This window comes from Capricornis sumatraensis, chromosome 14 (genome assembly GCF_032405125.1).
Source record: "Capricornis sumatraensis isolate serow.1 chromosome 14, serow.2, whole genome shotgun sequence".
Lineage (NCBI taxonomy): Eukaryota > Metazoa > Chordata > Mammalia > Artiodactyla > Bovidae > Capricornis > Capricornis sumatraensis.
In genome coordinates, this window is record NC_091082.1 from 51799246 (window position 1) to 51871334 (window position 72089).

The 72089-nt window shown below is 45.4% G+C and overlaps 1 protein-coding gene across 2 annotated transcripts; it reads right to left on the reverse strand.

The window, feature by feature from the left end:
- Positions 1 to 12574: 12574 nt before the first annotated feature.
- Positions 12575 to 35181, reverse strand: CA6 (carbonic anhydrase 6). 2 transcript variants are annotated; one of them, XM_068986549.1, is made up of 9 exons: positions 35103 to 35181; positions 31266 to 31445; positions 25371 to 25519; positions 22516 to 22608; positions 19067 to 19136; positions 17209 to 17366; positions 15401 to 15524; positions 15271 to 15300; positions 12878 to 12948 (listed from the first exon to the last, which is right to left on the reverse strand). In XM_068986549.1, exons 1-9 carry the CDS (start codon positions 35179 to 35181, stop codon positions 12878 to 12880), a joined length of 954 nt encoding a protein of 317 aa, XP_068842650.1. The 2 variants fall into 2 exon arrangements, with proteins under 2 accessions (XP_068842649.1, XP_068842650.1); XM_068986548.1 differs by lacking the exons at positions 12878 to 12948; positions 15271 to 15300 and adding an exon at positions 12575 to 12696.
- Positions 35182 to 72089: the final 36908 nt, after the last annotated feature.

Here is a 72089-nt window from a genome sequence, read left to right on the forward strand (position 1 = left end):
CTGCTGGGTTAGTTGGGTTGCAGTCTATTCACCCTGAGTTAGTGCCATCTGTTGCCCTAGTAGTGGGGAGCTGGAAGAGATGGGGGTCTCTCTCCTGGTCCAACGGCTTCTAGAAGGATCCTGTCAGATAGGGCAGAGTCCCGGTCCCAGCTCCGTGCCTGCTGATCGTCTGACTTGAGCCATTGCTTGACCCCCTGAGGGACCCAGTGTCCTCTTGGTCTGTGTTCAGGCTCTCTGTGCTCTGATTTCACGACTGCAGGATTGAAACAATAATACCGTCACTCAAAGGGGGTGGAGAACACGTTGATGTCTGTGTGCTTAGTCGCTCAGTCACGTCTGACTCTTTGCGACCCTGTAAGGAGGTAGACCTGACTGTAGCCCTTCAGGTCTTCTGTCCATGGGATTCCCCAGGCAAGAATACTGGAGCAGGTGCTACTTCCTGCTCCAGGGCATCTTCCCCACCCAGGCATCGAACCCGCGTCTCTTGCATCTCCTTCATGTGCAGGCAGATTCTTTACTACAAGTGCCACCTAGGCAGCCCCGATGTTTGTGAAGGGCAGAGAATAAAATGGTCGGCATTCCTCCTGTTCTCTCAAACAGGTATGGCTCCTGGAGGTCCCTGTTGACTAGAATGCTAGGTATCAGTCACACTGTTGCTCTCAGAGCCCTGGAGGCCCACGCAGGTGCTCAGAAATCCACGCACGGCTCCTTCCTGGGGCAGGAAGGTAGGGCCCCCAAGTGCGCAAGTGTCTTCTGAACATGGGGCTCTTAGCCTCAAGCTCTCAGAGGTCCCAGGCCTGGGCCTCTCAGGCACAGACAGCCCTTCCTCTCCCCGCAAAGCTGTCTTATCTCGGTGTCATCTGCATCTTCACCTACATCTGGGCACTGCATCGGGGCATCAGGCCCAGTGAGGACCTGCTGCCCCACAGCCCTCCAAGGCCCCGCAGCCCTCCAGGGCCCAGCACAGAGGACGTGTCTGGTATTTGCTGAGTGAATGAATGCTCACGACTGGCAATACTATCATATCCTCTCCTTCTCCCCTGTTCCTATACGAGCCCCACCCTCACTGGAATTCTCAGTTCTGTTTACCTTTTTCTTGAAAGGACATTCCAGCTCACATTCACTCATTCAACAAACATTTCCTAAGTGTCAGCCAGTACCATGACCAGACTGGAGCCGCCCCATCTCTTGTGACTCCCACAGTGCCGAGCTTCAGGTCCAGTGCCCAACAAGGAGGTGAACCTCTGCAAAGAGGGAGCTCGTGCCAGCCAGATGCCACTGGGGGCCCTCGGTTCACATCCAAACGCTCTACACGTTCATATTCGCCTCTGCCCACACAAGGCTCAGGTGTCTTTGTGGCCTCCAGTTACAGTTCCTCGTTGATTCAGCCCTGGGTCCATAAGCTGGCAGCCTTGGGCCTTCACCTCCACCTACCTTGTGGGCAGACTCTAGAAACCCCCTCCTCTCTGTGTGTCCTCCTGAGAATCAGATACAGTTCTCGCTGCCTGGGGAAAGTCCCCTCTGATTCCTAAGACTAAAATATTCCCTGCAGAATCTTGGTTCCGAAAGAGCTGTCCATAAACCAAAATCAAGGTACTGATCCACAGAACGCTCAGATGGAATGCCTGCTTAGTCTGTGCTGCGCCAGGCAGCTGTGACCCAGACCGACAGGGTCGAGTTCAAGGATATCCAAGTGGGATTTTGAGTTTCCCTAAGTGGTTCAGAAGGTAAAGAATCTGCCTGCAATGCAGGAGATCTGGGTTCAATCTCTGGGTTGGGAAGATCCCCTGAAGAAGGGAATGGCAACCCACTACAGTGTTCTGGCCTGGAGAGTTTCATGGACTGTATAGTCCATGGGGTTGCAAAGAGTCGGACATGACTGTGCGACTTTGGCTTTCACATTCCCCCTCCTATGCTGGCGAATTTCAAAATGATTCCAACACGGGAGAGAATGGCATTGGTGTGACCTTGATGCCCTCAGAGGCTCAGTTTGGAGCTCAGTGGTGAGTGTACCCAGAAGCTGGGCGGGGCGGGGGTTGAGGGGGCGGTGGCAGGGAGTGGGGAGGGGAGGGCGGATAGAAGCAGGGGGCTGAGAGACGGGAGCTCCCTCCCTCGGCCATCCAGAACACTGTGCACCCCTCGAGGGCCCTCCGCACCCCTCTGCTCCACTGGTCCAGCTCCCTGAGGTGCCGCCCCCTCCGAGCTCTTCCTGTAGCCCTCGCCGGCCTCCTACCTTCGTAGTGGACGGGGGGCTGCAGGGGCTCACCACCTTCACTGTGGGCTTCGTGTTCCAATCCGTCCAGGTGAGTGGAAGCATCTTGCGGGGAGCACGGGGGTGTGGGGCACAGCCCCTTGCCCCGACTCCCTGCTCCACCTGGCCCCTGCCTCTAGGCAGATGGGACTCCAGGAAATAGGCAGGGGGTCCCTCTTCTACTAAGAACATCTGTTAATTTGACAAGAGAGGGGGCAGCTCTCCAAGGTCCATAAAACAAAGGTGGCGCCATCTCAGTCAAACCTACTCATTTCCCACCTACTGAAGGAAGCTTGGGCACTCAGACCATGAAGGGTTAAGGATGTAGGGGCTCTGGTCTGCCAAGTTCAAGCAAGCTAGAGCCAGGGGGCATCCCCCACCTCCCCACCCCCACCCCCGATTCTGAGTGTGCAGTCCGATCCAGAGGTCATACTGTTCAGACTGTCCCCGTTGTCACAAGGCTGAGTCCTTTCTGACATGAGGCAGGATCTAATTTTCTAGCTATTTCACTCCCGGGGAGTAAAGTAAAACGGGCCACCGAGAGACTCCTGTGTGACTCACATAAGCCTCACCTGGCGCTGGCCCTGGAATGTCTTTCTTCCTCCAGCCCCGCCTGTTTTCTTGTCTCTTGGCCCAGGAAGTCACTGGTGCCTACAGTCTCATTATCTCTGCCGAAATCTGCCTCCTCACCTCTGCTTACATCTACGTGGTCATTCCTGAGACCAAGGGCCGAATATTTGTGGAGATAAACAGAATTTTTGCCAAGAGAAACAGAGCGGAGGTTCCAGAGGAGGAAGAAGAAATCGCAGATGCTGAGCCTCATGTACCACCTCTGGCGGCCACGGAGACTTCCTTTTGTGGCTGTGCACATCCCCAGGTGCTAAATTCAAGACTTCCTTCTTTGAGGAAGGGACTCCATGCCCCAGGCCTCAAGAGAGGGGAACCACTGAGGAATTTCTGAGCCTCTAGTGGTGGCTAGAAGATTTTGGAAAGTTTGGTCCCTGATTTAGTTGAGAAGCACTTAGCTTCCAATGCTCACCTGGGGAGGAGTGACCTGGAAGAACAGGCAGGTATGTAAGTACTAATCAGCAAGAACAGACTCACTGATTCTACATCAGCATCAAATCTCAAATGATGGAGGCCCGGGTTCAAGCCCTGGACAGGGGACTGGACCCCACATACTGCAGCTAAGAGTTCGCATGCCTCACCTAAAGACCCCGAACGTTGAAACTAAGATCCAGTGCAGCCAAATAAATAAATATTAACAAATAAATTTTTTTTTCAAGTGATAGATGGATGATTTTTTTTTTTTCTTTTTGGCTGCGCTGGGTCTTCATCACTTTGTGTGGTTTTTTTGTTTTGGTGGTGGTGGTGGTGGTGAGTGGGGGCTGCCCTTTGTTACTGTGAGTGGTGGCCTCTCTTGTTTCAGAGCACAGGCTCTAGAGCTTGGGCTCCATAGTTGTTGCGCATGGTTTCAGTTGTTTCTGCAACATGTGGAATCCTGCTGGACCAGGGATTGAACTCATGTCCTCACTGGCAGGCAGATTCCCATCCACTGAGCCAACAAGGGAAGTCCTGGACGCACGTTTTTAACGTATAACTTTTCAACTTCAGTGTTTGATATGGATGTCTAAATCCTGATCAAAATTTTAAAAATTTAGAGAAGTCAGTCAGAATTTAGGGAATTCCTCCAAATTCAGTCAGTGGGAGAATCAAGGAACCAGGTGCAAGGCCCTGGATTCCATTGCCTTTCTTGGGTGGCTTCCTCTCTCTGGGTGGCTGTGGGTCATGCAGCTAACCCGGGTCAGCATTACATACTGCAGGATTCGTTCACTTGCATTTCTGGTGGTTGCTGGCTGAAACTGATGCATGATCTTGGCTTCCTCATATTTGGTAACTGGATTCCTGTGAGTGGGAGAAGGGGAGAAACAAAATTGCAGGCACACTCACACCCTTGGCTTCTGATGTAGATAGCATCAGTTCTGCCACATTCTGTTCTTTAGAAACTCATCACTAATTCCAGGCCACCCTGAGGGTGGGGTGGACTCAGACTGCAACTTCTGAAGAGAGGCATGCCAAAAAATGTGCTGAACTTATTTAAAACCACCTTAGGACCTTTGCTGGGGGCGGGGGGTGGGGGGTGGGCAACATTTTTACCAATTCTGGTCCTTAATCACGTTAGTTAATCTTGTTTGGCTACAGTCTGTGCATCATTGAGTTAAGGCTGATCATTCTTGCCTCATATAAACCAGGTGGAAATGCTAGGTAAGTTAAGAAGCATTTTACCAATGTCAGGGGCTTTTTTTTTTTTAAAGCATAAGTAATTTTTAAAACTTTTCTTTATTTATTTATTGGCTGTGCTGGGTCTTCGTGGCTCCTCAAGGGCTTTCTCTAGTTGCTAAGAGCGGGGGCTGCTCTCCAGTTGAGGTGTGCAGGCTTCTCATTATGGTGGCTTCTCTTGCTGCAGAGCTCTAGGTGAGCAAGCTCAGCAGCCATGGCACACGGGCCTAGCTGCTCTGAGGCATGTGGGATCTTCCTGGACCAGGGATCGAACCAGTGTGCCCTGAACTGGAAGGCAGGCTCTCAACCACTGGACCACCAGCGAAGCCCAGAGGCTATATTTATCATTACTATTATAGCCTATCTGCTAGCAGAGTCCCCCAGCATGCTCATCACAGAACCCCTCCCCCCTACCTCCCCAGGCCTCATTCTCTTTACAAGGATGTGTTCAGTGCCCTGTGGCAGTGATGGAATGTTCAGGAGGTTCAAGATGTGGCCCCAGCTGGTGCTATGGCTCATCCAGCCCAAGTACTCCATGCAGGAATCCATGAGCTCCCCAGGACTCCTCCGCGCCCCAAATGATGATCCCTCACTCCTAGATCACAAACCCACATCTAGAAGTCTTCTCCACCAGCCTTTCCCACGACCCACAGATAAGCCCGTCCTGAAAGGGAAGCCCAGGTCTTATGGTGTCGGGCCCAGTTAGTGGTGCAAGAACAAAACCATAAAAGAGACACCTATCACAATGTTGGCGAACGATCCCAGGGTCGTCCAACACGATAGCTGCCTCTGGAGTAAAACGGAAGACAGTCTGATGCAGTCGTCGTTGTTGGAGTGCGAATATAGTCTGAGCCTGAACAAATCTGACTCACTGCTAGCCAGTAGAATACAGCAAGGAGACAGGATAAGAAGGGAATATTGTAAACAGTTCTGTGGCAGTAATTTGGTAACCGAGAAGAACTGTGATGTTGGAGAAGACTCTTGAGAGTCCTTTGGACTGCAAGGAGATAAAACCAGTCAATCCTAAAGGAAATCAGTCCTGAATATTCATTGGAAGGACTAATGCTGAAGCTGAAACTCCAATACTTTGGCCACTTGATGCGAGGAACTGACTCATTGGAAAAGACCCTGATGCTGGGAAAGACTAAAGGCAGGAGAAGGGGACAACGGAGGATGAGATGGTTGGATGGCATCACTGACTCGATGGACAAGACTTTGAGTAAGCTCTGGGAGTTGGTGATGGAGAGGGAGGCCTGGTGTGTTGCAGTCTATGGGTTCGCAAAGAGTCGGACACAACTGAGTGACGGAATTGAACTGAACTAGATGAAAACAGGCTCCTTAAAAGATACTAAGTACTAAAGGTTTCTCAATCTGAAATAGATTATCTGTATCTCCATCAACTAAAGAAATTGAACGTGTAGTTAAAATCCTTCCCTCGGGACAATTCTGGTGGTGTAGTGGATAAGAACCCACTTGCCAACGCATGTGGATTCGATCCCTATTCCAGGGACGTGGGTTCGATCCTTGGTCCAGGAAGGTTCAGCATGCTATGGAGCAACTAAATCTGCACCACAACTGCTGAGCCCTCACTCTAGAGCCTGTGAGCCGCCAATACTGAGCCTGTGTGTTGCAACTACTGACGCCCAAGCATCCTAGAGCCTGTGCTCCACAACAAGAGAAGCCATCACAATGTGAAGCCCAAGCTTCACAATGGAGAGGAGCTCCCGCTTGCTGCAACTAGAAAATAGCCCGCACAAAGCAGTGAAGACTCAGCATAGCAAAAAAAAAAAAAAAAAAAAAACCCAACACTTTCTCACAGAGGAAACTCAAGGTCCAAATGGACTTACTGGTGAATTCTACCAAACATTTTAGGAAGAAATAATACCAATTTGACATGAACTTTTCCAAAAAATTAAGAGAAAGGAATACATTACTCATTTTAGAAACCATCATTTCTCTGATACCAAAACCAAACTAGAGACAGAAAACTACAGACTGATACCCTCATAAACATAAATACAAAAATTATGTTAAAATTTTCACAAATAGAATACAGTATTGTGTTATAAGGATAATAATATATCCAGATATATACAGCTCAGATGGTAAACAATCATTCTGCAGTGCAGGAGACCTGGGTTCAATCCCTGGGTTGGGAAGATCCCCTGGAGAAGGGAATGGCAATCCATTCCAGTATTCTTGCCTGGAGAATCCCATGGACAGAGGAGCCTGGCAGGCTACAATCCATGGGGTCACAAGGGGTTGGACATGACTGAGCGACTGACACTTTCAATTATTTTATAGGTGGTTTAATTCGAGGTAAGGTGACCCGGGCTCCAGGTTATACCAGCTGCAGCCTCCTCCTTTGCCGCCTCAATCATGTTGTTCTGAGGAGTAGGGCTCACACTGGGTAACTCTTCATGCCCTCGACTCATGTCTTATTTGAGAATTAAGCATAATACTTGTACTTTGCTTAGTTTACAGGGACTCACTGATCTTTACTCCTAAGCCCAGTTGCTGCAAAGACGTGACTCTACAGATAAGGAGGGATGCCCAGATCAAGGTTCCCAGGAAGGAAGAGAGTGAGCCAAGGTCTTGGTGAGACCCCGAGGAATTTCATTTGGCTGGGCCTGTCTTTGGAATTCATTTACACTTGGACTTGATGTGCCATGGTTGTCAGTTTTTAGGGAAGAATGGGAAGTCCTCTAAAGAAAACTAGCTCTTAAAGAACCATTGTTGTTTAGTTGTTGAAGCATCTCCAACTGTTTGTCACCCCATGGACTGAAGCATGCAAGGCTTCCCTGTCCTTCACCATCTCCTTGAGTTTGCTCAAACTCATGTCCATTGAGTTGGTGATGCCATCCAACCATCACATCCTCTGCCCCCTTCTCCTCCTGCCTTCAATCTTTTCCAGTATCAGGGTCTTTTCCGGTGAGTTGGCTCACTGAATATTCAGTACTGATTTCCTTTAGGACTGACTGGTTTGATTTCCTTGCTGTCCAAGGGACTCTCAAGAATCTGCCTTCTTTAGCACCACAGTTCGAAAGCATCAGTTATTCAGAGCTCAGCCTTCTTTATGGTCCAACTCTCACATCCGTGCATGACTACTGGGAAACCATAGATTTGACTATATGGATCTTTGTCAGCAAAGTGATGTCTCTGCTTTTTAGTACACTGTCAGTTTTGTCATAACTTTCCTTCCAGGGAGCAAGTGTCTTTTAATTTCGTGGCTGCAGTCACCATCCATAGTGATTCTGGAGCCCAAGAAAACACAATCTGCCACCGCTTCCACTTTAAAGAACCATTCTTGTTCAGTTTTCATGGATAAAAGAAAGCACACTGGTAACTGAAAACTCTTTATTAAAGCAGGACTCATAGGACTTTTTTTTTTTTTTTTTTTTTGTCACAGCGTGCAGCATGCAGGGTCTTAGTTCCCCAACCAAGGGTCTAACCTACACGCCCCGCACCCCCTCGGTGGAAGTCACTGGACCACTAGGGAATTCCCAGAACCTCTTCTTGTACGTGCTTGATTAACAATTAATTTGCCAATTGCCATATGCTTGAATGAAAGAAACATCCACTATATTGCAAGTATGCCATTGTTGTTCCGTCATCCAGTTGTTTCTGACCCTTCCTGAGCCACCAGGAAAGCCCTTAAATAAGAAATCAGTAGAAAGACAACTAACCTAAGAAACAGGAGACCTGGTTCTAGATCTTGCTCTCCCATTTGGTACCTGAAGCACCTGGACAAGTTGCTTACCCTCCTCATCTCTGGTCTTTCCTCTTAAACGTGTATCATTGTTGTGTTGTTTAGTCGCTCAGTCGTGTCCAGCTCTTTGCGACTCCATGGACTGCAGCACGCCAGGCTTCCCTGTCCTTCACTGTCTCCCTGAGTTTGCTCAGACTCATGTCCGTTGCGTCAGTGATGCCATCCACCCATCTCATCCTCTGTCAGCCCTTTCCCCTCTTGTCCTCAACCTCTCCCAGCATCAGGGTCCCAGCATCGTATCGGTGGGCAACCTTGTAGGCAAGAATGCACCGCGCCCTGAAGGATGACGTGAGCTCACCAGGCGGAGAGGGGGTGGCAGAGTGAGCAGTGCCTCCAACGCCCTCCTTGGATCCTTTCATTCTTGGCAAAGGCTAGTTGTTCCATGTGGCGGTATTTTGCCCCTGGGCCTAGTGATGGCTCTATTTGCCCACCATCTGCCTCTAAGCAAGATGTACATCAGCAGGCTTTCCTGTGACCCCCCACAGAGGGACCAGTGTTTGAGCACCTACCGTGGAGCCATCGGGGGCCTCTCTCTCTCAGCTTCCACCCCCCCAGCAGCCTGTTATGCTGTCATGGGTGGGGTGGGGAGCTCTGGAGCAGGGGCCAATGAGGTGTTTACCATGCATCTGGAAGATTCTGGGGCACTGACACCCTAAAACTCACCCCAGGAATCTTCCTTGGTGGAGCTGAGGCCACTAAATTGAAAGCCTGAAAATAACCCGCTGCCTCTTCCTGACTTGTTCCCTAGGCCAATTCCAGTCTTCCAAGGGGTCAACAAGAACGTGGTTATAGCACAGGACTGGGAGTTGTGTTCCTTGATGTTGATCAGTTGCTAAGTCCTGTCCAGCTCTCCCAGAGTTTGCTGAAATTCATGCCCATTGAGTCTGTGCTGTTTTCTACCATCCTCTTCATCCTCTGCCAACCCCTTCTCCTTTTGCCTTCGATTTTTCCCAGCATCAGGGTCTTTTCCAATGAGTTGGCTCTTTGCATCAGGTGGTCAAAGTATTGAGACTTCAGCATCAGTCCTTCCAATGAATATTCAGGGTTGATTTCCTTTAGGATTGACTGGTTTGATCTCCTTGTTGTCCAAGGGACTCTCAAGAGTCTTCTCCAGCACCACAATTTGAAAGCATCAATTCTTTGGCGCTCAGCCTTCTTTGTGATCCAGCTCTCACATCCATTGAGTTCCTGCTTCCCCACTAAGATGCTGTGTGTCAGAGCACACTATCTGGTCCCAGTTAATTGATTATCTTAACTGGAGATAATCAAACCAAGTCTTCCAGCTGTTTGCTTCTGAGGCTCCAACAAAATAAGAGATGTATTATGTCTTAGTTGGAGATTGTGTGTTTGTGGAGAGCAAAAATGCAATCATAACTTGCTCAGTCGAGGCCTGTGGCCAGGGGACTTCCAATGGCAGGAAGTACAGCCCAGTCCAGCATTCAACACCTGCCACTCTCAGCCACACTGGACCACCTCTCTGAGGCCAGAGGTCCTTCTGTGCTTCTCTCCAGCAGCTTCTCTCTGGACAGCAGCTGTCCCTGGAGGAGCATGGCATCTGCTCCCCGTGTGAGGGTCAAGGTTGCCAGGTGCTGTCCTGGGCCCCTCTGCACGGCCTCGGTTGGATGTCAGCCGGGCCTCATGTCAACTGGGTTCAAGTTGCCAGCTCAGGCCTGAGAGGGGACATCTGAGTTGCCAGCCTGTCCATTCAGCAGGGGTGGGGGAGGCGGCCCCCCAGGTGACAAGAGGGTAGTTGGGAAGGGTTGGGTATCTATCATCCAAGGGTGGTGATGCTTTGAAATTCTATAAGCGGGACATGGAAGTAAGAGGGACCACAGCCCAGTGAGGGCAACTCCACGTCTTTCATTGTGTGAAAAGGATGAGTCCAGGGACTTGCGCTGTAATGTTCGTCCCTGATACTCCTGTAACTGACAGAAGAATCCTGAGAGGTCTTTGGGCCCCAGGTTACCAACAGGAAAGATGGGAGGGGTGGAGGAGCTTGCCAAGGTCCCGTGGGCACAGGCCCCGCCAATCTCACAGTGGCCACTGGAGGGCAGCAACTTCCCTTCAAACACAGCCGGTCCACTCACCTCTCTCTAATCTGTCCTTCACAAAAACCTTTGCTTTAGTTAGTCCTTCACAAAATGGCACCAGCGCAGAAGGCCTTCGGGGAAATTTCTGGCACTCTTGAGGAAGAACGTCCACTGAGAGCACCACGGAACAACTAAAAGGCTGTTTCTAAGGGATATTTTGTTTCTCAAAACTTCTCTCGAGAACCATGAACTCACGGAAACGAGTTTTGGAATTCTGAAATCGCAGAGCGTGCAAAAGTGGTCCCCCCAGCCTCCGCTCCTGGGGGACCCAGGCTTGCCCCTGAAGGGGGTGGCTGGCCAGGTGGCTTTCTTCTCACTGACAGCAGGAGGCTGTTTTTGTCGCTTTTTAAAGAACCGAACTTTCTGCTGTCAGTTCATTTCAGTTCAGTTCAGTTGCTCAGTCATGTCCAACTCTTTGCGACCCCATGAATCGCAGCACACCAGGCCTCCCTGTCCATCACCATCTCCCGGAGTTCACTCAGACTCACATCCATCGAGTCCGTGATGCCATCCAGCCATCTCATCCTCGGTCGTCCCCTTCTCCTCCTGCCCCCAATCCCTCCCAGAATCAGAGTCTTTTCCAATGAGTCAACTCTTCGCATGAGGTGGCCAAAGTACTGGAGCTTCAGCTTTAGCATCATTCCTTCCAAAGAAATCCCAGGGCTGATCTCCTTCAGAATAGACTGGTTGGATCTCCTTGCAGTCCAAGGGACTCTCAAGAGTCTTCTCCAACACCACAGTTCAAAAGCATCAATTCTTCGGCACTCAGCCTTCTTCACAGTCCAACTCTCACATCCATACATGACCACAGGAAAAACCACAGCCTTGACTAGAGGGACCTTAGTCAGCAAAGTAATGTCTCTGCTTTTGAATATATTCTAGGTTGGCCCTAACTTTTCTTCCAAGGAGTAAGCGTCTTTTTTCTGCTGTCACTAGGATGCAATGTGCCCTCTGTCCTCCACAGCTCCCTCCCAGGACAAAACTATTGGATCACAAAGTTGACAGCAATTTAGTTTAAAAAGGCTTCCCAAGTGGTGTAGTGGTAAAGACTCCACCTGCCAATGCAGATAGTTTTTAAAATGTTCACAATGACAATCTAGAGAAATAACATTAGCCCAAATGAATATCACCTGAAACCATTTTACTCTTTTCTTTGGGTGTTTTTGGCTTTTGTTGTTGTGTTGGGTTTATTTTTTTGGTTTCAAGAACACTGGAGTAGGTTGCCATGCCCTTCTCCAAGGGATCTTCCCAACCCAGGGGTTGAACCCGGGTCTCCTGTGTAGCAGGTGAATTCTTCCCTGGTCTGAGACACCAGGGAAGTCAGGTTTTTAAAGCTAAACTCAGCCAAATTCCTGGAGAAGGAAATGGCAAACCACTCCAGTATTCTTGCCTGGAAAATCCCATGGACAGAGGAGCCTGGTAGGCTACAGTCCATGGGGTGGCAAAGAGTCAGACACGACTGAGCCACTTCACTTCACTCACTTCACACTTTATCACTGGAGAAGGAAATGGCAACCCACTCCAGTATTCTTGCCTGGAGAATCTCATGGACAGAGGAGCCTGGTGGGCCGTGGTCCATAGGGTCACAGGGAGTTGGACACGACTGAAATTCCTACTCTGCATTGTTGTAATAGTGGAAAGTTGGAAGCATAAATTAACAATAATACAAACAAACAATAGTACTTACAGTTTTCATAAAAGTTATAAAAATATCAGTTGTTGACTGGAAACTTTCATTTTTAACCTTTCAATAACGTCAGTGGGAACTTTTGAAAAAAGCTGGAAATCCCTCCCACCTTCATTTCTACCCCATCACCTGGGTCCCTCCGGATATAGCAAAGAAACAATATTTGAAATGGCACAAAGGAATAGAAGGGAGAAGTTCTTAAATAACAAATTTCAAAAGTTATTTTATTTCATCTAAATGCTATTAGGATTTCAGGCTGATTTCTAATTAAGACAAATCAATGTACGTGATTCGATAGGAGGGTAGTTAAATTTCTTTTCCAGTCAATTCCCATTGGTATCATCTCGCTCAAACCCTTCTCATGCATTTAAGCCATCTCATTTCCGTTCATGGATGACGGTTTCTCCTGTTTTAATGGTAAATTAAGTAGCTGCCTCGGTAGAAACGGTATGATCTGGTCACCCAGGGCTTCTTGGGCAGAAGGCAGGGCTCACTCTTCAAGGCCAATTCTCTTGTTTTTTTCTCTTTGTTATCTTCTGTTCAATAAATCTTCTCAGGTACTCAAGGGTTTGGTCAATATTGTTTAGATAAAAGTGGAGTTTGGAGGCTAAAGTGTATTCTATAAAAAGAAGAGTTAACAGGAAAAAGTCAGAACTTTGAAGAGATTCGTGAAAACAGGAGACACAGGACAGCCAGATACCATTCCCTACATGTATATTTAGGAGAAATATTTTTGATTCTTTCATACGCCTGCCATGTTCCCATCCTATTGGCTTCAGGCATCCTTGCTATGTCTGAACTTAGGCTTGTAAGCTGCCAGAATCCAAGGGGTGACATGTCAAAGATGGTTCAACCCTTGACCCTTGGTTTTCTCATGTGAAGCTCAGTAGCCTTTACCTTAGAATATATAGGTGTTTTCTAATAAATAAGTTGCAAGAGGGCCGATTTTGCTATTCTCCTGTGTTTATAACTGATCTTTGTTTCTCAGGTCATTCATCTTTGATGAGTTGATCATATTAACCGATCTGGCACAGATACTATAGAACTATGAAATATCATGTGTATTGTACAGTTGGGTTGCTACATAGAAGTCTGGGTCTGAGTAAAGTAGGAGTGAGATGATGGCCAGTACTCTGTTCTCTTCTCAGTAAAGGAAGGGCATTGTTCAGATCCCTTGGCTGGGGTTGGGAAGAAGCCCTGTTCCTATTTCCTGGGAGTTGGTATATTGTTGCTATTGTTATCGCTGTCGTTAGTTGCTAAGTCATGTCCGACTCTTTGTGACCCAATGGACTGTAACCTGCCAGGCTCCTCTGTCCTCGGGATTTTCCAGGCAAGAGTACTGAATCAGGGTGCCATTTCCTTCTCTAGGGATCTTCCCAAACCAGGGATGGAACCCAAGTCTCCTGCACTGGCGGAGGATTCTTTACTACTGAGCCACGAGGGAAGCCTGGGGGTTAGTGTACTTCTCCTAAATAGCAAGTCTCAGAAGTGAGGGCCAAAATGACATACTGCAAGATGGGACATTCTGGACTAAGAAGTGGTTATTAGAACCTCTGAGGTATCTCTCATGAGGGTACATTGGAATGACACTCCTGCCCTGCTGCAACAGAAAGAGCATTGGAGAAGTGGCCTAAGGAGAATGATACAAGCTGTGCTTGTTGCAAGAATAGCAGAAAATGTTAGCAAAATTAGAACAAGGAGACAGACCAATGGGGCTAAGCTCCCTTTGTTTAGTCTGCTAGTGATTGGACCTGTTAGGAGGGTGTCATCCTTTAGAAAAAGAAATTGTGACTGTTAATATCCAATACTTTGGCCACCTGATGAAAAGAGCCGACTCACTGGAAAAGACCCTGGTGCTGAGAAAGATTGAGGGCAGAAAGAGAAGGTGGAGACAGAGATGAGACGGTTGCACGGTATCACTAACTCAATGGACACAACTTTGAACAAACTGGGAGATGGTGAAGGACAGGGAAGGCTGGCATGCTGCAATCCATGGGGTCACAAAGAGTCGGGCATGACTTAGTGACTGAACAACAACAATATTGTATAAAGTATAATATGGGGAAATTAAAATTATAGTTGGTGTCATTGTTCCTGTTAGTTTTGTATGAAAGGGGCAAACTGATACAATGGAAAACAATAAATGAACCAGGAGAGATGGGGCGAAAACTATAAATGGAGCTTTATTGTGCTGGGGAGTATGTACGGAAATTTTTAACTTTTGCAAGGCACATGTAGAGGTAGGGTGATATTGACTGGAGACCAGATCTATTTATTAGAGAATATAAAGGCATCCATGGAATTTTCCAGGCAAGAATCCTGGAGTGGATTGCCATTTCCTACTCCAATAAAGTCCTCAGGAATGGTTAATAGGAATATACTGTAAAGACAATGAATTCAGGGAATGTGTGCAGTTCACCACCACTTTACAGAGAACTGGACAAAATAGGGACGGGAAATTGCAGAATATTTACATTCCTGTGACCACAGAAATGAGATAAGTCAAACCGACACAGTTGAAGCCCCACCTCCTGGACTGGAAGGTCCAGGGGAAACTGGACCACTTATGCCTGCTTCCAGCATCCTGGCATCTGCAGCTTCACCTGTGTGCATCCAGACGTGTCCAGCTCTTTGTGACCCCATGGACTGTAGCCCACCAGGCTCCTCTGTCTATGAGATTTCCCAGGCAAAGATACTGGAGTGGGTTGCTGTTTCCTCCTCCAGGAGATCTTCCTGACCCAGGGAGCTAACCTGCATCTTGTGCTTCTCCTAATATTGGCAGGCCGTTTCTTTACCACTGAGCCACCTGCGAGGTTCAAAGGCCATTTGGTGGCTAATCCACCCCCAGTCTGATCCCCAAGAAAAGGTAATAAGCATTATGTGGTCTAGTTAACTCCACCTTGAGGGAATTTATGGGAGGAGTTGAGGATGGGTTTGTACTGCAGACCAAGATAGAAGTGTGGGGGAAATATCTGAGTTGGATATGATGAGGTTAACTTGAGCCGACACTCTATGGGAGCATCTTATGTTACTGACATCTTGCTTCTCCCACTGTCTCTGGCCAATACTAGGTACTATTATGGAGCTGGTTCGTTCTCATCACCCTCTCTGTCCTACTCAGGAGTACCACTGCCTGGACTGGAAAAATGAGTCATGCTCTTCGCCCAAGCCCTGTTTTGATTGGTCCACCCACGGCCCCTGAGGTTTAGATGACTCCCCTTCCCTTACTGTGGCCAGAAGAGAGGGGCTCACCCAGAGAAGGAGGAAAACGGGAAATTATCATCACATACGGCAGAGGACAGACGAGAGCTGATCCCACTCACCCTGATGAGGGCGAGACATGAAGTTGGCCTCCACCACTCTGTGGTTCAGGGGCTGAGTCCTGCGGTAACCGTTCTGGATGGTCTTGTTCTGGTGATTCAATAAGGAATTCTCTAGCTTCTCAACCTGCCAGCAACATGAAAGGAATTCATGAGAGGAGAGGCACTGGGTAACTTTTTTAAAGTTAGTTAACAGTTGAACCAGCGCTTGGATTTATATAACTCTGATAAAGATCTCAAGTCCTGAAGTGGTTCTGGGCACTGTGTGCCTTGGCGTTCATCCACCCAGTCATTCTTCCGGCAATATCTTTCGATCTTTTTCTATGGGTATTTAGCCGTATTTCTTTCATGAAATACGTCTTTTCTCTTTGGCTGATATTTAGATCTTCTCTGCTTTGATAGCTTGTGGCTTCACTGTGACGTGTTTAGTGTAGGCTCCTTTTTGTTTTCATTGACTCATTGGGCTTCCTTATTATATAACATGGTGCCTTTCAACCCTCTGGAAAATTGTCAGTCAACATTTCTCAAATTATTCCTCTTCTCTATGCCACCTCTCTTCTCCCACTATAATTTCAACTTGACATTTTTCAGGTCTTTCTAGAATTTTCTCTATACCTCTCTACTTTTTCATATTTCTACCTCTTTTTCTCTTTATGATGCTGCGTTTTGCATAATTGTCTCAGCTCTGTCTTCCAGCTTACCAATTCTTTCTTGAACTTGTCCTACATGCTATTAAACTATTTGTTGAATTATTAATTTCAGTTACTATCTTTTTATTTCTAGAAATTAACAATTTACTTTTCAAGTTGACTTGGTCATTTTTATACTTTGTTCTTTCTTTGTATTTCAAACTCTTGTACATATTAAACATATCGAATATGTTTATTTATAGATATTATGCATTCTTTATAATATTAAACATCCTTTATATTAATTGGCTGATAATTACAATATCTGAAATCTTTGTAGGTCTAATTCTGCTGATACTCATAGTGCCTTTTTCTTGGTATTTTGTGATTTTTTTTTAATTGAGTTCATCTCAGATAACTTTATTTGCAGAAATTCTTCTAGATCTGAATTTAAGGTGCATTTCTCATAGATAACTAACATTGACTTTTGTTAGGTATCTCGGCACTTTCAACCTGGTTGGCAATGTTTTTACATGTTGGTATAAGAATAAGGGGACTTTGCATTTTTTCCTGAAATAGGGAAATGGAAAATTTTAAAAGAGGAACAACATTCTGAGGAACCCAGAAGGTTTGCTTTGCAACCTCAGTAACATTTGTCCTTTATTTAACTCAACAAATACTTATTATGTGCCCATGCTAGGCTCAAGGACAAAAGATGATTGATACAGCTCTTCTTCCCCTCAAAGGGCTACAGACATTTTTAGATGGTAAAGGGCTAAATCTGAAGCTGTCCTTCTTGCATAAAGTTATTTACGAGGTTAGAATGTAGCCCCATAAGGACATGGAGTTTGCGCACGTAATACCTGGTGAGAGCGGCACTCAATAAATATTTGCCTTCACTATGCAAATTTTCTCCTATGGCTTGGATCAGGTCCCAGTGTTTTCTGTTGTTGCTGTTGCATTGCCTATCGATTTCTTGGACTCTCTGATGCCTGTTGGCCCGTTTCTGCTACAGCACAGCACTAGTAAGATCACCCATGGTGATAGAGGTGAGGCACTACAGCCCAGGACATAGAAAACACTATAGGAACCCAGGTATTGGCATTAGATGAGATTTAGGGGAACACTCATGTTGATCAGGCCGTGGAGAGACCAGGATATTAAAGCAATCTCGTACATCACCTGTGTCTTGGAGAGCTTGACAGTATCTGCTACCACAAACCAGTGGACGTTTTCTGTACAGGGAGGAGTGGTGAGTGACCCCAAGTAGCTGTAGTAGTAGCGGAGGTCCCCAGGTAGCATGTCCTCAATGTCAAGGCCTCTCAGAACTGTGCTTTGTCCTAATAGAGGGGATGAGAAGCAATGTCAGGGACCACTGCTGCCCCTTGAGAGGACAGCTTTTGGCTCATATCTCACCATGTTTAAATCTCCTGATTTAAGCAGAACTTAGAACCTGATCATTGGGAAACATCACCCAGTGTGCTGCTTCCCGGAAAGGGTTAAGAGCAAAGACTTTGGGGAGAAACCCACTCAAATACCTCCTCTGGCTGGGTGGCCCTGGCGGGATACTCACCTGTCTATAGACAGGGGACACTCGTGGGAGTTCCCTGGTGGTCCAGTGGCTAAGACTCTGTGCTATCAATGCAGGGGGTCTGGGTTCGATCCCTGGTCAGAGAGCTAGATCCCACATGCTGCAATGAAAGATGCTGCATGAGGAGGAATTCTGCTCTTTTTCCTGAGCACTTTTGCATTTTTTTAATGGCAAAGAGGATATCAGTGTAATATATACATAAACAGGCTTGTTTAACCAAGGCTGTGAAGTCTAGTAGTGCATAGCCCAATGAGCAGGCAAAAAATTTCTAAGTTTTTTTTTTTTTTTTCTGGTTGCACTACATGGCATGCAGAATCTTACTTCCCTGAACAGGGATTGAACCCATACTCCCTGCAGTGGAAATTGGGAGTCTTAACCACTGGACTGCCAAGTTAAGAAGATGAGTGAGTGACTGGCTACCTTCTCCATGAAGTGGGAGGTTAGGCATCCCCTTCAGGGGAGAAGCTGGGGCCAGGGAGGGGGTGCTTCGGGAGAGAGGAGAAAAGGTGATGCAATCATTGTGGAGAGGGGAAAAGAAAATGCCCAGAGGAGTATTTTAGGATTTCTGAGCAGTGTTAGTACTTGTTTATATTTTAGCTAGGAATGAAAGTAATACCAATTAGAAATATCTGTGTTTCTCTCAGGCACACTCCTTATAGGCTCTTTGGCTACAGACTCTGAGAAAGTAGAAGTTGGCGTAGGGCTTTATCATGTAAGCTTGTGGAGGGATGGAGGGCATTTGCATGGGTGTGTCAGTATGATGGTCCGTGGCATCCAAGCCAGGTAAAGAGAACTGAGAGGCAAGAAGCGTGACTAGTAGTGAAAACGTGGAGGCCCGTGAATTGGAGGTCAGGAGATTACTGGAGAGGTTGAGGACTGAGGTCAGGGAACTGGAGTCCGGTATACGGGGCAAAGTGAGATGCCCAGAACAAAGGCTGCAGCAGACATGGTTACAGCTTAGGGTCAAGAGTTGATCGTGGGAGTGGGCAAATGCTCTGACAAGAACTCTGCCTTCTAGAGGCAGAGAGAAGGGAGACCAGCCCAGTGTCTGCATTCACAGACACCGTGACAAGAGGCTTCACTCTTGAGACTCTTCTCAACTAGAAACCAAGGAGCTCATCTCTGTCTAAGGACCAGGATCATCACTACCAGCTGGGGCCAGAGGTGAGGGTGGCTTAATTGAAAATATCCCTCATTCATGAACTCAGGCCATCCAGACTTTCCAGTTGTGGAAATCGACAGGTAGTTTATGAACGGGTCTCTCAGAGGTGTGTACAGCCTGAGCCAACCACGGGAACTGCTGGAGCCAGAGACCTTGCACAGGGAGCTAAGTGACCCCTGGAAAGCTTATCTGCAACCCTCCCCACCCGTGGCTCTCCCTGCCCTCCGTCCCCATCACACGCAGGCTCATTCCTCTGCCCTGGTGCACCTTCTGTTGGTTTCCCTTACCTGCATACTGGATGTCTTCCAAGTGAGAAATGAATTTGCTGTAGTAAGCATTTTCAGTATAATCCTTTACCTGCAGGGGAAACATGGAGCAGTTAACCTAAGGGAGGTGGGTCCTCCATCTGGTACTATCTCCCTTAATTCAGCTGTTTGGTATCCTTGCTGATGGGGCAGAGCTATGAGGGCAAGGAGGCATCCGGGGAGACAGTCTGGCTGTTCTTTGCACCAACTGCCTTGGCTCACCAGTTTCTTCCAGAAAGACAAGATCTGAAGCATTTTGGCAGCTTGCCAGAAAAAGATCTTCTTGGCAGTATCTGGTGATATCCTCATGGAATGGCCAAAGTCACTGTTAAAATATCCCCAGTGACCTTAGCTTTGGGCAATGTCAGCCACAGTCAGATTCATTGTGGGTTTTTTTTTTTTTAGCCACTGCCACACAGCACGCAGAATCTTAGTTCCCTGACCAGGGATCAAGCCCATACCCTCTGTAGGGGAAGTGTAGGGTCTTAGCTGCTGGACCACCAGGGAGGCCCCCAGATGCATTATGGTCAGGGGGCCTGGTCTCAAGTGCTCCGTTCTTCATCCTCAGGACTTTTGACTGGATGGACGAGAGCCAACTGTCCAAGGCAAAACTGCTCCAACGCTGACCTCCGACATCCTCTATTTTTTGAACGAGTGTTTACTTTTTAGAAGTCAGGAGAGTTGCTTTTGGTGACAAAGGTCTGTGGACAATGGTTCTTTTCAGTCAACGATGCTGATCCATTCTTCCATTGGGTGAAACTTCAGACTTTCTTGGATTTCTTCTTTTTCTAATCTTAAATTTATTTTTTAATTGGAGGATAATTGCTTTACAGAATTGTGTTGATTTCTGCCAAACATCAACATGAGTCATCCATAAGTATATATATGTCCCCTCCCTCTAGACCCTCCTTCCCACCTTCCTCCCCATCCCACCCCTCTAGATTGTTACAGAGCCCGGGTTTGAGTTCCCCGAGGCATACAGCACATTCCCATTGGCTATCTATTCTACATACGGTAATGTAAGTTTCCATGTTACTCTCTCCCATACATCCCTCTGGAGGTCTCCTTCCTCCCAACCCCCTTCCTTCGATTTCTGACTGTCCTTTATCTGTTTTCTAAGTGTGTTATCTCTTTCTCTGTTCTTCTAGCTACCTTTTGTGTTAAACAAATACTTTCAGTGTACCATTTAACCATTTTAAGTTATTAATGGTTGCTCTAGTGACTTCAATGTGCAACTTACATCAGTTTGTGCTAGAGAGCATCCCAGGTGGCGCAGTGGTAAACAATCCACCTGCCAATGCAGGAGACACAAGAAACTCGGGTTCGATCCCCAGGTCAGGAAGATCCCCTGGAGGAGGGCATGGCAACCCATTCTACTATTCTTGCCTAGAAAATTCCAGGGACAGAGGAGCCTGGTGGGCTACAGTCCATGGGGTCGCAAAGAGTTGGGCACAACTGAGCATTTTCTCCTAAATACAGATCACATTTTCCTATTTGCATGCTGAACTTTTTCCTTGATTCCTAGACATTTTAGATAACATATGGTAGCTAATCTAAATTCTGATTTTTAAAAACTGTCCTGCAGAGTTTTTGTTGTTGTTCATGTAACTATTCAGTGACTTGCCTGGGCTTTATCTGTAGAATATATGTCCATAGTACTGTGTAGCAGCTGATGGATCTGCTCAGGTCTTAAGTCTTATTTTTATTTTTTTAGCCTAGGACCGTCTATGGTCAGCACAATTTTAAAGTCACTCAGTGATTTTAGTAGAGGTTGTGCTCAAACCCCAGGAGCCCAAGCTGATGGATCTGTGTGTGGCTTGAGGAGCACATTCAAAGGTCAGCCAGTTACCAAGTCAGACTCAGCTTTCACGTTCCATCAGGCCTTCTTGGGAAGCTGACACAAGCTCTCTGTGTCTCTCTCATTTTCAGGATCTCCCAGTTAGATTTCTGATTGGTCTGCCCCGACCACTCACCTCAGTGAGGACGTGATAGACTCCCAAAGCTGTGAGTTCTCCTGGTTCCTGTCTTTTCTGTTGTTTGCTACTTTTATCAGCAATCTAATGAATCCCTGTAACTGGCAGTGAAGCTGCTGGTTCTCCTGTTCACCTGCCCTGAGGAAACTACCTTGCTGACCAAGTTGTTGTTGTTCAGTTGCTAAGTTGTATCCGACTCTTTGCGACCCAATGGATTGCCGCACGCCAGGCTCCCCTGTCCTTCACCATCTCCCGGAGTCTGCTTATACTCATGTCCATTGAGTCGGTGACGCCATCCAACCATCCTATCCTCTGTTGTCCCCTTCTCCTCTAGTCTTCAATCTTTCCCAACATCAGGGTCTTTTACAGTGAATCAGTTCTTCCCATCAAGGGGCCAAAGTGTTGGAGCTTCAGCTTCAGCATCAGTCCTTCCAATGAATATTTAGGTTTGATTTCATTTAGGATTACTTGCTGACCAAGTTAGCAGATGGAAAGAGTACCAGGCAAGAAGCCCACAAACTCCCACTGTTCTTACTCAAAATTCTCAGCATTTATCATAAATAAGTGCTTTACCTTGTTACTGTCTTTGGTCCATTTCCAGAGCACTGATAACGCTTGGTTTTGATGAGCTGTGATCAGTCGTGTCCAGCTCTTTGTGACCACATGGACTGTAGCCTGCCAGGTTTCTCCGTCCATGGAATTTTCCAGGCAAGTATACTAGAGACAGTTGTCACTTCCTTCTCCAGGCAATCTTCCTGACCCAGGGATTGAACCCATGTTTCTTGTGTCTCCTGTGTCTCCTGCATTGGCAGGTGGTTTCTTTACCAGCTGAACCACCAGGGAAGCTAATACAATACTTATTTGGGGAGTGGATCGTATTCACTGACCATTTCTTGCTGCCTAGACATAAGTCCCACTCTCCAGACTTTCTGAGGAATGCAGAAATGTGGCCTCTGTCTACTGGGCCGCAGGCTTCCTCATGTCCTCAGACCAGTTTCTGTCAAGTCAGCCCCTCTGGGATCAGCTCTTCTAACTCAGCTTGTCCAGATCATCCAAGGTCCTTGAGGTTGGTGACCCAGAAGCACCACAGTAACTGTGAGCAAGGACTGGGGAAAGAGTAGGTCTTTCAGGGACTTCCCTGATGGTCTGGTGGTTAAGACTCCACACTCCCAATACAGCGGGCCTAGGTTCAATCCCTGATCAGGGAACTAGATCACACGTCTCAATTAAAGATGCTGCATGCTGCAATAAGGGACAAAGATCCTTTGTGCCACGACTAAGACCAGATAAGTAGACAAATATTTTTCTTTAAAGAGTAGATCTTTTATCAAGTCAGTGTTTCCAAGAATTGTGAGCTCAGGAATACATGAGGAGAGACAAGTAGGAAAACCCTCTCTCTACACTTAACACCTTGTTTTGACACCAGTTTATAACTTCGAGTGTGTAGGTTCAGCCTACCTCAACCAGGGCCGCCAGCACAGCCAAACCATCTGGCTCTTTCTGGGCTTCCTCATAGCTGTTGTATTTAGAATTGTAGTGGACGACGTGAATCTGTGGAAACAAGAAAGGGAGTGAAAGTTGTTCAGTTGTGTCTGACTCTTTGTGACCCCATGGACTACACAGTCCATGGAATTCTCCAGGCCAGAATACTGGATTGAGTAGCCTTTCCCTTCTCCAGGGGATCTTCCCAACCCAGGGATCGAACCGAGGTCACCCGCATGGAAGGTGGATTCTTTACCAGCTGAGCCACCAGGGAAGCCCAAGAATACTGGAGTAGGTAGCCTATCCCTTCTCCAGTGGATCTTCCCAACCCAGAAATCAAACCAGGGTCTCCTGCATTGCAGGCAGATTCTTTACAGGCTGAGCTATCAGGGCAAGTCAAGGGCAATTCCTATAACTTTCAAATGCTTCAGGTTTTCAGGAAAGGAGGAAAATGAAAAAAAGATGCTTCATCTGGCACCTCTGCTTGACTGACAAACACTGCTGACCACCATCTCCCTCCATCTGGGCTACAAGATCTAACACCAGAAAGTTCTGAGAAGGACATGGGGAGAGGGCTGAGAAAAGTTCATGGGGAGAAGCTCTGGTTAATGCAGGCTTGTATTGCTTGTATTAGCTGATTTTGCTTTATATTTGCAAAGTAATGAACATTTCTAATATTTATTGAAACAGCTTAATTTGCATAGCCTGTACTCATACAAAAAAATAATGTATACCACTTGTTTGCTTAGTAAGAATAAGTGCTAGATTTCTAATTTTAAAAAAACAGATACACAACAAGCAACAAAAGTTTACTGTATGGCACAGGGAACTATAGTCAATATCTTGTAATAACCTATAATGGGAAATAATATGAAAAATAATATATGTATATATGTATAACTGAATCTTCTTGCTGTACACCTGAAACTGTAAATCAGCTATACTTCAATAATATATATATCAATAAAAAAGAATAATGTATAAAATATGTGAATCAAGTTTAAATTAAAATTTTGACCCTAAAAAAAAAAAGCCCAGAAAATTCTCCAAGAATGCAAACAACATGAGTGGGATTATGTGTGCTGTGTGCTAAGTTGCTTCAGTCACATCTGACTCTTTGTGACACCACAGACTGTAGCCCGCCAGGCTCCTCTGTCCATGGGATTGGAGTGTGTTGCCATGCCCTCCTCCAGGGGATCTTCCTGACCCAGGGATCAAACCTGCGTCTCTTATGGGGAGATGGCAATTCACCTTCCCCTAGGCAGACAAGCTGGCAGAGTTCTAGGAGATCGTATGAGGCCACGGGGTTCTCCTGAGGTCTCCCTAGAGTGGGCATATGCCCCCTTACCTCAGGAGGCCACTGTCAAAACATGGTCAGCCGAAGCAGTGATAATCCTCACTAGTGTCTCATCAGTTCTCTCTTTTTTGAAGTAGAATCCAATACGCTATCTTTACGAAGCCTCCTAAGTGGCACTAGTGGTAAAGAACCCGCTTGCCAAGGCAGGAGCCTTAAAATACATAAATTCAATCCCTGGGCCAGGAAGATCCCCTGAAGGAAGGCATGGCAACCCACTCCAGTATTCTTGGCTGGAAAATCCTATGTATAGAGGAACCTGTCAGGCTACGATCCATGGGGTTGCAAAGAGTCAGACACGACTAAAGCGACTTGGCACGCATCCATCCTAAGCAAGAGAGGAAACCAGCAAATCTACCACACAGAAATCCAGCTGAAACTAAAGAGGGCTTGCCCCACTCGGTGGCCTGTATACTCCTGCTTCGGGCTGACTTCGTGAAGGCGGGGACCCAACCGGAACCCCCAGCACAGAACAGTGATTAGTGGTGAGTGAATGAAAAATAAATTTAACCTCAGGGTGACCTGACTCATCACTGCACAAAGTGTTTTTGGCTGTTGTAGTGAGAAAAGTAGGGGTTCCCTGGTAATCCAATGGTTAAGAATCTGCTTTGCAATGCACGGGACACCAGTTCAATCCCTGGTCCGGGAAGATCCCATGTGCCAAGGGGCAACTCCACCGGTGCAGCACAGCTGCTGAAGCCTGCAAACCCGAGAGCCTGAACTCCACAACAAGAGAAGCCACCGCAGTGAGAATCCCGTGCAGTATGGCTAGAGAGTAGCCCCCACTCACTGCAACTAGAGAAAGCCTAGAAGCAGCAAGAGCCACCAAAAAATAATAGTAATAATAAATTAAACAGGGCTTCCCTGGTGGCTCAGTAGTAAAGAATCTGCCTCCAATGCAGGAAACCTGGGTTTGATCCCTGATCTGAGAAGATCCCACATGCTGAGGAGCAAACTAAGCCTCTGTTCCGCAACTGCTGAGCCTATGCGCTAGAGCCCGGGAGCTGCAACTACTGAGCCCACATGCCACAGCTATGGAAGTCTGAGGCTCTACAGTCGCGCTCCACAAAAGAAGCCCCCGCAATGAGAAGCCCAAGCACTGCAACTAGAGAAAAGGCCTAGCAGCAATGAAGATCTGGACAGCCAAAAATAAAATAGATAAATATTTTTTAAAACAGGGCTTCCCAGGTGGCTCAGTGGTAAAGAATCCACCTGCCGACCCAGGAGACCTGGGTTTGATCCCTGGGTTGGGAAGATCTCCTGCAGGAGGAAGTGGCAACCCACTCGAATATTCTTGCCTGGGAAATCACATGGACAGAGGAGCATGGCGGGCTGCTGTCCACGGGGTGGCAGACTAGAGCAAAGCCCTCCCAGCAGCAAATACCCAGGACAGCCAATAAATAAGTAAATATTTTTTAAAAAGAAAGTATCAGAAACATGACTATGGGGTTTGAAAGAAAGAGGAACCTGAAGGTACCTCAATTACGTATCGCATCCCATCCACAGTGTGCTCAGAGCCGCTGATCTCCGAGGATGCTCCGCCCCAGTGGAAGTGCATCTGCTTGGCTAAGTACTGCGTGCCGTCGGATGTCGTCATGCTCATGGTGGATGGCAGGCTGATTTGTACTAGAAGAGAAGACGAGGGGCGGGGAGTGTGCGGAAGGGTGAGGACAGGGCAGGCCCACAGGTGAGGCAGCGTCCCTGCCCACCTGCCCACTCCTGGAGCAAGCAGGTGCTATAGACAGACCTAGATTGCCATGGGCAGGGTGACCCCCGCTGAGGAGGCAACTGGCACACAGGGCTAGTTGGGGACCAGGCCCTGAGCTGGGCTGAACAGGCACTTGTCCCAGGGCACACACCTTCCCACTCAGGACCAGCAGGTCAGGAGCAGGACACCAAAGGGCAGGTCCAACTGATTATCCCTGAAAAAATAGGGCTAGTGAGTGTGGAAGCCAGAATTCCACGCTTCAGCTGTGGCCAATTTTGAAATTTGCCCACAGGGTAGGGAACAGGAAATGGGGCCTCTTGGGACTGTTTTGATTACTTTTACTACCTGAGGTGAATACCCTGGAAGGCCGAATTGAGGTCATAATCTTCTCCACGATGTGGTTAAAATCTTCATCCCATGTTGACTTCTAGAACCAGCCCAACTAACAATCCATCCCGCTGCATAGAAAGGAGCATCCCTGAGGGTTTCTACGCTTTTTTTTTTGGTTGAACTGCTCTGGGTCTTCACTGCTGCTCAGGCTTTCTCTAGTTGTGGTGTGCTGGCTTCTCATTATGGTGGCTTCTCTTGTTGTGAAGCACAGGCTCTAGGCCATGCGGGCTCAATAGTTGTAGCTCCTGGGTTCTAGAGCACAGGCTCAGTAGTTGTGGTGCTTGGGCTTAGCTGTCCCATGGCATGTGGGATCTTCCCAGACCAGGGATCAAACCTGTGCCCCCTGCAGTTGCAGGCAGATTCTTAACTACTGGACTCCTAGAAAAGTCCCTTTATTTTATGGACCGAAGAGCCAACCCAGGGAGGTAGAAAGATTTGCAGTCACTCATTTTGTAGGTCCAGGCAGAACCAGGCCTGGACAGGACATCATCACTGCAGGCCTCAACTGGTTTTCAGAAGACAAGAGATCAAATTCTGCAGCATGTCAGGAAATACGCAGACTCTCAGCATGGGATTGAATTTGATGTAATCATCAACAGTTTCAAATGTTAGGTTTTTGTCGACAGGAAAATGGTTTAGTCTTCTAGATAACTCATGCCTTGGGCCCTACAGACTTTCTACAGGGAAGTCACTCTGGTCAGACAGCTGTCTTGTTTATTCCACTGGCTTGGGCCTCAGAGAAAACTCTATATTTTGGAATGAGTCAGGCAAAAGGGAGACCTGCAGAGTGACCCCAGAAGTGACCAAGAAAAATATCTATGAGAGTATAACTTAGGACTCGGAAAGGGACAGTCAGCATCTGTCTTGTTAACAAGGTTTTCTATTTAAAGTCATTGATGATAGTTATAAGCAAGTACGTTTTCTTAACGAGCATATATTAGATCTTTGAGGACTTCCCTGGTGGTCCAGTGGTTAAGACTCTGTACTTCCCATGCAGGGGGCATGGGTTGGATCCCTGGTCAAGCAATTAGATTCCACACTTCTCAAGGTGTGGCCAAAAAACCCCCAAATTAGGAATTTGATATCTGTCAAATGCCCCCTTCTTCCCTTCCAGAAGCAGCAGGAAGCTGATGACAGCTTCATAATATGCCAGAAGGCAGGAATCTGGCCTCTGAGGTTTTACATGCCCTTTGGCAGAACAGGTGTTCTGTGTTTAGTGCTTAAAATGTGGCCAGCCTCAAAGTCAATGCTCCCATGAGAAAAATGGAAGAGTTTATCAAAGAAGATGTTCAGTTTTCTGTGTCCAGAGACTGCAGAGCTGAGGACAGTTAGTACCACATGAGCCGTAACAGAGATCCCGATAAGCATGTTTCCCCAGAAACACAATCCCCTGCAGACAGAATGTCTCAGTTCTCAAGCTGTATCAACAGGATCGCACAGGCCGGATTGAAAAATGGCAGCACTTCTGGGCTTATCACTGTGCTTTTGAAAAGGTAAGGCCAACTAGCTGTCCTCCCCAAAATCAATTTGCTGAACCTTCCAGGTTCTGACAATTGATTTAACTTCCAGAACTGACTCTTCTTTGTTCGGAACTAATTTAACCAGATTCTTATCAGCCCAGAAAAACCACATGATCTGAGCATTTTCTGTGCTCATGTCTACAACAAAATAGAGAAACTGAAAACAAGTTTTAGAACGATTTCCCTGGTGGTCTATGCTCCCAATGCAGGGGGCCTCGGGGTTCAATCCCTGGTCTGGGAACTAGATCCCACACGCCGCAACTGAAGATCTTGCATGCTGCAACTAAGACCTGGTGCAGCCAAATAAATAAATATTTTTTTAAAAAGAAGAAAATAAGCTTTAGAAACTTTTGCAGCACTTTCTCTCAACATCCAAGTGTGTTTTCAATTTCTTTTTGTTAAAATGTAATTGTATATCTGTATTCTAATCTAATAATTAAAATGGAAGGATATAAACATAAAATAGACATATAAAGTAGAATTTGAGATTAAGAATACAATCCGATTGACCATCTACAAATCAATGAGAAAGGCCTCGAAAAAGAAACTAACCTTGCGACACTTGATCTTGGACTTCTACTCTCCACATCAGTGAGAAAATAAAATTCTGTGGTTTAAGCCGCAAAAACCCCACAATATCATTTACATTAGCACTCCCTCCTGATTAAATAATTAGGTATAAAGCTAACGAAGTATATACAAGATCTATATGAGGAAAACTGAAAGATTCTGATGAAAGGAATCACAGAATAATTTTAAAAATGGAGAGGTAGTCCATAGTCCTGGATAGGAGGACTTACTATTGTCCAGATGTCAGTTCTTCTCAATGTGACCTAGAGACTCAGTGTGGTCCTAATCAAAACCCCAACAGGTTGTCTTGTGGATGTCAACAAACTAATTCTGACATTCACATGGAGAAGCCAAAGGCCCAGGAAAGCTGACACCGTGTTGAAGGAGGGGAATAAAGTTGGAGCACCAATGATACCCAACTTTAAGACTTATTGTAGAACTACAGTAGGGTCATCTGGTGGTCCAGTAGCTAAGACGCTATACTCCCCATCTAGGAGCCCAGGTCTGATCCCTAGTCAGGTAACTAGATCCCACATGCAGCAACTAAGACCCAGTGCAGCCAAATAAATAAATTAATTTTTTTAAAGGCTTACTAAAAAGCTACAGTAGGGACTTCCCTGACAGTTCAGTGGTTAGGACTCTGCTCTTCCACTGCAGGGGGCGTGGGTTCAATCCCTGGTCGTGAACTAAGATCCCACATGCCTCTCCACAAGGCCAGGGAAGAAAAAAAGCTACAATAATCAATGCAGTGTGGTCTTGGTGGAAGAATACACAAATAGATCGGTGAGCCTAAAAGAAAGCCCAGAAATAGACCCCCATAAATACATCCAACTGATCTTTAACCAAGTAGCAAAGGTGATGTTGTTGTTCTTTACTTGCTGAGTCGTGTCTGATCCTTTGTGACCCCCATGAACTGCAGCCTGCCCAGCTCCTCTGTCCATGAGATTTCCCAAGCAAGAATACTGGAGTGGATTTTCATTTCCTTCTCCAGGGGATCTTCCTGACCCAGGAATCGAACCTTCATCTCCTGCATTGGCAGGTGGATTTTTTATCACTGAGCCACCAGGGAAGCCTATGGCAAAGGTGATACAATGGAGCAAAGGGAGTCTCTTCAACAAATGGTGCTGGAACAACTAGACATCCACACACACACACACACACAAAAGAATCTAGATAAAGACCTTATATGCTTCACCAAAATTAATGCAAAATAGATCACAGACCTAAATGTAATGTACAAAACTATAAAATTCTTAGAAGGTAACAGAAAATTTAGATAACTTTGGGTATGGTACCTTTTTAGATTCAACAGCAAAGACGCAATTCATGAAACAAAGAATTGATAAGCTGGGCTCAATTACAATTTAAAATTTCTGCAAAAGAGAGCATCAAGAGAATTAGACAGCAAGCCATAGACTGGGAAAAAATATTTGTATAAGACACATCTGATAAAGAACTGCCACCCAAAATATACAATGAACCCTTAAAACTCAACAATAAGAAGACGAATAACCCAGAGACCATAACAGATACCTCCCCAAAGAAGATACACAGATGGCAAATAAACATATGAAAAGATGCTCCACAGCACAGTTCATCAAGGAAATACAAATTAAACCAATCATGAGATGCCACTACACACCTATGAAAATAACCAAAATCCAGAACACTGACAACACCAAATGCTGGCAAGGATGTGGAGCAAGAGGAACACTCATGCATTGCTGGTGGGAATGCAACATGGTGCAGCCACGTTGGAAGAGAGATGAGCAGTTCCTTACAAAACTAAACATACTCTTACCATACAATCCACCAATCATGCTCCTTGCTGTTTTCCCAAATGAGTGGAAACCTTATGTCCACACAAACATCTACACATTGGTGTTTATTGATGTTTATAGCAGCTTTATTCTTGTTGCTAAATCTTGGAAGCAGCCAAGATGTCCTTAAGTTGGTGAATGGGTAAATGAACGTTGGTGCATCCAGACAATGGAATACAATCCAATGCTGAAAGGAGCTATCAAGTTGTGAAAAGACACAGAGGAACCTTCAATGCACATGACTAGGTGAAAGAAGGGCTTCCCTGGTAACTCAGCTGACAAAGAATGTGCCTGCAACGCAGGAGACCCCGGTTAGATCCCTGGGTTGGGAAGATCCCCTGGAGGAGGGCATGGCAACCCACTCCAGTATTCTCGCCTGGAGAATCCTGTGGACAGAGGAGCCTGGCGGGCTGCAGTCCATGGGGTCTTAAAGAGTCAGACACCAGCACAGGTGAAATAAGCCAATCTGAAAGGGTCCCACTCTTCTGCCAACCTCCCAGATGCTTCAGAGAGTGATGCTGGAAGCAGGATCTTGACATTCGTGATAAAATGACGCGTTCATGAATTATTTGTGGAGGTCAGTGATCCAAATCATAGGTATCTGAGGGCTGCTACCTTCGCCAGCCACATGAAGAGCAATGGGTTTTATTTTCTCAACAGAGCAAAGAGGAAATCTGAGTCCTATGACCCTACCCCCCATAAGCCTATGCAAATGGACAGTAGTGGGAGTAGAAAGGGATGTTTCCAAGGAGGACACAGTGGAGGAATCGACATCCGGGGACTGGGTCCAGCTCGACCATTAGAGACTGTATGACTGGAAGTCCCTTGGATTCTCAAAGTCCCTGGTTTCAGCCTAAAAAATACCTCCCTCTGGGCTTGTCTTGAGGCTTGGAGGAAACAACCCACTTGGTGAAAATGAGAAAGATGTGTGCCAAGGTATAGCCGGATTTTATAAGTGTCCAGTCTGGGCTTCTAAAATAGGGAGGCCCCAACACCCAGCCTTTCCTGTCTGACCTTCTCACATATAAAACGTGACCAATCAGACCAGGGCACAGATCAACAGAACACACAGTGGGCCATGCAGCTTTGCTGCGTCGCCTGTCTGTCTGCTGAATCTCCACTGGTTGAGTCAGAGTGGGCTTGGAGAGAGGCCAGTGGGGAATGAAGGGGTGAGTGGAAAACTGAGTCTACAGACAGCCGCTGCGCGACCCGGGACAAAGTGCCAGGACTCAACACCTGCAGCCCCCAGGCCACACTCTGCAACTCCGCATGTCTAGCTCTGGGCAGCCCTACCAGCCTCCCCCACCGCCCACTTCCCTCGCTCTCCCCCCAGGGACAGAAGCCGGTCTGTAGCCCATCCTTACCCGTGTGGCCATTGTTGGTCATGGGGAACTCCCCGTGCCAGAGTCCGTAGCCTGTGAGGTTCAGAGCCCTCAGAGAAGGGTTGTACCGAACTTTCTTCATCTGCAGGTCAATGGGCGACTGTCTTCTCCCCCCACATTTCGGGTACTCCAGCGGCCAGTGTGCTTCGTCCAGCACACCCTCTGACATGGGAGAGAGGCAAGGGGGTCACAGTGAGAGGTGCTGCCCAGCTGGGCCCTCTCTGTGGGCACTTCACTCAGTATAGAGGCCAGAGCTGGTAGCTCACAGCAGGGCCTGGCCAGGGAGGCCAGCAGAGGTTGAGATCAAGGCCAGAGGTCTGCCTTCTAGAAAGCAGAGCAGGGCCTTCAGGAGGCGGGCTGTTGTTGTTGTTTAGTTGTTCAGTTGTGTCCAACTTTTTGTGACCCCATGGACTGTAGCCTGCCAGGCTCCTCTGTTCCTGGAATTTCCCAGGCAAGAATACTGGAGTGGGTTGCCATTTCCTTCTCCAGGGGATCTTCCTGACCCAGGGATCAAACCTGCATCTCCTGCAACGGCAGATGGATTCTTTACCACTGAGCCATCTGAGAAGCCCAAGGAGGCAGGAAGGACATCTAAATCAGCTTCACAGACCCTGGGGGGCTTCGGGGCTGGTTCCTAATTTTTCTGTTGCAACCACTGGCCCTGAGAACATGACTTAGTATTTTGAAAGCAATGGCTATCTTTAAGACCTAGCTTTGGTTTTTTTCTTTGAGTGACTGTCAGCTAATGAATATGGGATCTGGCTACAGTGCCAGTGGTAAAGAACCTGCCTGCCAATGCAGGAGATAAAAGAGACACAGGTTCGATCCCTGGGTTGGGAAGATCCCCTGAAGGAGGGCATGGCAATCCACTCCAGTATTCTTGCCTGGAGAATCCCATGGACAGAGGAGCCTAGCGGGCTACAGTTCATGGGATCACAAAGAGTCGGACATAACTACAGGAACTTGGCACAGCACACAGCTGATAAACAGTGCTGAGGGCTCCTTGGCCTTGGCCTTCCTGTGTTACTTTTAAGGGCTTTTCCTCACTTCTGAGTGGCAGTTTCCTTTCACAGCCCTCAACACTATCAAAGCCCCATATACACCCTACGGCAGGACCTTCCCACCTCTTTTCTTTCCCAACCCCTCTTGACTGGTTCCCAGTATTGTAAAGACCACCTGGGTGCCTACACTGTGGATTCAAGGCAAGAAATGAAGCATCAGGTTCAAGGATAATCTAGAAAAATTAGTTGAAAAAATGTCAAAGAAAGGAAATTTGTTTTCTTAAAGGTAGTTACTAATTACAAAAAAGAGTGATGAAAGCATAGGAATTCCCTGATAGTCTAGTGGTTAAGACTGTGCACTTCCACAGTTAGATACCTGGACTGGGAATTGAGATCCCACAAGCTGTGTGGACAGCCAAAAAATTTAAAAAAATAAAACAACAAAAAAAGCAAGTCTTTGTAATGGGGTATTCAGCCTGCAAACAGTTGTGGATTTCTGGTCTCACCTGTTTGCAACAGGGACTCCAGCTCTCTTTCCCCTCTCAGGGGGCAGCTGTGTCACCCACAGGTTATTTCGAGAAAGATGATCATATCTGGGCCTCTTATAGTTTCCTGGTTCAATAAAAAGTCAATTCTTTATTTCTCCTCCTCTCCTCACTATTCAATAATACACACCAAATTGTAGACAAGTCTTTCCTAGAAGCAGATGCAAGCATCAAAGTCAGAATTTTTTTTTTTGCTCCGCTGCCTGCCATGCAGAATCTAAGATCTGGGACCAGGGATCGAACCCCTGCTCTCTGCATTAGAAGTGCAGAATCTTAACCACTGGACCCCAGGGAAGTCCCAAGGCCAGACGTCTTGAGCACTGCCAAAAAGGCTTTTTGCCAGCATGAGCGTTTCTCAAGTGTTTCCAAGAGGTATTTGCAGTAGCTTTCCTGTACTCCTGGTGCTTCCAGAAGGCCACAGTCTCAGGCTATGCTGAGCTGAGAGGAACAGTCTGCACTGTGGGAATCCTTGCTTGTCCTTACCCTACAACCACCCTCAGCATCTACGGGCCTGCCCAAGCAGAACCCTGGGGTCTCATGGTGCTGAGCCAGGGAGGGATCCTCTGGGTCAGACAGAATGATTGGTCACTTGGCTTTCCTGCCCTCTGCTGCCAGACTTCCTGAACCCTCCCACGATGTCCCTAACTCTGCTGCCCTTGACTTAACAGGACACACATCCACCCTAAGTGGACACTTCCCCCAGTATCTGAGGCCAGGGTGGACTGTGCAGAGAGCACTTTCAAAACCTGCTTGCTCCTGACTCCAGCAGCCTTGAGCATCCTCTTGGGCCCCATGCCTCCCTCCAGGACATAGAGGAGGAGGGCCAGGCAGGTGCTTTTGCTCCTGCCACACAGAAGAGGTGTTTCTTATCTGAACCCCACAATCTTCCTCTCTTTGGCTCACATGTGGGCCTGTGGTAAACACTAGAGGTTTTTTTTCCACTTCATGTCCTGTAAGCAGGGCTCGAGGTATGAGTCTGGGGCCTCAGCAGAGCTAGGCAACGGAGAGAGACCAGCTCGGAGGCCGTGTAGTGGTCACTTGGTTCTTGGCACATTGAATTGTTCTAGATAAACTGTGTATCATGGAATTTCCAATAAGAAAGTTCTTGCAAACCCCATACATTTTCAAGGGGACTGCAGGGAGCTCCCGTCAACCACTTTTTTTTCCTATTGGAGGATAATTGCTTTACAATACTGTGTTGGTTTCTGCCATACATCAACATGAATCAGCCATAGGTATACATATGTCTGGGCTTCTCAGGTGATGCTAGTAGTAAAGAACCTGCCTGCTAATTCAGGAGACATAAAAGACACAGGTTTGATTCCTGGGTTGGGAAGATCCCCTAGAGGAAGGCCTGGCTGTCCACTCTAATATTCTTGCCTGGAGAATCCCATGAACAGAGGAGCCTGGTGGGCTACAGTCCATGAATCAGACATGACTGAAGCGACTTAGTACACATGCATTTATATGTTACCGCCTTCCTGAACTGCCCTCCCATCACTCATGCTATCCCACCCCTCTCGGTTGTCACAGAGCAGTGGATTGAGCTCCTTGAGTCACACAGAAATTCCCACTGGCAATGTGTTTTACGTATGGTAATTTGTTTGTTTCCGTGCTATTCTCTCAATTCGTCCCACCCTCTTCTTCCCCTTCCTGTGTCCACAAATCTGTTCTCTATGCCGGCATCTCTACTGGAGTGAAAGTGATAGTCGCCCAGTCATGTCCCACTCTTTGTGACCCCATGGACTATAGCCAGCCAGGCTCCTCTGTCCATGGAATCCTTCAGGCAAGAATACTAGAGTGGGCAGCCATTCATTTCTCCAGGGGATCTTCCCAACCCAGGGACTGAACCCGGGTCTCCTGCATTGCAGGAATCCCCCTTGCTGTCCTACAAATAGGTTCATCAGTACCATCTTCTAGATTCCATACACATGCGTTAATATACAGTATTTGTCTTTCTCTTTCTGACTTACTTCACTCCATATAACCGCTTTATTTTTTATCTCCACAGACAGAGAGTGCAAATGGCTTCGCTGTCAGAAGCACTGAGCAGGCTGTCAAGCCAGCCCCAGGAGTGGAAAAGCAGAAACCCTGTGCTTGATTCAGGGATCTAGAAATGGGGAGAACTCTGTCCTTCTCTCCCTAACCGAGGTCTCCCCCAGCGTGAGATGTGGAGCCCCCAACAGCACCGCACACAGTTGTCACATGTGGTCACCCCGACTGACCAGGCTTCGCCCTCGAGAACTGGGCACTGCCCCTGGGGTGGGACTTACCTGAGTAGGTCCACTCGACCCCATGCCAGGCCTGGGCTCCCAGCATGAGCAGGGATAGCAGGGTGATCAGGGGCATCATGTTGCGGCAGGTCTGGAGTCAGGGCCGATGCTGCGGAGGCTCCTCTTTTAAAAGCTCAGAAACTGTAAATAACAATTTACCGGGTCTGGCCGGCTGATCCACCCTTCGCTGTGCCCACTGAAAAATAGCACGCCCCTCACACCCTCTTCCCTGGCCAGGTGACGCGCACCTGCCCCATCACCCCTGGCACAAGCACTGAGTCCACTTGGCCCAAGGGTTTGGTTGTTTGCTGTCTGATTTATGAAAACTCACTCAGAGGGTCACACACTGCGGCCTTTGTGGGCAAGCGACTACCTCGGGCCAAGGAGATGGCCCCAGGCAGAGGGCTGCAGAGTGGGGAGGTTTTTCCAAAACAATGGCATTTTCTGTGACCTCACTCCTGGCAAGCAGGGCCCAGGAAGGGAACTGGTGAGGGGCATCACCAGTGCCTAAAACCCCAGCCGGATGCTGCATGGTATTTCCTGCCTGCCTCAGCAGTAGACACCTGCCACTAATGCAGACTTAGGGCTGCCCTCAGCCAGACAGTTGGAGAGATGGCCTGGGCCCCATGCATGGTCAGTGGTGTCGACTCTTTCGAGACTCCATGGACTGTAGCCCACCAGGCTCCTCTGTCCATGGGATTCTCCTGGTAAGAGTATTGGAGTGGGTTGCCATGCCCTCCTTCAGGGGATCTTCCTGACCCAGGGATCAAACCCACATCTCTCTGTCTCCTGCATTACACGTGGATTCTGCTGAGCAACTGGGGAAGCCCCATGTTTGAGCATAAAATGGAGGATCCAACTGCAGGCTGTCCTGTTCTCATCCTCTTTTTCTCTTAAGCCTTTTGTGTGTGTGTGTGTGTGTGTGTGTGTGTGGACCATTTTTAAAGTCTTTATTGAATTTGTTACATTGCTTCAGTTTTCTGATGTCTTGGTTTTCCGGCCACAAGGCATGTGTAATCTTAGCTCCCAGACCAGGGATCAAACCTGCACCCTCTGCGTTGGAAGGCAAAGTTTCAACCACTGGACCACCGGGGAAGTTCCTCATCCTAACTCTTGAATCACTGGTGGATGCTGAGTCCCAGCTCACGTGTCCTGGGCTATCCCAGCTACTGTGGGTATCTGAGTTGCTCTATGGAATGGACTTGCTCTGACAGCCACAGTGCGCTTGGTCACACCCAGACCCATCCAGCACTCCAGATCAATGAATTGCCTAATCCTCCTGTGTCCACTTGGGTAAACAGTCTTTGAAATTAGCTGAGAGAGAAATTTTCGAGATTGTACTTGCTGACAGGCTTGCACTTCCTATGCCCTTCAGAGAGGACACAGGCAAAGGGCAGAAATGTTCTCGGCCTGAAACAAAGGACAGTCCTGTTCTGCAGAACAGAGCTAACGCCCTCTGCAGCTTCTTTAATCTCATGGCCTACTTTTCCCTGGAGTCTGAGGGATGCTGCAATGGCAGTACAATAGCATGATTTAACTCTGGTGGAGAGAAAGGATTCTGTGGCCAGACCAACAGAGTTCACATTCTTGCTCTGCCACTTACTAGCTGTGTGACCTTCAGCAAGTTACTCAACTGCTCTTTGTCTCCATTTCTCCAGTTTAATAAGACTTAAGGATAGTATTTCCTCATGCAAGGAGATCAAACCAGTCAATCTTAAAGGAAATCAACCCTGAATATTCACTGGAAGGACTGATGCTGCAGTTGAAGCTCCAATACTTTGGCAATCTGATGTGGAGAGCTGACTCATTGGGAAAGACCCTAATGCTGGGAAAGATTGAGAGCAGGAGGAAAAGGGAGCAACTGAGGATGAGATGGTTGGATGGCATTACTGACTTGATGGCCATGAGTTTGAGCAAACTCTTGGAAATAGTGAAGGACAGGGAAGCCTGGCGTGCTGCATTCCATGGGGTCACAAAGAGTTATACATGCCTGAGCAACTGAAAAACAGCAACCTCCTCCTGCTGAGGATGTAATACTAAGAGTAGCACCTGGTATGTGGCAAACAGTGTTATTATCATTTTGTGGAGAAAGGAAGTGACATCATTGTCATCTAGCCTGTTGGGGAGGGAACAGAGGTGAAAATGCAGAACTCGATCTCCAAATGAAACAGCTTTCCCAGGTTTTCAGAACTCGGAAATCCACTGCCCAGTCTTGCTAAGGAAGTTAGATCCCAGCCTGCTGGGCCCAGGTCTGGCTGAAATGGCCACCTTGTAAGACCCCAGTTCTTCTGAGGACACTGAGCTGGGCATCTACCTTTAGGACTTTTAGACAAGCCAGGGTGCCCTGATACCCAACTGGTAAGAAAACAAAAACTGAGCCATCTAAACTTTTTTCTTAAGAATCACAGAAAGAATTAGAGAACTGCAGAGGGAGCCAGAAAGATCCTGATGTGGAGAAGCCAAGGAGCTTTGCTGACATGAGAAGGAACTCAAGTAAGCCAGAGTGTAAGACAGGGGAAACTGCAGAGAGAGGGAGGCGGAAAGGAGAATGAGAGGAGATGGGAATAGACCTACGGAGAAAGGAGGGTTCCTGGAGCCACATGGTCTGGCCTGAGCGTCGGCTGCTTCCAATGGCTCCCATACTCAGTTTCTCATTTGTGTGTGAGAAGTGTGGTCCTAGGGTCAGCACTTTGGGATGCCTGAGAGAGCCCTGGTGCTTTATTGCTCTGCGAAATCTTTGAAGTAAGTGCACAGTTGCTTTTGGGCATCTGTAATGTTAGCATCCCTCACCTGGAACCCTACTGCAGAACATGCATCCATCCATCAGACCTGCAGCTTTGCTTGGGTTTCTCTGTCTCTTTGGCCAGCTGCTAGTCTGTACAGCTGGCTAACACTACGAATAAGTGGTTAGGGTGAATAATTAAGTTAATAGAGTGATCAGACTAGTCAAGTCCCATCTGCTAATGAGGGCACCTTACTAGGGAGGGGTGGGGATTCTGGGTCCCCTCCCTCTCCTGTGTAGAAGACTCCAGTGACCTAATCCACATAGAATCGGTCAAGGTCACATTTGTTGTCTACTTTCTAGCTCACTGTCTTCTTTGACCCTAAAATTTTCCATTGACTTTGAACATGTTTCCGCCCTGTATTTGAAAAGCATATTGTTTTGGTTTTTATCATGTGCCACATTACACTCTGAACTTGCCTTTTCTGCTTTCATCCAACCACATCTCCGGCTCATCAAGGATGTGTCTTATTCTCAACTCCTGTTTTTCTGGAGACTGTGATTTGAGTGGCTGTCTGAGATGAGTTGACAAGTATGCCACTTTCAATCACAACATAATGTCAGAAATGACAAAGGAGACTTGTTTCTCCTTGGTGCCACCACAGCTGCATGAAGGAGGCCCACTTAGGCAAAGAAAAAGGGAGGGCAGTGAGGTGTGGTCAGCCCAGATAAACCAGGAAGCAACACCAGTCCAGGGGGGCAGGGAGGGGTGATCAGGCCAAGGGAGCAGAGAGGGGTGATTAGTCCAGGGGGGCAGAGAGGGGTGATCAGTCTGGATGAGCAGGGATGGGTGATCAGCCCAGGTGAGCAGAAAGAAGTGATTAACACAGGTGAACAAGGAGGTATGGTCAGTCCAGGTGAGCAGGGAGGAGTGATAAGCCCAGGTGTACAGGGAAATACTATCAGCCCACATAAACAGGGAAGTACTGTAAGCCCAGGGGAGCCAATGCTCAGGTTTACACAGGACTGGCATGGAAAGATGAATTTGGCTACACAAGAACACATACCTTTTGGCTGTAGGTAATACAGACAGGCCATTGTTCTGTTTCATTTAGGAGTTCCAGCTCTGGAATCCTGAAGACTGAATTATTCTGAACAAGTTAGTTGTCTAGATGAGTAAAGGTTCAATTCTATATAAGTGCCTCTAAGATGCTTAGTCCACTTTGGATTAAAATTTTAAGGTGTACCTTGCTCTTGCCTGTTGTCTGCAATAGATTAAGCTGAACACAATTAAACTTTTCTTAATGACCAAGACCCACTAATATAAATATCAATTATTATCCTTCATCATAATATATTTATGCCCACTGGCCCTATAATTACACAAGTCCTCTCCCTACATGAAACAACCCTGTTACACTTTTGGATTTCTTTTTTCAGATGTTGAGAGAGGAATTTCATCTCTCAATTATTAAAGCAATGTACACCCATGTTCATGGGTAAAATAGTCAAATTATTAACATATAGAAGGCATGTAACATACAGAAGGCAGTATAGTAAAAGCTATGGCTTTTCCAATAGTCATGTATGGACGTGAGAGTTGGACCATAAAGAAGACTGAGTGCTGAAGAACTGATGACTTTAAATTGTGGTGCTGGAGAAGACTCTTCGGAGTCCCTTGGACTGCAAGGAGATCAAACCAGTCAATCCTAAAGGAAATATCCATTGGAAGGACTGATGCTGAAGCTGAAGCCCCAATACTTTGGCCACCTGATGCGAGGAGCCAACTCATTGGAAAAGACCCTGATACTGGAAAGACTGAGGGCAGGAGGAGAAGAGGGCAGCAGAGAATGAGATGGTTAAATAGCATCACTGATTCAGTGGACATGAATTTGACCAAACTCTGAGAGATAGTAAAAGGCAGGGAAGACTGGCTTGCTGCAGTCTATGAGGTTGCAGAGTTGGACACGACTTAGCCACTCAGCAACAACAGAAGATCAATTGATACAGAAATGACACTTGGTGCTAAGGCAGGGTCCGGAGGACTCTGCTCTGCTAGAAGTTAACTCTTTAATTGATAGATTATAAAGAGATTGGGAAGTGCTAGGGAAAGGCTGGGAAGCTGGAGAATCTGGAGGTACCAATGTGTATGTTCACTTTTTAATAGTTAATGATTCCTTACTGATGGCTCAGTAGTAAAAGAATCTGCCTGCCAATGCTTGAGACATGGGTTAGATCCCTGGTCTTGGAAGATCCCCTGGAGAAGGAAATGGCAACTCACTCCAGTATTCTTGCCTGGAAAACCCCATGGACAGAGGAGCCTGATGGGTTACAATCAATGGGGTTGCAATGACATGGACGCAACTTAACGACTGAATAACAATGACAAACTGTAACATAGGCTGTCAGCTGTTGCTTCTTAATTGTCCATTTGGTGCCTTCACTTCCTGGCTTCTTGCTGCTTTTTATCTAGTTGGTAAGTGATCAGATAATTACACTCCTTAGAATTATATGCACAAGAAGAATGAAGACAGCTGAACCAAGAGCCTTGAGGCTGTTCTAAAACCAAAGAATGCAAACACTAAAATATTCATTTTTGACTACTCAGAAATGTTTACATCCTTTCTGCCTTTGGGTTATACCCATATAAATGAAGCATTACTGAACTATCAAGCTAAATAACATACTTGCAGAATATTCGACCACATCTAGCCCTGATTCAGTGAGGCCCATGATTTCTTTCCCCAGCCTCTTGGTGGATGAATTCCCCAATCTTACAGGGTACCTCCAGTCTCATCTATCCTCCTAGAATTCAGCACCTACTGTTTTGTCTACCAGGAGGCATTTTCCTCCATTGTATCTATCCTTCTTCCTTACTGGGTACCAGTAAGCCACGTCAAAAAACATCCAGACTGGGACTTCCCTGGCAGTCTGGTGGTCAAGAGTCCACCTTGCAATGCAGGGGACACAGATTTGATCTCTGATCAGGGAACTAAGATCCCACACGCAAAGAAGCAGCTAAGTCCACATGCTGTAACTACTGAAACTACGTGCCACAACTAGAGAGTCTGTGTAGCACAACAAAAAATCTCACATGACACATGAAGATCCCACGTGCTGCAACTAAGACCCATCAGACAAATAAATAAACATTAAAAAAAAAAATCCAGACCAACACCCTTGTGGAGATTCTCTTCTCCATTATTAATATGGGAATAACAGAGAGCTTCCTGGGTGGTGCTAGTTGTAAAGAGCCCGTCTTCCAATGCAGGAGACATGAGACTTGTGGGTTCGATCCTTGGGTCGATCCCTGGAGGAGGGCATGGCAACATACTGCAGTATTCTTGCCTGGAGAATCCCATTGAAAAGTTGTTGCTGAACCACAAAAAGATGCCAGGATTCTTGGCCTCTAGAGGAGAAGAATTTAATCCGGTGCCAGAGACTAGGCTTGATCGCTCAGAGCTTTTGTGTAATAAAGTTTTATTAAAGTATAAAGGAGATAGAGAAAGCTTCTGACATAGGCATCAGAAGGGGGCAGAAAGAGTACCCCGCCCCAGCTAGTCTTCAGCTGGATGTTATATGGTCACTAGCAGTTTGTTAATGAAAGAAAGGAATGTCTTAAAATTCAGAATGGCACCAGGCCCCTCATCCTTAAGATGTATTTGGGGATAATCTTGGCACCAGACAAGTCATCCTGGGCCATAAAATGAATGACTTGAATCTCATAGAAGGGCAGATTACCATACAAATAGTTTTGTTTACATAGATTAGGGAAACAATGTCTGAGTATAACTTAATGATTTGTCAAGTAGGTTCTGAGCCATTAGGCAGAACCAACTTGAAGACAGAGTCTGGGGTAAATGCATAGTACATTAACATAACTTAAGACAAACATTTCCATTAGAAAAATGCATTGGTTGACTCAAGGTTTGAGAATAGTTAACATCAGGTGGAACCAGGTGTCATTATGGCAACACAGTATTTTAAGAGAAACCTCCTTTTAAATTGGTATAGAGAAAGGAAAAAAATATCGCTAGTTCGTTTCCTCCTGCCGCTTAAGAGAAATAAAAATGTCTGACACTTGCAGCCTATTTCCTCCGTTTGGAGACCCCTGGCCTTCCTGCCTATTACCCTCTCACCATGCACAGAGAAGCCTGGTAAGCTATGGTCCAGAAGGTCACAAAAAATCAGACACGACTGAAGAGACTTAGCAAGCACACACACATGCAAGCAAGATAGGATCCAATATCTAAAAATATTTACTATTCAGACTTCCATCCACATTTTGTGGCCCTTGTCTGTGCAAACTCACCATAGGACCTGATGGAGTTGGAAGTCCCATTAGCCTCTCCTGCTGGGTGTCTCTTCAGCTCCTTGGAAGACACTTGGGCCAGGTCTTGCTTCAAGCCCTTTTGTGTACTCCTCCCCTGGTCTATTTCTGTAGGACAGGTTTGTATGCTTCCAGCTCCACCCTGAATTGGTCAATAAGCAATTCCAGATCTATACTGAGTCCTAATCTTCCCCTTACACCCAGAAACTGGTTACACAAGTAGAAGTGAGGTGAAGTCACTCAGTCGTGTCCGACTCTTTGCGACCCCATGAGCTGTAGACTACCAGGCTCCTCTGTCATTGGATTTCCCAGGCAATAGTCCTGGAGTGAATTGCCATTTCCTTCTCCAGGGGAACTTCCCAACCCAGGGATCGAACCCTGGTCTCCCGCACTGTAGACAGACGCTTTACCGCCTGAGCCACCAGGGAAGTCCACAAGTAAAAGACTGTTCATTTCCTGTCACTGTAAAGTATAGTTCGGACCGAGGCAGAAAGAGGAAAGACGACCTCAACAGAAGTAGGTTACCATTATTCACGCAAGGAGGGGCGACAGTCTGCCTAATGACCAGGCTGAGGGCAGAGAGGGATCCAGGAGGCTCCATATTTATAGGGAGGTGTGTGGAAGCAATAAGGGAAAATCAAGCGGGTGTTTTGGGTATTCTTTAGTTGAGATGGCATTTGTAGTTGGGCAGGGGCTGATAAGTCTTCTGGGCAGGTGTAGGGGGTGGAAGGTTTCCGGACAGGGCGTGATAAGTCCCAGATAGATGCAACCGGCCTGGAGCATCAGAGAAGGACCTAAAGTTCTGTTTTGTTTTCTAGCAAGGGCCTTTGAAACTGTTGTTTTCTTTCTTAAGCCCCAAAGACTCTTTCATTCCAAACCCTGAAATCATAAAAAAAAAATGGGGAAAAGGGCCCTGTATCTCTCTGGCTACTTCCTGCTGGATAGGGGCGACGATTTTCAGTCTGGAATGGAGGATCATCCTAGGGCCCAGGGTCCCCTTTCTATGAACTTGGGCTGAGCTCTCGAGAACAAGAATGGTCTTGACCTGATCTCGAGATGGCCCAAATCCGTTCTTGGAGAAACCTTTGAAAGAGATTGAAGAGACAGGGTCCAAAGAAGAGGAATAGAATGATAAGTACCAGTGGTCCCAGGAAAGGGAGCAACCAAGGGAGGACCTGTTGGAACAGGTTTTGGGGACTGTAAAGGTTTTGTAACTCTTTTCTGTGGCGTTCAATTCTGTCTCTAAGTTCTTTGACTCTGCCCTGGACTATGCCCGTTTCATTAACAAAATAGCAGCATTCCTCTCCTAGGAAAAGGCAGATCCCTGCCTTTTCTGCGGTGAGAAGGTCCAGGGCTCGCCTATTTTGTAGGCCCACAGAAGCTAATGAGTTAATCTGCCTTTGAATTGAAACGCGGAACTCCCCTACCTGCTCCATGCCTCCATTAAGTCCTTGGGACAGCTTGTAGTAGAAATGGGCAGAGGTCGAGATGCCTCCAATCCCGGTGCCTAGGGCTGCTGCTATGCCAGTCCCAATCAGGAGCGGGGCTATGACGGCTCATCTTTTCCTGTGGGAAAGCTCCCCTTGGGGGTAGACTATTTGTTCTACCTCTTCTTCTTTGAGGAATGTTAGGCCCAGGGTCAGGAAGACCAAGGTCCAGGTGGGTCCAACGGGAGACATGAATATGCATAGGTCCCCCAGAGAATGAAGATTCCCAGATTGGTGCAATTCTTTGTGCTGTTCCAGAGAACCCAAGGGGAAGAGAAGGAGGGAGCTGAGTTTGTAAGACCAGTGTAGTTGGGACTAGAGTAGTTAATACAGCTTAGGTTTGAAGAGGCTGAGAGTAGGACATTGTCAGAGACTGGCCCAATGAGTTGAGTAGTTTTTTGTTGGGAAGGGGAGGTATAGTTGCCCTGTAACAGCCAGGTTGAAGGTAAAGGAATTGCTCTGTGTGGTGAGGGAGACAGTGACATGCATGTCCAACACTGGGATGTGTGTGGTGTGTGCTGGGAGAATTGGAAGGAAGAGTTGAGAAGGCTGGTAAGGTGTTGGTTGCCAGAGGGAGGTTTTAGGAGAGGCCATAATTGGGAAAGAAGGTCTAGGCGTTTCTAAGGCTCAGGGGTCGCCTGTAACAGGGAAATCACGTTCTTTACGACTTGTTCTTGTTTCTTTTCCTGATTTTGATCTGGTACCCTGCCCCCATCTGAGTACCCCCCGTGGTTAATGGGATAGAAACATGCTTCTTCCATTTGGCTTACGGCAGGTACTCATGAAACTCCCTCTCTTTTGCACTTTAACAGTGAGTAGGGATTTGGACTGCCCGCCCCCGAGGTTCATGGTGCATGGTTTTGGAGCTGTAGTATAACATGAGGAATGTACACAGGAATAAACGTCAGAGCAGGGGCAGGGAGTAGCCAGAAGGCTGCGGAGGGCAGCAAGGATAAGGAACAGAGGCGTCATGGGCTGTTAGTTAGGCAGTGCCGAGGAAATAGCACCCTAGGAGTAGAACCCAGCTAGCAATGCAGGCGATACCCACGGAGAGACGAAGGATCGGTGGCCAGTCCTGAGGGGAGACAGTTACTAGGCCTATAGCAAGGATTAAGATTAAGAGTGCTATTACAGTTAGAGAGACAAGGAGAGGCCAGTCAGGGTGAGGGGGAAAAGGCCCCAAGTTGGTGGTTATTTGAATCTGAGGAGGAACAATGTTCATTAGGATGTAGAATGATGTCGAGAATGAGAGTAAAAAATCAATTTTTTCTGTAGTCAGGTTGAAGAAGCTTCCCTGGAGCTACAGTTGAGACACCAGTGTAGTCAGGCCTTTGAAGGAGGTTTCTGTCAGGGCGCTGGTCCAGAGGGCTTGTAGTAGTTGGTTCCAACCCAGTAGCTGGACCAGCTGTAGGCTGAAGAGAGTCCAGGTCATTTAGTGTCTTCTTGGATGGTTGACAGAGGTTGTTGCCGGGAAAATTTTAAGTAGGTAGGTCCTGAGAGGGAGACCTGAGAATGATCAGTTAAGGAGGGCAGTGCAGGATCGGAGGTGACCCATTTTAGGCGAGAGAGGTGTACCCAGCAGGTGACCTTCTCAAGTTTAGCTGCAGCTGGGGTAAGGAGGATGATTTTGAATGGTCCCTGCCACCTTAGGGTTAGGTCACCCTGGGGATTATCAGACAGATAGACCATGTCCCCAATTTGTAAAGAGGGCAGAGGTTTGGGGGTCAGGGGCAGGCAAGTTGTGTTTGCTGTATTTCCAGAGGGCATTGCGAAGTTCCGCCAGCATAGGGGAGTGTAAGAAGCTTGGTATGGGAGGAGGTTCAGGAGGGAGTCCAGGAGGTTGCATGGGCCTTCCATACATCACCTCAAAGGGGCTCAGCCCCAGGGGCTTTCTGGGCAAAGCCTGCATTCTGAGAAGGACAGTTGGCAAAAATTTAGCCTAATCCAGATGTACTTCGAGGGTTAGTTTGGTAAGGGTTTCTTTGATTATTCTATTCATCCTTTCTACCTTTCCTGAGGACTGTGGACAGTATGGAATGTGAAATTTCCAGGGTATCTGTAAGAATTGGACAAGTTGTTGGGTGACCTTCGATGTAAATTCCAGGCCATTATCAGACTGTAGGGATGAAGGCAGGCCAAACCTGTGGATAATTTCTGTAAGGAGGATTTGGGCCACGGTGTGGGCTCTTTTGTTTGTAGTGGGTAATGCTTCTACCCATCCCGAAAAGGTGTCCACAAGGACCAGGAGGTATCTGACTCTCCGGACTGGGGGCATATGAGTAAAGTCTATCTGCCAATCCTGTGCTGGGAGGCTGCCTCGAATTTGATGGGTCAGAAAGGATGTTGGTTTAAGGTTGGAACTGGGGTTAGTACGTTGACATGTTTGACAGGAGCGGGTAAGGTTATCTAAGTGTTGTTGGTCAGCAATGGATATGGGGAAGTGGTTACGGAGGAACTGTTGGAGTGTCTTGGATGAGGGATGAAAAAGTGAGTGTAGATAAGCGAGGATTTCTCTGGTGGTGGGAGGGTCGGGTGGAGTCAGAGCTAAGATGACAGGGGACTGGAGGGAGGAGTGGGACAGGGCTATCTCCTTTGCCTTCATTGTTGTAGGCTGATATGAGTCTTCCCTTTTGATGTCCTCTACAGTGGAGGATGGCGGCTTTGTTTGGTAAGACTGATGCCTCTAGAAGTTTGTGGATCAGGTCTGAATTAATAATGGGGGATCCCTTTTGGGTTAGGAAACCTCTTTCCATATTAGGATGTTTGAGTGAAGTATGTTATAGGCATAACATTTTGGAGTCTGTGTGGATGTTAACCCTTAGATTTTTAGCCAGAGTTTAAGCTCTGGTGAGAGCTATCAGTTCTGGCTGTTGGGAGGTGGTGTGAGGTGGCAGAGGTGAAGCTTCAATTGTCTGGGTTTCGTGATTGTGACAAAGGTCCCCCCAGATGATGGCATATCCTGCTGCAAAGGGTGGGGAGTGCAGTTTTGACAGCTGCCATCAATGAACCAGTGTGGGGTGTCTGGGTCTAGGATGGGCTGATCTGCTAAATGTTGGAAGGGGTTTTGGGTAAGATCTACTGTTAGGCTGCAGCTATGTAGGAGGGAGTCTGTTGTAGAGGACGTGGATAATAAGCTGGCGGGGTTAAGGGGAGAGCAGGGGGAGAATGAGAGCTGAGGGTCGAGGAGAAAGGCATGTAGGACCTGTACCCTGGAAGGGGAAACGGAGAGGAAAGCCCGATGTGATAGTAAGTCTCGGAAGGTGTGCGGAGAACAGACTGTTAAAGGGGCATGTCTGGAGAGTTTATTTGCTTCGGGTGCGAGGGCTGCGATAGCAGCCATGGCCTGTATACAGGGAGGCCACCCCTTGGTCACCATGTCAAGCTGTTTGGATAGATAGGCTATGGGAGCCCAGGTGTCTCCGGCCCACTGACACAGAAGTCCCAGGGCCTGTCCTTGGTTGGAATGTGCAAAGAGAAAGAATGTTCTGGTGTGATCTGGCAGGTGGAGAGTTGGCACTCAGAGGAGGCTCTGGGTGAGCTGGCGAAGAGGATTGGCCAGCGAGGAGGGGTTAAAGAGGAGCTCGTCCAGACATCCTTTAGTTGCCTCATAGGGCGGCTTTGCAATGAGGGAGAAGTTAGGGATCCAGATACAGAAAAAGTTTAGGAGGCCGAGGGTAGACAGGAGTTCCTTTTTCGTTTTTGGAAGTGGACAGTTAATCAAGGCCTGGATTCTATCTGGGGGAATAGTTCTTTGTTGATGGGATATGGAGAGAACCAGGTAGGTGACGTTTGTCTGGGCTGTTTGGGCCTTAGATTGAGATACCTGATAACCCCAGGATCCCAGGGCCCCAAGGAGTTTGGCAATATGTTGGAGGCAGAGTTTTAGAGTTGGGCTACAAAGGAGGAGGTCATCTATGTATTGGAGGAGATGACTCGGGGCTAGGCTGAGTGTCTGTAGGTCCTTTTGTAAAGCCTGCCCAAAAAAGTGAGGACTGTCTCTGCAGCCCTGGGGGAGAACTGTCCATGTTAGTTGTTGGGAAACATGAGTCTCGGGGTCTTGCCCGGTGAAGGGGAAAAAGGTCTGGGAGAGGGGGTGGAGAGGGATGGTGAAAAAGGCATCTTTGAGATCTAATACCTTGAAGTGGGTTGCAGTCAGGGTTATGGTAGACAGAAGGGTGTAAGGGTCAGGGACTACCGGGAATGTCGATGTGATGGCCTCATTGACTTTTTGCAGATCCTGGACCAGTCTCCAAGAGCTTGGTCCCTTCCTTACTACCAGAATAAGGGTGTTCTGTAGTGAATGGGTAGGAATTAGCAGAGAGGCTTGAAGAAGACGGTCTACGATAGGCTTAAGTCCCCTGTGGGCCTCTGGGGTGAGAGAGTACTGTTGTTGGGTGATTATAGTCGAGAGGTCTTTTAGGGTAATGTGGACTGGGGGGTGATATTTGGCTATGGATGGGTGATCAATGTCCCAGACTTGGGGGTCTAAGGTGGGTAGATCCAAGGGAAGGTCAGGGGTGAGGGATAGGGACCGTCCAGGTGCCATCTGCATGCAGAATATAGACGGTATCGAGGCGGGGTATGGTAACAAATCTCTCCCTAGGAGTGCCATTGGGCACTGAGGCATTATGAGAAATGAGTGTATAAGGGTCGCTTTTCCAAACTGACAGAGTAATGGAGGGCTGATTTTTGACCTTAGTGGAACTCCAGAGACCCCCTTGACTGTGAGTTTTGAGTCTTGAGTTGGGCCAGAGTAGGAAGTTAAGAGAGAGAATGTGGCTCCAGTGTCTACTATAAAGGAGGTCTTTTTTCCAGCCACTACCCCGTCTACCCTAAGTTCCGAGCTCATGGGCACAGGGTCAGGGGGCTGGCACCCAGGCCCCGTCATTGGAACAACTCTCATAGGATTGGGTTGGGGTTCTGGGGAGAAGTGGGGATTTCCCCAGAGGCACCAAGGCGTCCCTGTGGACATTCCACTCTCCAGGTCTGGGAGGTGGGCACCTCCCCAGGGGTGCCAAGGCATCCCTGGGGACAGTCCATCTTCCAGTGTCCCCATTGGCCACAGGTTGGGCATGCTTTTGTGGGGGGCCACGGGTTCGGGCATGCCTTTGCCCAGTGTCCTGACTGGTTGCATCAGAAGTAGGGTCTGGGGGTGGGGTGGGGGGTGGGGTGGTCTTAGGCCCCGTTCTGGGATGACTTGGGCCAGGCTGATCTCTTCCCTTAATTGCTGCCACCAAAAAGGCATATTTAGCTTTTCTCTCACGTTCTTTTTCTCTCTTAGCCTCCTCCTCCCTATTATCGAACACCTTGAAGGCTCCTTCTACAAGGTCTCTTTGAGGAGACTCAGGGCCCTTTCCTAGTTGTTGAAGTTTGCGTCTGATGTCAGGGGCTGACTGGCTGATGAACTGAACGTGAAGGTAGAGTAATCCAGCGGGGGTGGTGAAGTCTAGGCTGGTATACTTCTGGACTGCCTCTGTGAGGCGTGCCAAGAATAAGGCTGGGTTTTCATCTGCCCCTTGGGTGATTTCTCTGACTTGATCATAATTGACATGGATATGAGTATTTTTCTGCATTCCTTCTAGAATGCAGGTAATCATATGATTGAGTCTCCTGATACCTAGATCACCGGGCTGGTCAGTCCGGTGGGGATCTAACTGAGGCTGCGCCTCATCAGCAACTGGGCTATCCCAGTCTTGGTTATGTAAGTGATCAGCATGGGCTTTTGCTGCTTGCCAGATACGGTCTTTTTCGTCAGGGGTGAGAGTGGCATTTAGGATATAATATACGTCCCTCCATGTGAGGTTATAGGCCTGGGAGAATCTCAGGAATTTTTTCTGTATCTGGTAGGATTTTCAGAAAATGATCCTAACTTTTCTTCTATCTGGCTCATGTCTGACAAGGAAAATGGCACCTGGACTCGGGTGGGGCCCTCTGGTCTTGCCACCTCTCCTAGGGGAAACGTGTTGGGTAGTGACCCTGTGGCAGTGGGAGAAGGAAGGGGGGAGGGGGAGTCAGGAGAGGTAGAACCAGCAGGGGAGTTGGATGAAAGGGAAGGAGAGGGTTGGCGGGGTGGCGGGTAGGGAGGGGGCTAGTCCGTGGGGTCGAACTCCGGGGGTGTGGAAGTTTGGGGTCTGTGGTTAGTTGAAGAAGAAGAGCCCTGTTGCTTGGGAGGCAAGGTGCATAGAAGGACCTCGTGGGTGGAGCAGGCCTTGTATAGGGAGGGCCTGCTCCGAAGGGCCCAAAAGGCTTGGGCGTATGGGACCTCCCACCACTTGCCATCCCATTTAAGGAAGCCTGCGAGATTTTGAAGAATGTTAAAGTCAAATGTGCCGGCTTCAGGCCAGGGGTCTTGATTGTCTAATTGGTATTGAGGCCAAATCTGTGTACAGAGTTGTTTTAAACGGTTAGCTTTGAGTTCAGTGAGTGAGAGTGGTTTGAGATTTTTGAGAACACAGGTCAGAGAGGAATCTTTGGGGAAAGATTGGCCAGACCCCATAATTGAAAGGCAAGCAGAGGCTCCTATTGAGAGCTTGAGTCGTCACCCGAAGTCGCAATAGGGGTTATGAGAAGAGAGCTCTGTGTCGAGGTGGAGCGTACCCTACCGTCGCCTACAGAGTAGCTCTGGACCGGGGGTCCGGGACCCAGAGAGGACTGAGTTCTGGGGCGCCTCCAGAACACCATCCGGATCTTACCTTAATCTAGGGGCTGGCTTGAGTGGAGTGTTGCACGTAGAGCAGTCGAATGGCAAGAGTTCCCTATTCCAGAGGTCGTCAGAGAGAGAGAGGGAAAGGGGGTAGAGCTGAGGCCTGGGGGTACACAAAGCATCAATAAAGCCTTAGCCCAAGTCTTGCACCGCTCACGAAGGCACTAGGCCTCCCCAGTTGGAACTTGAGCCCTGGCAGAAAAGTGAGCTCAGCGGATGTTCACGCTCCCAGACTCCGGGAAAAGGGAAAACGATGAGAGGGAGGGAGAGGGAGAGAGAGGGAGAGAGAGTGAGCCGAGTGCCTTGCCCCTTCCTGGGTTTCGGCACCAAGAATGTAAGATATAGTTCAGGCCATGGCAGAAAGAGGAAAGACGACCTCAACAGATGTAGGTTACCTTTATTCAGGCAAGGAGGGGCGACAGTCGGCCTAACGACCAGGCTGATTGCGGAGAGGGATCAGGGAGGCTCCATATTTATACGGAGGTGTGTGGAAGCAATAAGAGAAACGTTAATCAGGTGGGATGTTTGGGGTATTTTTTAGCTGAGATGGCATTTGTGGTTGGGCAGGGGCTGATAAGTCTTCTGGGCAGGTGTAGAGGGTGGAAGGTTTCCGGACAGGGGGTGATAAGTCTTCTGGGCAGGTATAGGGGGTGGAAGTTTTATGGATAGGGGGTGATAAGTCCCAGAGTGATGCAACCGGCCTGGAGCATCAGGGCGGGACCTAAAGTTCAGTTTTGTTTTCTCCGATGTTAGATGATTCAGCAAGGGCCTTTGAAACTGTTGTTTTCTTTCCTAGGCCCCGAAGACTCCTTCAGTCACCACGGTAACAAATTACCACAAATTACTCAGTGCTCAAAACAAGATAATATTTTTCTTGTACATATCTGGAGCTCAGAAATACAAAATTGCTTTGCCTGGGCTGAAGTCAAGGTGTCGGCAGAGGTGGTTCATTCTAGAACTTCACAGGAGAATCTGAACCTCCTGCTTTTCAGCTCTTGAGGCTGCCTACTCTACTTGGCTCACAGCTTCTTCCTTGAATCCCACCAGTCTCTCCCTTCCATCTTCACATCTCCTACTTCCTCATTTGATCTTCTAGCTTCCCTCTTACGAGGATCCTTGTGATCACATTTAGGGCTCACCCAGGTAATCCAGGATCATCTCCCCATCTCAAAATCTTTAACTTAATCACACCTGCAATTATTTTCTGTACCTTTGACAGGTTCTGGGGATGAAGATGTGGACGCCTTTGAGGAGGGCACTGTTCAGCCTACCGCAAGGGTTCAAGGGTCTACCAAGTTAAATTAAACCATGAGTGGCTAAAAATGGGATTTAAACTTTAAAGAACAACAAAACAAAACAAATCCACAATGCCATGAAATACACCAGAAATGGAGAGGACTACAGGAAAACAAGATGTACAACAGCTGAACTGTCAGGAGAATATATCGGGTTGGCCAAAAATTTCCCTCAGGGCTTTTGGTACAGTGTTACGGGAAAACCCAAAGAAACTTTTTGACCAATCCAATACAATTGCCAGGGGCTTCCCTGGTGGCTCAGTGGTAAAGAATCTGTCTGCTAATGCAGGAGACACAGGTTCAATCCCAGGGTTGGGAAGATTCCCTGCAGAAGGAAACAGTAAGGGAGAACAAGATGGTGGAGGAGTAGGCAGACATGGAGTACCTCTCTCTCCATGGAGACATCAAGAATACACCTTCAGAGACAAAAGATCTTGCAGAACACCAGCAGAGAGCAGGCAGGAGTACCTGACCACTGGAAAAGAATGTATAGAGCACGCAAAATTCAGTAGGACGAAGGAAGCAGGGGGAGAAGAGGGGAGTGAGCAGGACTGGATCTGCACCTGAAGGGTGGAGAACTGAAACAGGGGTCAGATCCCCACACTGGGGCAATTGTCCAGGACAGAGGAAACGCATTTGAGGCTGAGACTGACTGTAGCAGCTGATCTGTGGCAGTCTGAATGGAATAAGAATCACACATAGAGTCCTTGTCACAGCCATACCTACCCCAGACAAGGATGCAAGTCTCCTAGAAAGCACAGTGGCTGAGAGATGATGTGTAGGGATTGGAGAGCAGTGTCAGGGCAAGGCCTGCTATTGATTGCGTGGAGACAGCCCGAGGGGACGTGAGGGGGGAGATCACATGGAAAATGCCTGTGGAGGAAAACCAGGTAGCCACTGGAGGCAGGGCAATACTGCTGAGTCATGAGCAATGGGTGGAACCATTACTGTAGCCTCTCTCTTCCCACACACCAGCACCAGTAGCTGAACAATGAAGACCACAGAGAGGCTGTCCTTGAAGCACCTGATGCATCAAGCAACAGAGAAGGACCAGTCAGAGGCCCTCTGATTGCCAGCTGCCTGAGACTAGAAAAAGACTCTGATAGGGTTATAGCTCCTGCGGCTAAGGCAGTTGGTACACACTTAGCACTGCCAGGGTCCTCAGGATACAAACAGACTTGGCACCATCAGAGTCCCCGAGATACAGGCTTGGTACCACCAGGGTCCTCAAGATCCAAGCAGCTATACCACCTCCATGCTCAATTCTCACTGATGCAAAGCAGCCAGAGGCTAGAAAAAGCTCTAATAGCACCTATCTCATGACAATAGCCACTGGCCCCCCCTGAGTATCTGACACTCCCAGGATCCATGTGATCCAAGCAACCCACCACATTCACACTCTGGGACAGAGCTGCCAGAGGCTATAAAAAACCCTAAGAGCACTATATTTCCTGCTGACCTAACCACTGACTCCCCTGTGTACCTGGTCCTACCAGAGCCCCTGTGAACCAAGCAGCTATGCCACCTCCATACCTGGGCCTCACTGGGGCAGACCCAAGTCCTCCAGGGAAGCCTCAGGACTAAAGCCCTGTGGATGACTCACATGCAGAGGTGGAGATAAAACCACAATTGAAACCCAGGGGCAGTGTGGCTAATGAAGAGGACCCAAAACCTTTCCACCAGCTGTATAAGCAGCAGATTAAGTCCACACAATCAACTAGGCAGACTCTGTGTCTATGGACTATATAAAAAGACAATGAGAGTTCCCACAAAAGAAAATGCAATTGTTCTGGCAGGTGTGGATACTGGAGGCAAGAACACACAGGAGCAGAACCAGATTAGAGTCTGAGCAGCCCCCACAGCAGGTCCAGCGATCAGCCCAGTATTGAAGGGCATCCTAGGGAGGAGAGGTGGAGCGTGGCTCACAGCCAGGGAAAGGATGCTGACAGCTGAGAGTCAAGAAAAACATTTATTATTCTTTCATGCTGACTAGTTCTGTAGTTGCTTCTGGATTTTTTCCCTTTTTTCCCCCTCCGTTGCTATAATTGTTGATTTTATTAGTACTATTAAATCTATTTAAGTTTTTGAGAATTATTTTTCTTAATCACACTTTTTATTTCTTTTATATACTTCTGCCTGTACGTTAGCCTTTTGCTATTTTGTGGGGCTTTCCTTTTTTTATTTTTTTATTTTTTTTAATTTATTATCTTTTTCTACATGTTTTCTGTTGTTTGCTTTTCCTATTGTAGTTATTCTTTATATGTAAATCTTCTTTATCTATCTCCATTTAACTTTGTATTTCTATTTATTCTATCCTTTTTTTTTTTCACCATGTTTGTTAGTTTGTTTGGTTTTCATTGCTTTATTCCCCAGTTGGCACCTTGATTTGGTTTTGTTTTTCAGTTTGTGCTTTACTTTTGTTTTTAACTGGTTGATATCATTTTTGGTTTCTTTTGCTTGCTGGGCCAATCTATTGTACTTTTTTTTTTGGTGAGGGAGATTGTTTTTTTTTTAATGGTGTATATAGGTGTGTGTATATTTCATTATTTTTGTTATTATTTGCGTGATTTTGTATTTGCCATTTGTCTGGGGTTTGCCTTTTCTTTTTTCTTTTTGTGTGTTTGTGTTAATCCCCTTTAATGCGATAACAAACCACTTGTGGAATCTCCACCCCCTGGCCAGAGATTGGGTCCTGAGCCTTTGGAGTAGGAGTGCTGACTCCAAGACCCTAGACTGCCAGAGAACTCCTAACCCTAGGGTGTATTAATTAGCAAGAACTCCCACAGAGGCATCCACCAGTACACAAAACCTGGCATCACCCAACTCCTGGCAGCACTCAGTTCAGGACACCTCATCCAAACAACAAAGGCAAAGATACAAGCCTAACCATCAGCATACAGGATTACCACCTCACACAGCCCTGCCCATCAGAGGTTTAAAAAAAAAAACAACCTCACCTTTCCCACCAGAACACAAACCCAAATCACAGCCTACATGAAGCCTACAGAAATCACTGGACCAACCTGACCAGCAGAAACCAAAGGAAGAAAGAATTTGATCTTAAAACCTAGGAAAAGGAGACCTCAAACACAATAAGTCAAAAAAAAAAAAAAAGAAAAGGCAGAGAAATATTGTACAAATGAAGGAACAGCCTAGAAACACACAAGTCCAAATAAATGAAGAGGAAATAGACAAACTACCTGAAAAAGAATTCAGAGTAATGATAGTATGCTGCTGTTACTGCTAAGTCACTTCAGTCGTGTCCGACTCGTGTGAGACCCCATAGACAGAAGCCCACAAGCCTCCCCCATCCCTGGGATTCTCCAGGCAACAACACTGGAGTGGGTTGCCATTTCCTTCTCCAATGCATGAAAGTGAAAAATGAAAGTGAAGCCGCTCAGTTGTGTCCAATCCTTAGCGACCCCATGGACTACAGCCTACTAGGCTCCTTTGTCCATGGGATTTTCCAGGCAAGAGTACTGGAGTGGGGTGCTATTGCCTTTTCCAATGATAGTATAGATGATCCCAAACTTCAAAAACAGAATGGAGAAAATGCAGGAATCAATTAACACATTTAATAAGAATCTAGAAGAAATAAAGAATAAACAGATGAACAACACAATTATTGAAATTAAAAATACTCTAGAAGGAATCAATAGCAGAATATCTGAGGCAAAAGAACAGATAAGTGAGCTGGAAGATAGAATGGTGGAAATAACTGCTGAAAAGTAGAATAAAGGGGAAAAAATGAAAAGAACTGAGGATAGTCTCAGAAACCTCTGGGATAATACCAAACACACCAACATTCAAATTATAGGGGTCCCAGAAAAAGAGAAAAAGAAAGCATATGAAAAATTTTTTGAAGAGATTACAGTAAAAAATTTCCCCAGCATGGGAAAGCAAACAGTCAATCAAGTCCAAGAAGGGCAGAGAGTCCCATAGAGAATAAACCTGAGGAGAAACACATGAAGATACATAATAATCAAACTAACAAAGGTTAAACACAAAGAAAGAATATTAAAAGCAGCAAGAGAAAAGCAGCAAGTAGCACACAAGGGAAACCCCATAAGAATAACAGCTGATCTTTCAGAATAAACTCTGCAGGCCAGAAGGGAATGGCAGGATATATTTAAATTACTGAAAGGGAAAAATCTACAACCAAGATTACTCTACCCAGCAAAGAATTCATTAAAAATTGATGGATAAATCAAAAGCTTTACAGGCAAGCCAAAGTTAGAAAGTTTAGTGCCACTAAACCAGCCTTACAATAAATGTTAAAGGGACTTCTATTAACAGGAAACACAAGGGAAGAAAAGGATCTACAATAACAAACCCCAAGCAATTAAGAAAATGGCAACAGGAACATATCTATCAAAACTTACTTTAAATGTAAATGGATTAAACACTCCAACCAAAAGACACAGACTGGCTGAATGGTTACAAAAACAAGACCCACATATATGCTGCCTGCGAGATCCACTTCAGACCTAGAGACACATACAGATTGAAAGTGAGAGGATGGAGAAAGATATTCCATGTAAATGGAAATCAAAAGAAAGCCAAAATAGCAATCCTCATATCAGACAAAATAGACCTTAAAATAAAGAACACTACAAGAGATAAGGAAGGACACTACATAATGATCAAAGGATCAATCCATGAGGAAGACATAACAATTATAAATATTTATGCACCCAACATAGGCACACCTCAATACAAACACTAACAGATATAAAAGGAGAAATTGACAGTAACACAATAATAGTAGGGGACTTTAACACCCCACTCACACCAGTGACTTGATCATTAAAACAGAAAATTAATGAGGAAACACAAGCCTTAAATGACACATCATGCCAGATGGATCTAATTGATATCTTCAGGACATTCCATCCAAATACAGAAGAATACACTTTCTTCTCAAGTGCACAAGGAACATTCTCCAGGGTAGATCACATCTGGGGTCACAAATCAAATCTCAGTAAATCTGAGAAAATTGAAATTGTATCAAGCATCTTTTCTGACCACAATGCTATGAGACTGGATATCAAGGACAGGGGAATAAAAAACTGTAAAAAAAAAAAAAAGTATGGAGATTACACAATACATTTCTAAATAACAAACAGGTTACTGAAGAAATCAAAAGGGAAATAAAAAATTCCTAGAAACAATTAACAATGAAAACACAACAACTCAAAACCTATGGGGTGTGGCAAAAGCAGTTCTCCTCTCCCTAAGTTTAAGAGGGAAGTTTATAGCAATACAATCTTACCTCAAGAAACAAGAAAAACATTGAACAGGCAGCCTAACTGTGCACCTAAAACAACTGGGAAAAGAAGAACAACAAAATCAGAAGGAAAGAAATCATAAAGATCAGAGCAGAAATAGATGAAAAACAAAGAAAACAATAGAAAAGATTAATAAAACTAAAAGCTTGTTCTTTGAGAAGACAAGCAAAGTTGACAAATTTTAACCAGATTCATCAAGAAAAAAAGAGAAGAGTCAAATCAACAAAATCAGAATTGAAAAAGGAGAGGTTGCAACGGACAATGCAGAAATTCAAATGATCATAAGAGACTATTACAAGCAACTATCTGTCAATAAAATGGATAGTTCAGTGCAATTCAGTCGCTCAGTCGTGTCCAACTCTTTGTGACCCCATGAACTGCAGCATGCCAAGCCTCCCTGTCCATCACCAACTCCCGGAGTTCACCCAAACCCATGTCCATCGAGTCGATGATGCCATCCAACCATCTCATCTTCTGTCATCCTCTTCTCCTCCTGCCCTCAATCTTTCCCAGCATCAGGGTCTTTTCCAATAAGTCAGCTCTTCACATCAGGTGGCCAAAGTATTGGAGTTTCAGCTTCAACATCAGTCCTTCCAATGATGACCCAGGACTGATCTCTTTTAGGATGGACTGGTTGGATCTCCTTGCACTCCAAGGGACTCTCAAGAGTCTTCTCCAACACCACAGTTCAAAAGCATCAATTCTTCAGTGCTCAGCTTTCTTTATAATCCAACTCTTACATCCATATATGACCGCTGGAAAAACCATAGCCTTGACTAGATGGACCTTTGCTGGCAAAACAATGTCTCTGTTTTTTAATATGCTGTCTAGGTTGGTAATAACTTTCCTTCCAAGGAGTAAGCGTCTTTTAATTTCATCACTGCAATCACCATCTGCAGTGATTTTGGAGCCCAGAAAAATAAAGTCAGCCATTGTTTCCACTGTTTCCCCATCTATTTGCCATGAAGTGATGGGACCGGATGCCATGATCTTCGTTTTCTGAATGTTGAGCTTGAAGCCAACTTTTTCACTCTCCTCTTTCACTTTCATCAAGAGGCTCTTTAGTTCTTCTTCACTTTCTGCCATAAGGGTGGTGTCATCTGCATATCTGAAGTTATTGATATTTCTCCTGGCAATCTTGATTCCAGCTTGTGCTTCTTCCAGCCCAGCGTTTCTCGTGAACTCTGCATATAAGTTAAATAAGCAGGGTGACAATATACAGCCTTGACGTACTCCTTTTCCTATTTGGAACCAGTCTGTTGTTCCATGTCCAGTTCTAACTGTTGCTTCCTGACCTGCATATAGGTTTCTCAAGAGGAAGGTCAGGTGGCCTGGTATTCCCATCTCTTTCAGAATCTGCCGCAGTTTATTGTGATGCACACAGTCAAAGGCTTTGGCATAGTCAATAAAGCAGAAGTAGATGTTTTCCTGGAACTCACTTGCTTTCCCGATGATCCAGCAGATGTTGGCAATTTGACCTCTGGTTCTTCTGCCTTTTCTAAAACCAGCTTGAACATCTGGAAGTTCATGGTTCACGTATTGCTGAAGCCTGGCTTGGAGAATTTTAAGCATTACTTTACTAGCATGTGAGATGAGTGCACTTGTGCGATGGTTTGAGCGTTCTTTGGCATTGCCTTTCTTTGGGATTGGAATGAAAGCTGACCTTTTCCAGTCCTGTGGCCACTGCTGAGTTTTCCATATTTGCTGGCATATTGAGTGCAACACTCTCACAGCATCATCTTTCAGAGTTTGAAATAGCTCCACTGGAATTCCATCACCTCCACTAGCTTTGTTCATAGTGATGCTTCCTAAGGCCCAGTCGACTTCACATTCCAGGATGTCTGGCTCTAGGTAAGTGATCACACCATCATGATTATCTTGGTCGTGAAGATCTTTTTTGTACAGTTCTTCTGTGTATTCTTGGTACTTCTTCTTAATATCTTCTGCTTTTGTTAGGTCCATACCATTTCTGTCCTTTATTGAGCCCATCTTTGCATGAAATGTTCCCTTGGTATCTCTAATTTTCTTGAAGAGATCTCTAGTCTTTCCCATTCTATTATTTTCCTCTATTCCCTTGCATTGATTGCTGAGGAAGCCTTTCTTATCTCTCCTTGCTATTCTTTGGACCTCTGCATTCAAATGGGTATATCTTTCCTTTTCTCCTTTGCTTTTCACTTCCTGTCTTTTCACAACATGGAAGAAATGGAGAGATTTTTAGAAAAGCTCAATCTTCGAAGACTGAACCAGGAAAAAAAAAAGAAATTATGAATGAGCCAATTGCAAGCAGTAAAATCAAAACTGTGATCACAAATCTCCTAGAAAACAAAAGCCCAGGGCCAAAGGGCTTCAGAGGTGAATTCTATCAAACATTTCGAGAATAGTTAATGCCTATCCTTCTAAAATTCTTTCAAAAAATTGCAGAGGAAAAAACTCTCCAAACTCATTCTACGAGGCCACTATTGTCAGGGGACGTTCAGCTTTAAGGGATCCAATATGTTATTCTTTTCTTTTGTGTGCCATTTCTCAAGGATTCTCTATTCCTTATCAGTTCGTGGAAAACAGGAACGAACAGAGCTGTGTGCAGTTTTTAGGGCTGAGATCATGAGAAAGGGCACCTGTTTGGATTCCTTTCAGTGACTCCCTTCAGTGAATCCCTTCAGTGACCTTACTTAAAAGTAATCTATTCATTTATGCCCCTCTTACTCAGGATATGGCATGCTTTCTGGCCCTTTGAAGATTGTTATTTGCTTGGCTTTGTTTTTGCTCAGTTTTTTTTTTAATTGCCTAAAGCTGCCTTGTATGAAGATATATAAATACACGTTTCTACCAATGAAGCACCCTTGTTTCACTTGAGACTTGGGTCCCCTGCATCCCTCTTCTCCTCAACTCCAGTCCCCAGGTCTCAGTCTACAAAGACCGTGACACACTATCGATACCAAAGCAGATGAAGACAACACACAAAAAAGAAAATTACAGGCCAATATTACTGATGAACATATATGCAAAAATCCTCCACGAAATTCTAGCAAATGGATTTCAACAGCACATTAAAATGATCATACACCATGATCAAGTTGGGTTTATCCCAGGGATGCAAGGATTCTTCAATATAAGCAAATCAATCAATGTGATACACATATTAACAAACTGAAAGATAAAAAATCATATGATAATCTCAATAGATGCAGAAAAAGCCTTTGACAAAATTCAGCACCCATTTATGATAGAAACTCCTCAAAAAAAAATGGGCATAGAATGGACCTACCTCAACATATGGCCATAAAGGCCATATCTGATAAACCCACAGCAAGCATTATTCTGAATTATGAAAAACTGAAAGCATTCCCTCTAAGATCAAGAAAAAGACAAGGGTGCCCACTATCACCACTGTTATTCAACATAGTTTTAGAAGTCCTGGCTATGGCAATCAGAGAAGAAAAAGAAATAAAAGGAATTCAGATTGAAAAAGAAGAGGTAAAACTCTTACTGTTTGCAGAAAACATGATAACATATATAGAAAACCATAAAGATACTATTAAAAAATCAATGGAAAATCAGAAAGAGAAATTAAGGAATCAATCCCACTCGCCATTGCAACAGTGAATAGAGAATAAAATATCTAAGAATAAACCTACCTAAGGAGACAAAATAACTGTACACAGAAAATTATAAGACACTGATGAAAGAAATCAAAAAAAATATAAACAGATGGAGAGATATTCCATGTCCTGGATTGGAAGAATCAGTATTGTGAAAATGCCTATACTATCAAATGCAATCTCTATCAAATTCAATGCATCCCTATCGAATTACCAATGGCACTTTTCATAGAACTAGAACAAATACCTCACAATTTATACAGAAACACAAAAGATTCCAAATAGTCAAAGCAATCTTAAGAAAGAAGAATGGAGCTGGAGAAATCAACCCTCCTGACTTCAGACTATACTACAAAGCTACAGTAATCAAGACAGTATGGTTCTGTCACAAAAACATAAATATAGACCAATGGAACAAGATATAAAGCCCAGAAATAAACCCACGCACCTATGAGTACCTTATTTTTGACAAAGGAGGCAAGAGTATACAATGGGGCAAAGATAGAGTCTTCAATAAGTGGTACTGGGAAAACTGGACGGCTAGGTATAAAAGAAATTAGAACACTTCCTAATACCATACACAAAGATAAACTCAAAACAGATTAAAGACCTTAATGTAAGATCAAAAACTATAAAACTCTTAGAGGAAAACATAGGCAAAACACTCTATGATATAAATCACAGCAAGATCTTCTATGACCCACCTCCTAGAGTAATGGAAATGAAGGCAAAAATAAACAAGTGGGACAATTAAACTTAAAAGCTTTTGCACAGCAAAGGAAACTATAAACAAGGTGAAAAGACAACCTTCAGAATGGAAGAAAATAATAGGAAATGAAAGAATTGACAAAGGATTGCATGCATGCATGCTAAGTTGCTTCAGTTGTGTCCAACTCTTTATGACCCTATGGACTGTAGACCTTCAGGCTCTTCTGTCCAAGGAATTCTCCAGGCAAGAATACTGGAGTTTGTTGCCATGTCCTCCTCCAGAGGATCTTTCCAACCCAGAGACTGAACCCGTCTCCTGCAGCTCCTGCATTGCAGGCAAATTCTTTACAGCTCCAAAATATACAAGCAGCTCATACAAGTCAATGCCAGAAAAACAAACAACCAAATCAAAAAATGAGAAAAAGACCTAAACAGACATTTCTCCAAAGAAGACACACAGATGGCTAAGAAACACATGAAAAGATGCTCAACATGGCTCATTATTAGAGAAATGCAAATCAAAACTACAATGAGATATCACCTAACACCAGTCAGAATGGCAATCATTAAAAAGTCTACAAACAATAAATGCTAGAGAGGGTGTGGAGAAAAGGGAACCCTCTTGCACTATTGGTGGGAATGCAAATTGATACAGCCACTATTGAAGACAGTATGGAAATTCCTTTAAAAACTAGGAATAAAATCACCATATGACCCAGCAATCCCACTACTAGACATATACCTTGAGGAAACCAAAATTGAAAAAGACACATGTACCTCAATGCTCATTGCAGCACTATTTACAATAGCTAGGACATGGAAGTAACCTAGATTTCCATAGGCACATGAATAGATAAAGAATGTATATATATGTGGTACACATATACAATGGAATATTACTCAGCTAGAAAAATGAATGCATTTGAATCAGTTCTAATGAGGTGGATGAACCTAGAGCCTATTACACAGAGTGAAATAAGTCAGAAAAAGAAAAACAAATATCACATACTGATGCACATATACGGAATCTAGAAAGATTGTACTGATGGCATCATTTGCAGGACAGCAATGGAGACACATGGCTTACCTGGTGGCTCAGATGGTAAAGACTCTGCCTGCAATGCAGGAAACCTGGGTTCGATCCCTGGATCAAAAAGATCCTCTAGAGAAGGGAATGGCAACCCACTCCAGTATTCTTGACTGGAGAATTCCATGGACCTAGCAGGCTATAGTCCATGGGGCTGCAAAGAATTGGAAATGACTGAGCAGCTAACACTTTCACTTTCAATGGAGACACAGACATAGAGAGCAGACTCATAGACACAGTGAGGGGGAGGAAGGAGAGGGTGGGATGTATGGAGGAGAGCAACATGGAAACATACATTACCATATGTAAAATAGATAGCCAATGGGAATTAACTGTATGATTCAGGGAACTCAAACCAGGGTTCTGTAACAACCTAGAGGGGTGGGATAGGAGGGAGGTGGGAGGGAGGCTTAAGAGGGAAGGGACATATGTATTCCTATGGCTGATTCATGTTGATATTTGGCATAAACCAATACAATACTGTAAGGCAGTTATCTTTCAATTAAAAATAAATAAATTTTTTTAAAAAGGAAACAGCAACCCACTCTAGTATTCTTGCATGGCAAATCCCATGAATAGAGGAGCCTGGTGGGCTACAGTCCATAGGGTTGCAAAGAGTGGGACAAGACTTATCAAGTAAACAACAACAATACAATTGCTAGGCACATCATTGAACTTTTAATGGCCATAATAGTAGGACCAGAGTCAGCTGGTTGGGCTGGAACAGCAACCCAGCAGCCTGAAAAAAATGTTAATAGCAGAGAGGAGAGGGGTCAAAGACTCAGTGTAGTCAATCTGCCAGGTGTGGGTGGGCCAACACCTTTTTAATGTGTAGAATGAACAGTCAGCTTTTGGCCTGAGTCATGCATGGGAAGCCTCTGCACTGGATACAGATTCCTTTGCTTTGTGTCCACACAAACCTCCGCCGTATTGATTTAAAAATGAAAAGGAGGACAGAACAATACACTGAAATTAAAAATCTTCAGCAAAAGAAATCTAGCTTATTTTATCAATACTTCCACTAAGGTAACTAGAAATGTAGGAAAAATTACTTTTTTTTTTTTTTAGACTCTCTAAAAGCATCATAGATCATTAAGGCAGAGTTATATAAATGGGATAATATATCATCAGAGGTTGGTTTTGTCCCAGAAATGCAAGGTTGGCTTAACATTTGAAAACTAATGTAACAAAAATTAAGGAGAAAAAGATACCAAAAGCATTTCAACATATGGAGAAATATCAACTGATAAAATTCATCCAAAAGATAAAAATTAAAATTCACTTAAAAAAAAAACTGAGGGTAAAGTGTGGATTTTCTCAATCTAAACTGTAGATAAAGAATGTCTACAAAAAAAAGATTCTATAGCAAACATCATACTTAAAGAAGAAATACTGGACATTTTCCCATGAGTCTGAGAAAGAGTAGGACACTTGCTACCACAGCTTAATTTTTCCTGAGAGTCCAGGCAAGTTCAATACAGGGGGAAACTTTTAGGGATTTGGAAAGAAGAAATAAAACAGTCTCATTTACAGATGATATAATTAGATAGGTAAAACATCCAAAATGATCAATAGATAAATTATTACAATTAATAACCAAATATATAAAGTTAATATATACAAAGTCAATATGAAAATGAAAGTGTTAGTTGCTCAGTTCTGTTCAACTCTTTGTAACCGTATGGACCGTAGCCCGCTAGGCTCTTCTGTCCAAGTGATTCTCCAGAAAAGAATACTGAAGTGGGTGGCCATTTCCTTCTCCAGGGGATCTTCCCGACCCAGGGCTCAAACCTGAGTCTCCTGCATTGCAGGCAGATTCTTTACCATCTGAGCCACAAGGAAAGCCTAGATGCAATTGTATTTTTATGTAACAGCAACAGAAAATTAGGAAACTAATTTTTTTTAATTTAAAAAGTGCTTCTGCTATAAGAACTGTCTACATCATCTTTATAATTTTTTTTAACTAAAACTATTTTAAAATAAGAAGTTTACTTTTTTAAAGTATATCATTTACAATGGCATGAGTGAAAGTCGCTCAGTTGTGTTGGACTCTTAGCGACATGTCCAGCTTTTTGCATCATGTCTGACTCTTTGAGACTGTATAGTCCATGGAATTCTCCAGGCCAGAATACTAGATTGGGTAGCCTTTCCCTTCTCCAGGGGACCTGCCCAACATAGGGATCGAACCCAGGACTCCCACATAGCAGGCAGATTCTTTACCAGCTGAGCCACCAGGGAAGCCCCAAAACCTATCCCTTATCCAGAGGATCTTCCCGACCTGAGAATTGAACCTGGGTCTCCTGCAGGCAGATTCTTTGCCAGCTGAGATACCAGGGAACTAAAGATACCGCAATTAAAGGTCCTGAATGCCACAACAAAGTTTGAAGATCCTGCATGCCACATCTGGGATCTGGCACAGCCAAATAAACAAATATTAAAAATTAATTTTAAAATAAAAATATTATTTGAAAAAACAGAAGAATGAATAAGTAAATGGTGGTATATTTACACAACAGAATGAATTAGCTACTGCTCCAGGGAACAACATGAATGAACCTCACAATATGCTGAATGAAGTCTATCACAAAAGAATAAATAAAATATTATTTTATATTTATAAAGTTCCAAAATGGGCAAAACTAACCAATAGTGTGAGAAGTAATGGAAGTGAACATGGGTCTTCTGGAGAGCTGGTCATGATCTTGAACTAGTGACAGTTTACCCAGGGGTATTGATGTGACGTGATTTAGTGAAGCATACACTTAAGATTTGTGCAATTTTCAATACAAAAACCTTCAATTAAAATGTCCATAGTAGGGACTTCCCTGACAGTCCAGTGAATAAGAAATCACCTGCACATGGGTTCTATCCCTGGTCTGAGAAGATTCCACATGCCAAGGAGCAACTAAGCCTATACACCACAGAGTCTGAGCCAGCATGCTGGAACTTCTGAAGCCTGCATGCCTTACTGCCCATGCTCCGCAACAAAAGAAGCCATTGTAATGAGAAGCCTATGCGCCACAATGAAGAGGAGTCCCTGCTCACCGCAACTAGAGAAAGCCTGTGCACAGCAACAAAGACCCAGCGCAGCCAAAAACAAATTAGTATTTACATGTCCATAATAAAGGAAAACAGTTTGGCAATTTCCCAAAAGATCAAAAGTAGAATTACCATAGGAGCCAGCAATTCCATTTCTCAGTGTAAATCCCCCAAAATTGAAAGCACAGTTACCTGCACACCTGTGTGGTGCTGCTGCTGCTGCTAAGTCACTGCAGTCGTGTCCGACTCTGTGCAACCCCATAGACAGCAGCCCACCAGGATCCCCCGTCCCTGGGATTCTCCAGGCAAGAACGCTGGAGTGGGTTGCCATTTCCTTCTCCAATGCATGACAGTGAAAAGTGAAAGTGAAGTCACTCAGTCATGTCCGACTCAGCGACGTACACAACAGTAATTCTTTACAATCAGCAAAAGGTGCAAACAACCCAAATGCCCGTTGACAGAGGAGTGGGTGAACAAAAGGTGGTAGATCCATAACTATAGAATATTATTCAGCCCTAAAAAGGAATGAGAGCTTTTCAAAAAATTTTTCTCGGCTTTATCAAAGTTATAGTTGACATTTAATGCAAGTTTAAGGTAAACAATATGTTAATTTGTTAATACTGGAAAATGATTGCCACCTTAACCTTAGCTAGAAATGAAATTCTGATACATGCTACAGCAACGATGAGCCTTGAAAAGACTGCACTAAGTGAAATATGCCAGACACAAAAGAACCAGTATTATATGACTCCACTTACATGAGGTTCCTGGGACAGGCAAGTTCATAGAGACTGAATGTAGAATAGAGGTTACCAGAGTCTAGGGGGAGAGAGGGCTGGGGAGGATTTGTTCAATTGGTACAGTTTCTAACTGGGATGTTGAGAAAGTTCTGGATATGAATAGTGCTGACGGTTTCTCAACGTTGTGAATGTACTTAGTGCCACCAAATCAAACACTTAAAAATGGCTAAAATGGGGATTTCCCTGGAGGTCCAGTGGTTAGGAGTCTGAGTTTCCAATGCAGGGAGTGCAGGTTCAATCCCTGGTCAGAGACCTAGATCCCACATGCTATGTGGCACAGTCAAAAAAGAAAAAAATTTTTTAAGGCTAAAATGTTCAAGATTGCAAGAGGGAAAGGGTTCTGGAAATTGTCACATGACCATGTAGATGTATTTAACACTACTGAACTATGTGTTAGTAGTGAAAAATGATTAAGACAGTAGATTTTATGTTATGTATATTTTGCCACGATTTTTTAAATTTTAAGTTTCATGATTAGAATGAATATGCTTATTCTGTATGTATTTTGCCATAATAAAAGAAAGAGTTAATAATGAAAAATTCTTTGTCAGTTCATTTGAAAATACAGATCAAATGGACAAATTTCTTCAAAAATACAATGTAAGGTAATGTCTCTGCATAAGAGACAACCAGAACAGTCCTATAATTACTGAAGAAATTGAATCCACAATTTAAAAATATTTTCCAAATCAAAAACAGGCCCATGAGGTATTACAGGAGAGTTTTTCCAAACATTTGAAAAAATAAATCTAAACATATACAAAACATAGCCTAGAATAGGGACAGGTAAACCACAGCTTGTGGGCCAAACTTGGCCAGGCCTACTGTTTTACGTATTGTCTGTGGTTCCTTTCACACCATAACAGCTGTGTTGAGACGTTAGGACAGACATTGTAGACTCTGCAAAGCCAAATATTTACTCTCTAATGTTTACTATCTGGCCTTTCACAGAAAAAAAAGCTTGCTAAAAACCGAGAACTCTCTCCAGCCCATTTTATAAGGGTAGAATAGCTTTGGCACCAAAATCTAACAAGGACAGTGTGTAAAAGAAAAATTAAAATCTAGTGTCACTTGTAAACTTGGATAGAAAAAAATCTAAAGAAAACAGGGATGAATGAATGAATGAAGGTTCTCTGAGACTTTCCTAGTTTTCAATCTATATCCGTAGGGCTTTTTGGGTCCCTTAGATGAGTATCATCTTTTGCTGATGACTCTCTTTCAGTTCATTCACTCAACTCTGGAAGGATGCTTGCTGGCTAAGCAACTCCTTTACATTGCCCAATTCTCTGTCTCTCTTGCATCTAATAGTAGTCATGACTTTCACTGAGACATAAAAGTTAGTCAAGTGGGGACATTTCTGGGAAATCTTTACCTTTGTTATAAAAACAGATGAGAGGAGAGCTTGCCAACATTGTTTCTTCCCCTTTCTAAAATCAAGTGAGATGCGTGGAGCTGCAGCAGCTATCTTGTGACCATGAAGACAAAAAGCCAGGGTGCTAATGATGGCCAAGTCGAATGAGCAGAAGGTTGAGGTTGGGTCCTCACTGGTTTCAGGGAGAAGCTGAAGCAATATCAGATACTGCCTCCACACTGTTTGTTATCCCCAAAATATCCCTTTTTGTGAATCTCTTGCAGTTGTGGGGGTTGGGGGAGTGGCCTGTCACTTATATATAAAAACATGTGATACATTCACAAATATACAATATTTCTGTCACTTTTCTAAGCTGTGCTTTCACAGAGCTTACATTCGGATCGGGGGAAACAAACACTAAAAATAAGTAAGATTTTGGGAGGACTTCCATGGCGGTCCAGTGGTTGAAACTCTGTACTTCCACTTCAGGGAGCACAGGTCAGATGTTGGGGAACTAAGATCCCACATGCCATTCAGTATGACCATGAATGAATTCATCTCTTTATTGCATATTGCTATTTTTAAAAACGTACAGTCTCATAACCCATAAAATACTTTATCTTGGTCCTCTAACAACAATGGTTTTAGAAGACCAATGGTCCTCTAACAACATTTGCACCTAAAGACTAAGTGGTTCCAACTACTAAGCTAATAAGATACAAGACATATAATTTAAGTTTACAAATTATAATGCTTTGACTTTTGGCGTTAATTTAAAAAACAAACAAAAACCTTTTAAAATACACATGAAAGAGAGTAATGTGGCTACTTACACTAGCACCAATCTAAAAAATAGTGGTGGTGTTTTCTTTTTCCGCAATGGCACATGGAATTACCTGCATACAGCTTTCAGGGAAAGAAGCAGAGAATGGAAATGGCAAAGGAGGCCTACCAGGATGGCAACTCAAAGGTAGGAAGAAACTCAGTAAATGTGAGGGTCACCTACACTCAATCCATTACCAGATGCTGATCCATCACCAGCCTGATCTAAGCCACCAGCTCCCTTGCTTGCACACCTGCAGTGGCCTCCACCTGGTCTCCTGTTTCTACTCTGGTCTCTGAAGTCTATTCTCCAAGTGGCCCCAGAGATCCTTCTAAAGCACAAGCCATCTCCCAGCGGTCCTTGCTTAAAGCTACCCAATGGCTCCCATCTCCCTCAGGGTACCACTGAGTACTCACCATGACTTCCAGGCCCTGCACCATCTGCCCTGCTCTCTCTGCAACATCACCTCCTATCACTCCATCCGCCTCTTGCTGTTCCTTAAACCTACCAAATGAGCTCTCACCATAGGGCCTTTGCACCTGCTGTTCCCCCGCCTGACATGCTCTTCCTCCAGATGCTCACATGGGTCCTCCTTCATCCCATTCAGGTCACTGCTCAAGGTCCATCTCTTAAGAGAGGCTTTCTCTGACCACTCATCCCAAAATACCCACTTATATTTCTTCCTGTACAATAGTTCTGAAGAATGACCAAATCTTCTTTTTACATTCCAAGTCTGCTCTTTTTTCCATGCTGGAAATCATTAGTGTTAAGAATGGGGAGAATTAGGGTGAATTCTCAAAGTCAAAGCATCTTCCTCTTCGCTCCTGGGTTTGCTCAGATGTTAGGCTGCTGCTTTAACATGTCTATTGTTGATTATCTCGTAGAAATAAAAATATGTATTTTGAGAAGTCTTATCTAAATTTGTGGACAGTTTCTTTTCTTCCCAACGCCTTGGCTCCAATTTCTCTAAGCCCACATCTCAACAGTTCCACCTTCGTGAACATGAATAGGTTTTCACAAACCATTAAAATCCTTGTAACTTGCAGACAGACCTACTGAGGGGATAAATGACCCTGGTGTCCTCTGAAGTATTAGATTTAACTTCTCTGGAGCCCCAGTTTATTTCCTCCTTTGTTCATTGACCTTTCTTCCTAATTAAAAGAATGTTAATGATGTCATTAACACAGGGGATTTCCCATAGCCAAGAGGAATAACTAAAGGGGCTGATTTGCACATTCAGGCCTCTCTCAGCTGCCCCAGCTTAGAGAGGGCATCAGGAGTACATTTATCAGTGAGGAAGTACTGGTTCCAAGACTGGACATAGCCCAAAATTCCATAATCATATGATTCTGAAGTAGGATTAACTGTTTTCGGGACAATTTACAAGTTACTCTCTAGTGAAATTAAAAGACCTATGTGAAAGCATACTCAGTTGTATCAGGCTCTTTATGACCCTATGGACTGTAGCCCACCAGGCTCCTCTGTCCATGGAATTTTTCAGGCAAGAATACTGAAGTAGGTTGCCATTTCCTACTCCAGGGGATCTTCCCAACCTGGGAAGTGAACTCACGCCTCCTGCATTGGCAGGTGGATTCTTTACCATTGTGTCACCTGGGAATAAGATAGTGATAACTGGCATCTACTTATCCTCATGTTAATTTGCTGGTTGAGCAGAGCCCTGTACCATCTGAGGACAAACAGTTTCAGGTCACTCATCTTTCTTGATCAAAATACTTGAGAAGTGGCCCTAAGAGTATTTTATGTTAGACTTTGATTTTCCTCCCATAACAGTTAATCCAGTGAAATATGCTGGAAAAAAAACAAAGAGGAAGCCAGTGCTGTGTTTTTGCTTATCTTCAATCGCCTGTATTTTGTTTGCTTCTCAGTTGTGCTTGCACAAACAGATTTTCAAGAGCTCATAACCTGATTACTTTACTGGTGCCCTCTCCATGGCCATCCAGAGAACTGCTGCCATAGTGGATGAAGCCGTATTCCCCTAAGCATGCAGTTTTTCTAGCTGAAGCATACGTTGTGCGCTCATGACACCCAGTGGTCAAAAAAACACCGTGCAGAATTTAAAGAGCTTTGTACAAGAGCCAGGGTAACTGCAAACAGCTGATCAGTGGAGGGATTAAAGGACCCACAATGAAAGAGGGATGAGTTTGTGTCTCACTACTATGATGTCTAAGAGTCCAGGTTGGACCAGGAGACCTATTAATAACTGATGCTCAAAAAAGGTGGTTTAGATTTTCAGAAAATTCCATTTCCCAGACAGTCAAATATGTGGTTACAGAAAAGGTGACAGATTTTTTAAAATTGAGGTGTAATTTGCATAACATAAATTAGTCTGTTTAAAGAATACCGTTCAGTGGCATGTAGTCTGTTCACAGTGATGTATAATCCCCCACCTTGGTCTAGTCCCAAATATCTTTATAACTCCCATAGAAACTCCTATCTATGTCGCTCCCCATTCCATCCTTTCTCCAGCCTCTGCAACCACCACTCTGCTTTCTGTTTCTATATTGATTTACCCATTCTGGATATTTCATATAAATGGAGTCATACTGTATGTGACTTTTATGTCTGGCTTCTTTCACTTAGCACACTTTTTTGAGGTCCATCCATTTGTAGCATTGTATTCTTTTCTTTTTATCCATGAGTCATAGTCCATTTTATTTATCCATCTATCTGTTGATGGACCTTTCTGGTCTTTCTACCATTTGCCTGTTATTAATGGTCCTGCTGGGCTTCCCTGGAGGCTCAGCAATAAAGAATCCGCTTGCCAATGCAGGAGATGTGGATTGGATTCTTGGGTAGGGAAGATTCCCCTAGAGAAGGAAGTGGCAGCCCACTCCAGTGTTCTTGCCTGGGAAATCCCATGCACAGAGGAGCCTGATAGGCTATAGTCCACGGGGTCACAGAGAGTCGGACTCGACCTGACAACTAAACAACAACAACGGTACTGTTTTGAACATGTGTGTTGAAGTATTTGCTTGAGTACTTGATTTCAATTCTTTTGGATATACACTTTAGGAGTGGAATTGCTAAATCATATGGAACTTTTTATAACATTTTTAATGGAGTAGAACTGATTTACAATATTCTGTTAGTTTCAGGTGTACAGCAAAGTGAATCTATCATACAAATACATATACCACTCTTTTTTAGATCATGTTCCCATATAAGCCATTTCAGAGCACTGAGCAGAGTTCCCCGTGCCGCACAACAGGTCCTTATTGGTTATCTGTCTTACATATAATAGTGCGTATGTGTCAACCCCAAACTCCCAATTCACCACTCGCTCTCCATTTAACATGCTGAAGAACAGAAAATACGCAGACACCTTGCCAACTGAGAGAGGGAATTGAAACAGATTTTTAGAGTTCTTGAAATAGACAGAAAAAGAAAGAATCTTGTTTAGACCAGGATCAACTTTTCTTAAACTGACCCATTGATTGAAAAAAAAAAAAATTTTCCATCATTTGTGTGTATCTAACTTGCTAGCCCCATCTGAAAGTACCCATGAGAATGAATGCAGATGGATGACATAAAAGAACCCATTCAGGGGGAAGTTAATTTGCCTAAGGATTCTCTATTGGCATTTGTTTAGCTTGAGCTGACAGCTCAGCAAACACCCATCCTTGTCCCAGATCTTTGGTATGAACTTTGTTGTAACAGTTTACTTGAAAATTGCCTGCAGACCTAGAATGAATTTGGACAGCCAAAGTGAATTAATTAAGCTGAAAAGAACTGTC

Coding starts and splice junctions, on each gene's coding strand:
- CA6 (XM_068986548.1), bottom strand. CDS start 35,181: ATGATGCCCCTGATCACCCTGCTATCCCTGCTCATGCTGGGAGCCCAG. Junction 31,446..35,102: donor GGTCGAGTGGACCTACTCAG/GTAAGTCCCACC, acceptor CTCCCATGTCAG/AGGGTGTGCTGGACGAAGCA. Junction 19,137..22,515: donor TGCTGGCGGCCCTGGTTGAG/GTAGGCTGAACC, acceptor TTTCCCCTGCAG/GTAAAGGATTATACTGAAAA.